This window comes from Triturus cristatus, chromosome 3_2, assembly GCF_964204655.1.
Source record: "Triturus cristatus chromosome 3_2, aTriCri1.1, whole genome shotgun sequence".
Taxonomy (NCBI): Eukaryota; Metazoa; Chordata; class Amphibia; order Caudata; family Salamandridae; genus Triturus; species Triturus cristatus.
Window position 1 is genome coordinate 415,383,252 of NC_140584.1, and position 72,089 is coordinate 415,455,340.

At 43.9% G+C, this 72,089-nt stretch overlaps 1 long non-coding RNA gene across 1 annotated transcript; it reads left to right on the forward strand.

The window, feature by feature from the left end:
* Positions 1–7,095: 7,095 nt before the first annotated feature.
* On the forward strand, positions 7,096–32,103 carry LOC146857463 (uncharacterized). Its single transcript, XR_014979909.1, has 2 exons — positions 7,096–7,304; positions 30,765–32,103. It is a non-coding gene; the product is annotated as an uncharacterized LOC146857463 (long non-coding RNA).
* Positions 32,104–72,089: the final 39,986 nt, after the last annotated feature.

Below are 72,089 nucleotides of genomic sequence, written 5' to 3' on the forward strand. Positions count from 1 at the left end.
AATGAAACCGTACTCTGTGGCAGGACGCCGTGAGGCCTGCACCGTTGATTACTCCTGTGTTTCTACTGTGCACCGCTGAGAGACTTTTACTGTCTGTATGTACTATAATTGTGATGCTCTAGCGGCCGGCCGTGCGGTTGTAGGCCCATAACTGTAACCTTTTTATGGATGTAATAAACGGTTTCAAAAAAAAAAAAAAAAAAAAAAAAAAGTGACGTTCCTGTGTCGATAGGGGCTTGTAAATTTGCCCCCCGGTTCCCCAACTTCAAAGTTGGCCTCTCTAGCCATTACACTACATCTTTTCCTCTTCTCCTTTCCCTACTTTCGTGCATGGTAGAAGGCAAGGTACAGAAAGTAGAAAGACAAATTGGTCTTGCAATAAGACTTTTTTTATTTTCAGTGCAAACGAGAAGCATTTATGGATGACATTCACAGAATCATTCTGCAAAGAGACCTTTTTATATCCAGCCACATTCAAACACCCAGGACATCTTGGCTAACGCCTTCGGTTTCCAGCCGGGATGTTTCACGCACACATGGGAAAAGATCAGGGTGCGTCCAATGCAAGATTAGGAAACACTCTGGCATTAGTGGTGCTGGGGAAAGTGACTTCCTAAACCCGCAGAGTCGAGTGACATCAAGGAACTTCAAATGTTTATTTATTTATTTGAATTTTTCAGGTTGGAGAGTGACAGATTGCTCCTCATTAAAACATTTACATGACTTGAAGCCATGCTAAACAGCAGCCGTGCTGCCATTCAGCATGGCTAAAAGACATTGACAACACCAAAAGCTCTTGGATTGCGGAGACTGATTGGCTTTGCCAATGCTTGTTTCCAGCTTGGAGGCATCGTCTACTCCTGCTTGTAGGCATCATCTGCTCCTTGCTCATTGTCAACTTTAAAGGCCTCTTTCCTACCTGTCCCTCTGAGCTTCGTGTGTGTCTCCCATACTCTCAGTCCCTTCAGATCCCTTCTGTCTTCAAACTGGCATAACCCTTTTTCCATGAGCCCCTGCTCTAAAGAGGGGGGGGGGGCGAAAACGAAGTCTACAGCCTCCCTGCTTCTCCCCAACATAAGGTGGAGCCACATGCAAATACAGCTGCCTGGACCACCACTGGTGCGGTTATTCTGATCCTACATGTGTCAGCCTGCCCATCTCCCTTAACAGTACATTTGCTGCCTCCATGCCAGCCGGAGACAGAGGAGCACCAGCTGACATCCTCCTTCTCAACATGCAACACACCTGAAAATTCCCGCTGCACACGTGTAACACAGTGACGTCATTACGCAGCCACTTGGTCCCCATGCTACTGATTCACACCGCAGGCTTTCTCCCTGTCCCAAGCATCCTGTGCAGGGAAGGCGCTTTGTTCCCCTCTGCCTGGTGCCCGCATCTACCACCACATTGTACCTTTACCCACTGATGGCTACTGGCAGCTCCGGGGATGAGGAAAAAAGGTTATTTTACAAGTTGAATCCTGATGATCTACTAAGCCTTTCATACGCAGAGTACAGCCAAGGGGATGCATTTACATGCGGCCCTCCTGACCTTTACATGTGCCCCCCCCCCCCCCCCCCCACCCAGGTCCACTGCAGCACTGGGCTGCTATTTACTCAACTTCACACTAAACCGGGAAAAATAATAAACAGGCAAACATTTTCTTAAAGTTTCATTGATGTTAAAGAAACGAAGTAACTAGGGAGTCTTGCACCACTTAACTTTAGGAACATCTTTGAGGACATCTTGCAGCAAAAGTGTAAAAACAGGATAAAGGCTCTTCAAATTGTATTTGATTAACATGCACAACCGTTTCACTTTACTATATCAGCGCATTGAGAATTTTTTTTTAAGAGATGGTTCTCAAGCATGAATTTAGAAACAGTAATCCCCTCCAACCCCACACTGACAACAATGCCAATAGTGAAATAAGACGCATGCCAGTTATTATGTGCTCTCTTTGGGTGGGCTGGGCTATTACTATACATGGACAGCATTATATTTTATTAAATAAAACACAGGAAAAGGTTTTGTATAGCACACATCCTGAAGTCACGTATTTCAAGGTCCTCTTATATATAATAACGAAGAAAAAGGAGGGAAAGTGAAGTAAAACAATTGCCCAGGATCACACAATTTGGTAAAATGGGGTAGTTGGGAGTGATCCCAGGTTTTCTGGTTTCTCATAGTGCAATTCAGCCGCTAGATGTATATGCTTCCCTTTCCCTACACCCACCTTACTGCCAAAGAGTCTCTGCACATAAAAAGACCTATGTTTTATGTGCAGAAACTCCGCACTTGTATTGTATTGTAATTGCATTTATATAGCGCTTACTACCCCTGACGAGGCATCGAAGCGCTTTTTCGGCAAGTAGCACGCTACTCTGGAACCCAAGGATTAGTGTGGAATTAGTATAGTGAAATATGAAATTAATTTGAGTAGTGGATAGGTTAGTCAGTTATTTGGATTCAGAAGGATAGCAGAGGGATAGAAGAAGGAAAAAAGTTTGCATTTATATAGCGCTTGTTACCCCTGATGGGGTGTTGAAGCGCTTTTTTTGGTGAGTAGCACGCTACTACGGAACCCATAAGGATTGGTGGTGAATTAGTATAGTGAAATATGAAAGTAATTTGAGTGGTGGATATTAATCAGTTATTTGGATTGAGAAGGATGTCGGAGGGATAGAAAAGGGAAGAAGGTTTGCATTTATACAGCACTGGTTACCCCTGTTGGGGTGTTGAGGTGCTTTTTTGGCAAGTAGCACGCTACTCCGGAACCCATTAAAGGATTAGTGTTGAATTAGTATAGTGAAATATGAATGTAATTTGAGTGGTGGATGATATGTTAGTCGGTTATTTGGACTGAGATGGGTAGCAGAGGGATAGAAGAGGGACAGAGTTTTGCATATATATATAGCGCATGTTACCCCTGATGGGGTGTTGAAGCGCTTTTTCGGCGAGTAGCACGCTACTCCGGAACCCATAAAGGATTAGTGGTGAATTAGTATAGTGAAATATGAAAGTAATTTGAGTGGTGGATATTAGTCAGTTATTTGGATTGAGAAGGATAGCAGAGGGATAGAATAGGGAAAAAGGGTTGCATTCATATAGTGCTTGCTACCCCTAATAAGGTGCTGAAGCACTTTTTTCGGCGAGTAGCACGCTACTCGAAACCCATAAAGGATTAGTGGTGAATTAGTACAGTGACATATGAAATTTGTTAAGTGGACATGTTAGTCTGTGATTTTGATTGAAAAGGATAGTGGAGGGATAGAAGAGTGAACTATTTAGATTTTTTTTTTTGGGGGGGGGGACTTCATAGCAGTAGTGGGAGGCTTGGGATGAGTAAAAAGGGATGTGGAGGGGAAGAGTCAGAGGGAAGAGTTTAGAAAGGCTTGTTTTAGGGGATCAGTATAGTAAAAAGAGGTGTCAGATGGTGCAAGGAGGGGTAGAGTAGGGGAGAATCTAGAAAGGGCTATTTTGGGGTCATAGTAGTGGTATGGGGTTTGGGATGAATGAGAGAGAGTGGATGTAGAGGATATATTGAGAGAGTTATAGGGTGAGAAGTGGGGTAGTGCATTGGATATGCTGAATTTGAAGAAAGGAATACATTTATAGATCCGCAAGTACATGGAAAGTGTATAGATGCGTAAAGGGAGTAAGTAGATGTAGATTAAAAGATATTGATAGAAGTATAGGGTGGGAAATAGGGTAGTGCATTAAATATACTTTTTTGGGGGGGTAATAAATACATAGATACAAGTACATGGAAGGTATATAGATGCATAAAGGTAGTAAGTATAAGTAAAAGTAGATTAAATGATGCATTCGATAAATTCTGGATATCAAGTGTTGTACTTAAAAATGTACTTTTTTTAACATAGCTATTCGACATGATTATACAAAGCAATACACATATATAGATACCTATCTATAGTACAAATAAATGCTTATATACAGAGGGATATGCTGTATATTTCTGTTTGAATATGGTGCTTATGTGGGGAAGAGCCAATTTTTCAGTAGTTTTCTGAAGAAAAGGTGGATCTTATGTTGGGGGTAAAGAGTTCCATATTTTGGTTGCTTGAACAGAGAAATCTGTTGTAGTCTTTTCATAGTCGTTAAAGGTGATCCGTGGTAGAGGTTATATGCGTAATCGAGTTTGGACAGAACAAGGGAGATGGTACCTTGGACCTTGTGTGGAAATCCCAAATGGGGGAAGATTTGTTGCAGAGTTTTTATAGTAACAACGCTTGATCTTGCTAGTTTGTCCACTTGGGCATTCATCGACAGCTTGGAGTCCATGGTCATTTCAAGGTTTCTTACTTCCTTCGATACTTTAGGCTGTAATCCCAGTTCATCCGGCCAGGGAGCAAGAGAGTCATAATGTTTCCAATCGCCACACATGAGTATTTCTGTTTTGGAATTATTCAATTTGAGATGGCTCCATGTCATCCATTGATCCACAGCTCTGAGACAACTAGAAATTGTCATGTTTCCGATGTCTTTGGGGCATTCCAGTTGAAGGAGTATTTGTGTGCCATCGGCATAGTTATAGCACATGAGGTGAAATTGATTGAACAGTACCGGTAATGACTTCATGTAGATATTAAAAAGCATGGGCAAGATGATAGAGCCTTGAGGGACCCTTTTGTGGAGTACAGTTTGGATGAGAAAGGTGGGGTATGGATGACATTAGTTGTGTTTCGAAGGTAGGACTCGATCCAGTCTAGAGCAGTCCCCTCTATGCCGGCTTTTTAGAGTCTTTGTACCAGAGTGTCATGGTCAACCGTGTCCAAGGTAGCCGAGAGGTCCAAGAGGAGTAGTGCAGCAACCCTGTTGCGGTCAACTGTGTTCTCCTGGTCATCCCAGATGGCAAGGAGGGCAGATTATGTGCCTCTTCCCGGACAGAATCCCATCTGGGAAAGCGAATCTCTTTGTGAAAAGCAATCAATCGTAAACTTACATGACAGTGTAAGTTTCCCTTTGTGAATCAGGCCCCTCGGTCAATAAATCCATAGACTTCGTCATTCCATTGGGTCTGGTATTAGCAGTTATCTGCCACATTAAAATTAAGGTCCACATTCAGCTGCGGAAAAAAAGGAAAATGGTGAAAGTGTCCAGGGGAACAAGAGGAAGGGGTCGCGGTCATGCACGGACGCCTGGGACAGGCCACAGAAAAAACTGAATTAAGAGCTTTGATAACTATTTTACGCTTCCACCACTAGCCCTTGGGGTACCTGCGCCTGGGATTGGGAGAGCTATGGCGGATATACAGGGTTGCGTCAATGACGGCAAGAAGCCCTTCATCAAGGTTGGGGAACACGCCGACCCCCGCAAACTAACAGACGCACAGGCAAACTGACGCAAACTACACCCCGGCGCCCCTCACTGGATATCACCGGCCCCTGCACCCCAGCCACAAGCCGCAGTCACTCGGCCTCCCTCTGGCTTATGTAGGTCGGAGGAACCCCGGGGAACACAGAGGGGTCTCGCTCAAAGGACACCATCCCCTGCGTCTCCATAAACATGGCACGAGGAAGCGATTTTGGCCAAGGTCACCCAGCACGTCAGGCCTACACAGACCCGCTGCCTCACCGCCCCACCCTACGTCAAGTGCAGGCACTGATCTGCAGTCACTCTAGAGTACACAGTTGCCATCTGGTGGTGCCCTTGATTACACGCTCAATGGAGAAAATGCTGTTAAGCAGTAAGGTTAATGACCCTTATTGTAAAAGGTTAAGTAGTACTTCTACATTTTATTTACTCATTTAGTACAATGGGCCTGCCATGGGAAAGTGTACTTTTTCTTTAAACAATTCCTTTTAGGTTTCTTTGGACTCACTTTAACATTCCAGATTGTACGTTATTTCAAAAACGCCGATTCCCTCAAACACCATGCACAGGCCTCAAGCACTAACTCCAGGGCGTATGTTAACTTACACACACAGGCAGTGAAGTAAAGCAATCCTCGCCTTGACAGGCCTTATCATCGCGAATATATAAAGGTTAGTGGGCCCAGAGGAAGTCTCCAGTGCACACCTGGCCCACAGAAGCTGCTGCAGTCCACTTTACACCCCCTAGACGGATGTATCCCCGGCTACTGGTACACGTGACATTATTCTACACACCGGCCTCTCTCCACTCACCGCACCCGAGTGGAGCATGTACGGGCCCCGCACAGACAACACCGTCCAGATTACATTGTAGGCACAAGGTCACACCCTGGAGAGAGTACACTTACTTTTCACGCAGCCCTACTGTGTCCAAACAAATGTCCACGACTGGTGTACTTTATCCTTTTCCCATGCCCGCCCGCCCGCGCAACACCCCCATGCAAGAGGTGTATCGCAGTTCCCTGCAATGCGGGGTTAGCAACATTTCATGCCCCCACACCCCCCGGCCTTCAGGGCCCTCCTCTGAACTCAAAGCCAGATTTACCAATTAATATCTGTGAGATATGGAAGTCTCTGGGGCCCCTCGTCACATTCTGCAGGCGGGCCCCCTTCGTTTTGCGTGACGTCACTGACCCCTCCCTTTCTTCCCACCAGTGGACCATGCACAGGTCTGTGCACCAACTCCACAGTAGGTATTGTTTTACGCGCAGGGCCGCTTCAGGAAGTTCAAACAAATCTTTCCAACTAGTGCACTTACTCTGCACTCAGCCTCCCCACCCTAATCCCCCCTGGACCACGCAGGGGGCTCCGCACCCACTCCAGAGGAGAGATAGTCATTGTGCGCACGGGCCTCCCGGGGGCGGGCGCGTCTTCGCGCGCAGCCCGGCTGTGTTCAAACAGAGCTCCTGGCCATTGTGTGAAAGCCTCTTTTCCACTGGCGGTGCCAAGGCCCCCCGTGCCCTCGAGTATATTTAGTCCCTCCTTTACCCCATCGCTTACCTTATATAGCAGAGTCTGAATGAATTTCACACCGCCATTAATAACAGCCCAGGAGAGGCTCATTGGCGGCTGCCAAAAATAGCAGGCACACAGCGAGAGCAGCTGGGTGCTGGGGAGGGGGAGGGGAGGACGGGGCAGCCAATGTCCTTGTCAGGGTATATTTTCTATATGGAAAACCATCGGGGCGTCTCTTTGCCACTTCGATGATGAACTCGGGGACACGGGCTGCTCTCTGCAGCCTGCGATCCCCGTGTTGTTTCAGACTTAACCTGAGACTGAGGTGCCGTTCCTAAAGCACTTACAGAAAACACAAACTACCGCAGTTTGGCACCGGATGAAATGTTACAAGAAAGTGCGGCTGCCGCGGAGAGGGTAGCTTCAGCCTGGCCGCAACAGCTGGTAGAAAAGGTAAGAAATGGCTTATTAGACATGCTTATTGTTTCAGTTTCTCAGTCGTGGGCATGTTCAGATTTCCCCCCAGGCGTTACTGTTTGCTTAGTATGTGTCTTTATAGTGCCTACACGCTATCGAGTAGCTAGACGCGCATTTTTATATGCGGACAAGCGAAATTTGGACCGTGCACGCAGCGACAGTCCAAGTTTGACAAAAAGTGACTCAGGAAAACCACGGACATATAGTTTTACATATTTCCCATAATTTACGGGTTCGTCGGCACATACATTTCAGCTTCATAGTTTGGATGGCGTTAAGCTTCCTTCAGTAGCTTTGGGGTGAGTTCACATTTCCACAAGGTCTGTGTATTGCGGTCTATTCCTTAGAGAATAAATGCGGACATCAGGACGGCTGGTGCCAGATCGCGGGGACAGCCTAGTTCAAGGAAGCCGGCTCACTAGTCCTGAAGGGACCGCAAACACGGCTCTAAGCCCTTCTCTTCCTTCTAAAGTTGCATGCGACACTCCCTGCTGTCATCTAACTCCGCACAGACGGGGGACGAAGTCTCCTTCTGATGATCCACGGGACACTTACACTTCCTCCCTTCAGCACTTAGGAGCGCACTTCCGCGGCATTCCTGCGCGGCAGCTTACGTTGCTGAGCTGCTGGGGCGGCGGCCAGTGCGAGGGTGTGATGGGTGCTATGGGGCTTTCAAGAGCTGTGGGCGGCCAGCAGCTGTATCTCGGCTCAGTGACAGTGAAACGGTGGGGGCTAGCGCGCCAGTGATAAAATGTGCCAGTCAATAAGGTTGCCGGGGATTTCATTAGCATGGATCTGTGTGGGACTCTCTTCGCTTCTACCGCCTATCTCTGGCTTTCCCTGTCCCTCCCTCTCATCTTTCCTGTCCTACCTTGCCTACCCGTCTCGTGCTCTCGCTCCCTGCTATCCTCCCCTGCGCCCTCTCAACTTCCCCGTAGTGTTTTATCAGCTTCTTCGAGCCACGTTCTCGTGCCAAGCTTCTCTGACACTACCTCTCACTCAGATGATACCTCTCTCCAATGCCACACGGCCTCTCTTCTACTCCCCTATGCCTCATGCAGACACGTTTCCCCTCTCCGCGCGCTTCTGGTATTCTACTTTCAGCCTCTCCAGTGCCATTTCCTCCTCCTCTTTCCACTTTCTGCCTCGGTGTCTACCTCTCTTCACCTCTGCCTCTCGGGATATCCCTCCTTTCTTCCTCCCCTCCCCACCTATTGTCCCCTGTATCCACACCTCTTATCCCACCGCAGACTACTACACCTTGCCTTCCCCTACCGCCCTTTCTCCTGCTCTCCCTTTCTTCTTCCCACGCGCCCTCCCCTCCCTTATACCACTCTCCCCTCCCTCAGCCCGGCATGCCCGCGAGCAGGACCCAGGACCCACCACCAGCGCCGGGGGTGGCTGGCCCTAGGAGTCTTCCTCGGGCACTTATTCCAAGAGCAGCGATCCTCCCTGTTTCGAGAAGGGGACCGGACGAGTTCGCATTTACAGCAGGTCAGAGGGAGCGCCGTGCCCCTCCCCCGCCCCCCCTGTGCGCCTGCTCCCACCCGTCAGGGAACTTCAGCTGCCGGGCAGTGTGCAGCGCGGTGCAGAGGAGGTGCAGTATGCAGCGGCGGGCGCACAGCAGGCAAAGTCAAGGCAAGTACTCGCTACACGCGCTGCTGGCGGGCGGTGCGGGTGCCTGCGCGTTGGGTGGGTGAGGGTTAGCGGGCTTTACGGTAACCCCATATAACCCCTGGCTCGTGCGGTACCCCCGCCCTCTCCTCCAGGGCCAGGCGGAGAAGCCCCCCTCCCTCTGGCATGGGGGAGGGGATGCTGCAGTCCCGCATGGTCCACCGTGCTCGGTGTAACCTTCACTGCTGCAGAGCTGCCTAATGCCTCTCTGGGGGCCGACCACAGGGGGGTGCGGGGGCGCGAGGACGCAGGCACTGGGGCCGCACCGAAATGCCACATGCGTACCCGGATTTAAGAGAGCCAGGCTCTTCATTTTTGGTGAATGTCTAATTTGCATGCTCTGTCCTTATGTATTTCTAAGGCCTCGTGTTATATAGTCCCCAAATACGTTCAGTATCATAATTTGCCCCAAAATGTCCTTCAGAATTGCTTGAAAGGGTGACAGCTAGGGCATCACAGCACCCCGAAGAGATGAGCAGAAAAGCGACTTGCTCCGTCGCTTTCCTCCCCTCGCCATCTCGTTGGGACAGATGTGGTGAGATATACTGAACATGAAATGTAATTGAGTAAAAGCAGCACCGCGTGACATCACACGCTGCGTCGTGGCGAGGTTCTTCCATCTCAGTTTCCTTTTCAAATCCCAGTTGTCACTGTCCAAATGGTAGAACGCACGACATAAATGCACACAGCAAACCCGAGCTGGCCTGCCCCGTCCCCTGCACAGTCTTAGCTCTTCAGATGCAAAGGGTCCTTACCAATGCGTCCTAGGGATACAAAGTAGATCCTGATAACCGGGTTGTAAGTACAGTCTGGTCTGTTCTCTGGCTGCAATATTTGATCTGACAGTGGCTTAAGCCGCATTAGTCCATACTCTCATTTATTTTCAAGTCACAGTTTTGTTTTCTTGTTGATCCGTGACACATGGTCCCAGTGAACTGGTGCACAGGGGCAGCACTGTGATGGGCCTAGAATAGCGGTTATAACGGTTTGTAGAAATGTCAGCAAGGTTTTCCTCAGTGGGTTTTCCTTTCGAGCAAGTCCTTTGTAGAGTTTCTCATTGAGGTTGCGGAGATGGTCATCCTATATCTCAAAGCCTAAATTCTCTGTGGAGGTCTGCCGCTCTTGTGATGCCCGGAGCTGTTCTTGTGAAGCACAGAGTGCCTGCTGCTGTCCGAAGGGCCCTCTTGTTTTTGTAAAGATTTCCAATACTTCCCCTGGAAACTGTTCCAAACCTGTGAAGCTCGTGATTGTGTTGATTGCGCGCGCGCACCTTGCTCCCCATAGGCATTGGCATAGTCTTCAGAAGCAGTTTGTGGTTGATGCTTTCTGGTGAGTTTTCTCAAAGTGGTTTCTCCAGCTAAGTCTGGTGTAGAGTGTCACCCCCAGGTGGGAACTGCAGTATTCCCACTTTATCTCCTTTCCTTTGAGGCGGATCTCTAAATGCTCTTAGATCCTCTTTCTTGTGAGCAATGTTGCTGTGGTTTTACATGTGTGGAGGTTTATCCGCCATTCGCTATACCCTCTACAAGACAATGGCAGTAGTATTACACCCCTGACGTGCTGAAGAAGTACTACATGCTCAGAAAACTGCTGAAGACGAAAATAAGCCCGCACAGAGGTGAAAAATGGTAGGTTGCTACAGCTAACTGTAAAGACTCTGCCAACTCTCTCTGGTGAATGAGCCGTTGTTTAACTGGTAAAAATGGACCAAACAAACCAGTACAAGGCAAGACTATGTTGCCATGCAGCCACAGAGACAAGCAGAGGCCCTTGCTGACCCACTAGCGGAATCCTTCAAGCCTAAGCAGGCCAGCAAATTGACAACAGAAGAACGAGAAGTGCCCTACCAACACTTGGAGCGCCTACCGGAAAAGAAACTGCAAACAGAGTAATGCTCAAGGGATGAAGTGCTTAGTTTAATAAAGAAACTGAAAAACGTCAAGGCACCAGGAAGAGATGGAATAACCAACCAGCCAATCAAGATGCTTCTAAATACAGCAATGGATCATTTTGCTGGGATCTTCAACACCTATATTTAGTACCAGTTCTACCCGAAAGCCTGGAAAGAAGCAAGAGTCATCGTATTTCCTAAGCCTGGAAAATCACTGCAAAATCCTGCAAACTACCGTCCTATGAGTGTTATCTGGCTTATCAAGGCTCCTTGAAAGGTAATTCTTGCACATCTCAGCAATTTTGTATCTACCAAAAAACCTTCTCTCCAAATAGCAGCTTGGGTTCCAGAAAGAGCCTTTGGCAAATCAGCAACTTCTCAGAGCGGTAAACATAATAAGGCATGGATTTAACATCAATAAATCACCTAGAGTCGTGTTTCTGGACATAGTCAAAGCATTTGACCGAGTATGGCACATAGGACTGGTCCACAAGCTCATTAATATCAAGTTTTGTAGTTACCTGGTAAACCTGCTGACTAGATACTTGGCAGAATACACATTTTATGCTACAGTACGAGAGGAGTGTTCAACAGTACAGGTTGGGGTACAGGGTCTTAATTTAATGAAGGGGTATTTCTATAGATGCATTTGTGGGTGTGGCAAGGTGTCAGTGGCGTGGTGACCGCAGGGCCCTAGAGTTCCTTTCAAACACAGAGTTGAAAGCTTTAGTATTTTTGGAACAAGTGTTGTAGTGTTAGCATAATCAATTCAGAAGTCTATGGTAGATCTGACCAACTACCAACATTTCCACCTGAGGAGTGTGACAGTTGGGCTGGGGCAAGAGGGGTGAGGTAGTGGGTCAGGCATTGGCAGAGAAGATATAAGCCATAAACCACTGATATGATCTTTGACTCATGGGTGATACCAGAGAGGAGCAGCAGTCTTCAATGGCTTGGTATTGGTCACGCCTATTGGCAATGCACAGTAAGAGCTATATCCAGATAGGACATGACCACAACCAGGGCCAAGGTGATCTTGAGTGGCCCGAATAGTAGAGGGATAACTCCATGTAATAGCCACAGGTAATGAAATGCCTTTTTTGGTGAACATATTGGTTTGGAATGAGGATGACCAATCAGTGTTAAAGGTTAGACCCACATTTCTGGCCTTTATTTGTGGAGGGCTCTTTGTGACTGGCTATTTGTTTGGAAAGTTTAGCGCAATATCAGAGTTTCAATTTTAGCTGCATTGAAGCAAAGCTTGTTCAGATCTATACTGGGCTGCAGGTGTGATAAGCAGTCTATCATGTGGGCTTGGTCGCCACTTCTTCCATTTATGGTTGGATGAAGGTGGTGTATATGTGGAAACAGACCAAGTAAACAACTAAGATGAGAGTCTACATGCCTAAACTAATACTGAACAAAACCAGTGAAACCGAAGAGCAAACTTTGAGGTACTCTGCAGGGAATCTTAGTGGCTTTGCAGAGGGATTCTTCAACCAGCTTAACAGTGACGTGTAACTGTGATCTTACTTCTGTAGTGCGGATGTGCAGTCACCAGGTAGTTGCAACTTCAACAGTGTCTTTCGTGCATTTCTTTTTTCTGTTTCAATTGCCTCAAATCATGAATTTTTTGGTGGCTTTCAGCATACCCGTAGTCAGGACAAAATCAGACTACAGGCTAAGAAGTGAAAAAATTAAAAACAACGCAGGAGGCCTTTTAGATCTATGTACCCATGATCCGGAACAACATCCTCTTACCAACATGGACTGGCTGGCACTGCTCCAATTTAGGAAGGAGTTGAAGACTCATCTCTTTAAAAAACGCTACATCACAATGCAGTAAGAGTACACCCCTGCTCCCAGAATCCAGCTTCCTCTCCTATCACTCACTGATTATATGCTTGCCTTTGATCCCGTACAATGCTGCAGTCTTTGGCTAGGTTTGTGCTATACAAATAGCACTTACATACATACCATGTACCACAGAGAGTGATTTGATACAACATAATAGAGCCAACAGTCACTTCTGGGATGCCTTAAAAAAAAAAAAAAAGCACAGACGAGGCCAATAGGTCTTGTCTGCACCTTGAGCCCTGCCTAAAATATTTCAAAAAGCCTGCTACAATGAAAAACACACACAAAGCAAAAGACGACTGCATTCTGTGTACAATGTATCTATAAGATGAATAATTTAATGTTTGATGATTCAGTGTACTTTTAACATGTAAAACTGTACCTAAGACACTACAATAGAAGCCCCCCTTAGAATGCGGAATAATGCACCAACTGGCCAATAGCATGAGGTGAAAGAGCGACACTCCACTGGTTAGTGGCAAGGCACACTCCATGTCTTCTGTAAAGGAATGGTACCAATAGGTTGTGCACCCAAGTGAGCTGATAAAGCCAAACCTAAAATAGAACCATCACATTTCGGCTGTACAACCAACAAGCCCAGGTGGAAACAAGGATATTTCTCACCATCCTGGATGCCGGGACAAACATTTTAGTGCCAGGGAAGGGTCAGCCCTTTGTCAAATAAACTTAACATTCAAACCGACTCTTATATCAGCTTTTCAAAGGCTACGGCCTGACTGGCAATGCTACATTGAATTTATAACATGCCACACAGTCCAGAAGAATCCCTGGTGTGTGTCAAAATGTGAGGCAACCCAAGAAGGACAGGATGGATAACAACACTTTCCCAGAAAAGAGGACCAGGCAGAGGAAGGGGGGCAAGTGTGTGGGGGGGGAGGGGGGAGGGGAGTTACGATATGTGCTGGGAAGGAGGAGGGTTTCACAAATGCTCAGTGGAAGAGGTGGAGGGAGATCGTTCCATTTCCATGAAGGAGAGCCCACCTTTGCCCTACTTGACGGATATTAATCTATGCCTGTGGGGGAATGGCTGTTTCCACACAAAATGTAGTGCAAGGGCAGTGCAAACTATGGGCCTCCTTAACAAGGTTTTGGCGCAGGGCAGAGCTGCACGGAATCTTGCTGTGCTGCCTTGTGTCAAAAGCTAAGGGCAGGAATGCACCGTATCTATGAGATATGGCGCATCTATGAGATATGGCGCATTCCTGTCCTTTTCCCATGCGCTGGCGCACAATAGACTGCCATGCGCCAAGGCAGGCACCCATGGTGCAAGGGTGTCTGCGTTGCAGAGGTGATCGTTTTTGTGCAGGAAAAAACAATCACAAGATGTGTTTTCCTCTTTCTATCTGTGCTGCAGAATGCAGCCCACCTAGCAAGAGGAAACAAGCATTGGCATAGCCAATAGTTCTCACTTTTGGGACCTTATAAGTATCTAGTTATGCAGCACAATATCCTTGGTGCAACAACATTAACTGTTGCATGGTTAAACACTTATAAGGCCCCAAAGGCTAGACCTATTGGCTATGCCAATGCTTGTTTTTTTTTCTTTTTTCAAAGGACAAGCAGTGCTATCAGGCTCCGGCTGCCACTTAGAGGTAGAGAGAGAGAGAGGTGTGTAGAGAGAGAGAGAGAGGTGTGTAGAGAGAGGTAGGTAGAGCTAGGTGTGTAGAGAGGTGTGTAGAGAGTCTAAACTGGCTCACTGAAAGCACTGCAAATATAGTTAGACCGGATACACTCATGCAAAGGAAAGAGGACACATACACAAACACAAAGGAGCACACACCACAAAGACACACAGACACACACATATGCAGACAAGCATTCAAGCGCAGACAAAAATACACTCAATAAAATACGGGCAAATGGACAGGCACACAAAAACATCCTCTCACATGCACATAAGCTCACACAAGCAAGGACAGTGCTGCCCATGAACACACACACAACCATGTATAAAACATGCAGAGATACACATATCACTCAGAAAAGCACACAGACATAGCGTGTGAAATAGAGAAAGATGGAGATGATCAAAACTCCCTTGGAGATCCTGAACACTGAACTTAGCATTCACATGCTAGATAACCGCAGACAGTCACACGCATGCAGCAAAGGAAACTCATACACTTGCCCTCACGCGAACACACAAAAGTGTTTAGCCATGCACATACTGCCACACATACATGAACGCATTCAGCCAAAGGTAAGCAAACACAGAAAGTCATGCACGCACAGTAAAACATATGCACAAAGGATAGGCAGTCAAACGAGTGCACAAACGTACTTACACATACAAGTAAGATCTCACTCATTTGAATGAAGAATGCGCAAAACCCATCAGACAGAAAGAGAAGCAAATGGAGAGATGAGCACATAAACTTATATATCTACACATACCCATGCATGAACACATACACGTATATCCTCAGTTGCAATGTTACAGGTGCATTGTTTCCGTTAATGATGTTTACTCTTTCATTGACAAATAATATTCTTATTCCCTGTCGTTAAGTATGGTTGGATTATACTGCAGTGAAGGAGATGGAATTTTAGAGAATACTTTTCACTAGTCCTGTTCTTTTCTAGTTTTCTCAGTTTGATGCGTCATAGACTTTCTTTATTGTTTTTGTGCAATTGCCAGTGACTCTTTACTTCCCAAACAGCAGAACAGGTGCTCTTCACTTAGCCCATTGTCCATTTCCTTTCACCAGTCGCTTGTTGCAAGAACCTTATCAAGTTTCCTTTCTGCTTGTCTGCATGTTTGCTGACTTTAACAAGGAGCACATCAAAATCTGGCTTTCATTGAAATCTATACAATTTGCAACTTCCACAACGACAGTAGAGTAAATTCTGGGATGTTACAGACTGATGTGCAACTTCCTGGGGCAAAAAAGTCCCCTCTGGGCCCACATAGTCCCTGCTGCGTTCCCACATCTGGAGTGCATCACTGACAGCCTTAAAAGCAGTTGAAGGCTTAGTAAAGTGTGTGGCGGTGTGTTGTGATGACTATCTTTCCTTGATTTCCATGTCCTTTGCCCACTTAAATTCCCTGCACCATGGGCATAGCAGTACAATCACATTTGCAAACGTGACCTTTCTGCACAGCTTAAAGAGTCCATTGTTCCTAGTGACACCGTTAGAACAATGGTGGAAATATAGGGTGGGGGGGAAGGGGGTAATGTGGCGTTACAGCCAGAACTGCAGAACTTGGTGCAAGGGAACCAACCAGGTTTATGTCTTGAAAAAAAATGAATGTGACTTTGTATAATGTAACTGGTGCTTATGTAAAGCATTCCAGTACCTTTGGGTTGACATCACGCTATATAAATCTGCAAAAGAAATGCAATCTGCTGACCTGTTACTTTACAAATATCTTGATCGACCCTGCTTACTTGGCTAAACCAAGAATATTCCTTCGCTCTTTCCAGAGGGGTGTCATCGAGTTTGAACATTTTCGGTCCTTTCTACCTTAAATCTTCCACATGATTTTTGATATCTCACTGTTTACGCTCAGTTTATTTTTAGAGCAATATGAGTGTAATGCTTTGAGTGTCTCTGCAGGGTTTGTCATAATTTTTCTGTTCAACATGTAGTCAATGGCTTAAAGAAAAGGAGAACTTACTTGTGTGGAATGTTTTCATCCTTTGACTTTTTTGCTTTTTTGTTATTTGTTTATATGTTAACTACAAATGTTTGACTCAGTTCTTGTCTAAAGGTATTATAGGTTTGTCAACAGCATGGACTCTTGGAGGTCCTTCCCCTCACCTTGATCTAGATTGTTAATACCAAGGGCAGAGTTCAGGGTCTCGGGGAGAGGGGGGCAGGGGTGATCATCTTCCTCTTCCCTTATTTCATTCACCTTGCCGGTGTGGACTGCATCTAGTAATGTCAGCCTCTCTATGAGCCCTGACATTAGAGTGACTCTGCCGCAACACTTCCGCCTTTCAAATTCACCGGCCTGTAAAGCCCGGGATGTGACTGGTTGCTTTCCTTCTAGTCAAATACACACCTGAACATCAACATGTGAAGGAGTGGAGCCACCAGCCCCAATTCTCCTCAATGCGTTCCAATACAAAACTGGTCTATACGCCCTAATGTCACCATGTTTTTATTGCATGTTTTTCAAGAACAAGCACTGGCAAATCTAATAAGTAAGGCTTGAATTTCGAGAGTCCTGACTGAAATATAAAAAAAAAATCTTTTTACAGTAATAGAAAGTTCAACAAAAAGCAACTATGAGACACAATAACAAATTTAACGTGTGATGAATTGGCACGCTTTTAAGATGTGAAATAGTCCTTCATACATTGCAATGCAAGCATCCAACAGTAGGTGTTACATTAAATAGCCAATAGCATCAAGTGAGAGAAAGAGCTAAGAGGGATCCGGTAAAGCTCGGCCCACTATTTTTATATTTTAAGGAACTGGACACAATAGGTCAGGGGCGACTGCGCAGTCAAGACACACCTTAAATGCACCCTCACGCTAAGAATGGAAGTAAAAGCGCGCATCGCATGAGACCTACTATGCTTAGAGCGTTAAGTGACAAAGAGAGACACGCTGGAACGCATTGTGGAGAATGGATTTTTGCGAGCAACAGAGAAAAAAAGCATGCATTAAAATGAAAAACATGCTGGCATTTGGGCGTATAGGCCGGTTTGTTTTCGCTTTCGCACTCTGAGAGAGTGTGCCGATATTACTTGTAAGCGTCTCGAGCTTTCTTTTCTAAAGAGAACCTGTTGTCATCTGCAGGGAAGTAAGTGATAGCAGTGTTTATAAATAGGGCCAGCACAGCACAGCCCAGCCCCCTCGCGTGCCCTTTCTAACAGTTTATTGGCAGGCGACGTGCGTGAGTCACGCCGCTGCCTGCATGCCCATACACGAGAGACAGTGAACTAAATGTCAGGGCAAGTCACAGCTCGCACGCCATAGAAACTGCACAAAAGCACAAACGAAACACAGAGTCATGCGCGCTATTCTTCAAACACCCAGCAGGGCCATCCAACTCTGCTACGTACAGTTTATTTTTAAATCGGTTCAATTAAATATGTTGCCAGCATTCCAAACATAGAAACCAATTTCAGTTTATTCATCACTGCTGCAGTCTGAATAGGCTGGACACCGGCTAGCCCTTTCCGTGTAAAATAACACACAGAAAAAAAATGTTGAATCATCTTTTCCATATACAGGTTTACTCCCCATCTCAAAATAAACAAGGGAGGTTTGCTACAGACACGCCCATGGCCGCGCGGCCGTGAAAGGGACGCGGCCGCACGGCCGTGAAGAAAAAAAAAGCATAGAGGGCAGGAAAGGGAGGAACAAAGCCCGGGAGTTGTGTGCGTGCGCGCTAAAAGAAATTTTTTAAAAAGGACACACGAGTGGTGTGTGCGCACGAGTGGTGCGCTCGCACGCCGCGCTTAATTACCCGTGACAACAAAGGAAAGGCAAATGGCGCCTCTGCGCGCAATTGTGCGCGTAACCGCAAGCTTGAGGCCAGCAAAAGCCTGGCCTGGGTAGCCCTTTGAAAACCCACTTACTACATGTCTCGCCAGAGCAGCGCATGCGCTGGCTCAGGCGAGACCTAAAAACAAGGAGAAATATCCTCATTGCGCCTCCCTAACTCTACCCCTGGGGTTGCGTTTGAATCTGATGCATTCCCAGGTTTACGAATCCTCGTAAATCTGGGAATGCTTCAGATTCCATGGGTGTTGCATGGGAACACCCACAGCAACACCCATGGAACGCCCCTTTCACGCAGTGCTCTGCGTGATAGGGGCACATATTTACAAGGCCATTAAAAGCCACATAAAGTGGCTTTGCATGGCCTTGTAAATATGCAGCGGCACATTGTGCCATTGCGTCAAAAAAGTGACACTCCGGCTGCGCAAATGTGACGCAAGAGGCCTCTTAAATGAGGCCCCATGTATGCCTATTCATAGGTCACCAGTTCAGGATATGCTGTAATGAGGAACAAGAACCAAAAGGACTCCGGTCAGAGGACCACATATCTCTCTTGCATGCTACAGCTCTCAGGAACACAGCCACCTTGGATGACGTGAAGGTCACTTTTGCCCTTTTGTGCGGGGTTTTACATGCGTACATTATTTACTAATTTATTTCTTGAAATGTTTTGTACAGCAATAGTGGGATGCCTGCTGGCCACCAGGTATGAATGGCCTGTGGAAAGAGGACATGATGAGCCACATATCACCAGTGGGCAGCAGGGGTGGGTTCCTCTTGTTAAAGTGTCCAGAGTTGAAAATCAAACTCCATTACGGGGCTCAGCTTAGCCTTGTGGTCATGCTGATTTTTTTTGGCGAGGGTCTGGACCCTGATGGGTGCACTAGAAGACAGTTACCTGCATTGTGGGGTGCCTTGGGAATTCTTGGGTGCCTCTAATCAACTAGTTCCCCCGGTACCCTGAATCAAGAGCAGGGGTAAGGTGTGTATTTTGTGGAAGTGCCCAAATATGTCTTAGTCACCAAAATAAAACGATGCTCTCTTTGTGAATTTTCAAACAGTACAAGTCCTCCTAATAGTGACTCATGATGGCCACACATGCACTACTATCCCTCACGCACAGGTCTATACAGTGCCCTGCTTTCAACAGGAATTAATCGAGCTGATTAAGCTTCACCCAAAGATTTTAGATTGGCTTCACCCTTGTTGATCAGGTTTTCTCTTAGACAAGCTATTCTTTGATGTGAGGTAGCATGCTTGTGCTTAGATCAATGCTACTTCCGTAAAGAAGGAAAAAAGCCTACGGGGCAAAGCTATAAGCTACTAATCTACATTTTGTATTTCAAAGGAGGCTTTATGCATAAGGAATCGGGCATCAGTTTTATTAGTGCCCTAACCCGAAATCCATTCTAGAGGTTTATCTTACAGATTCACCAACTCATAGAAGAGGGCTCCATTGGGGTCATTGCCACCAGGCCACTCCAGCAAAACACTGCAGTTCAAGGATAACAGAGCCAGGCTTGAGCTAATCTCACAAGGGGGCTAGGACTGCAAAACAGAGCAGTAGACTGCAGGTTTCAAATAGGATATTCTTGGTCGAACAGTTCAAGAGCAAGGAAGGCCGGACTGAACTGACCCTTTAACCAAACGGGGACTTGACTAGCACGTGGAACTAGTTGGCTATACATTATGTGACTACCTGAAAATTTCCAGTCACTGATTTCGTTATCTAGTGCACTCACTGAACGCTCGTCTGTAAAATATAAATCAACATGTTTCTGCCAGTTGTGAGTGGTAATTAGACTACATCATGCATGTAAAACACTCATAAAATAAAATTTGGAACAGTCAATGACTACATACATGTGTCAATTTTTTTTGTAAAATCTTTTTATTGGCATTTCATTGCTATACAAGATCAATATATCGTGATAACATCAATAAAGGTGTTCCGTACAGGACTGAATGCTCTTGGGTGCAGTTACATTGGGTTGAAGTCTTGACAACAATCTACACTGCGCCTGGGGGCGGCACCAAATGCCGCCCGTGTGATCTAGTGCTGTTCCCTGTAAGGCATGCTGTCGCTCTTGCGTTGACCTACTGTGTTGGTGTAGGGTATCCTCACCTATTGTGTATACTTTTAATATAAAACATAACTCTTCAACATGGGTAGTGTGAACTGGGACTCACTGTGTAGAAGTATACGCGCGCTAGTGGGTCATAGGGTCGGCGATACTTGCTAGGCTTTTCTATTTAAGTTCCAATTAAATATATCTTTTCATTTATTTGAAAGGTAAAAATGAGAGTTTAAATTGTTAATTTTGAGGAGAATAGATCTCATGCCAAAAGATAATATTCCAAAAGCGTAAGTGTAGAAATACCTGATCCCCCAAACTCAGAGGTACTAATGCTATCAATTTTGGAAGCATAAAAATCCAGGTCACCAAAATAAGTGCCCATATCTTTAAGTTAGTTAATATCTCATTAACTCCGACATCAGTGCTGTGCATTATTGATCGATTTTTTTTAGTTGCATTCTATATTCTTTGCAACTTTGTGAGGAGTAAGAGTGTAGCCTCGACGTTTTAGCTTCTTTATGTTCTTACGCATTTCCAAAAGCTCCTGTCAGAATCTTTTCTGAAAAGGGCAGGCAGCATTCACTGACTTTTCTCAGTTTTAATGGGCCCAAACCATAGGCGAGCTGTGTCAAAGTATAACAGCTTAATACATCTGATCCAAGGACTGCTTCTTTAGGTTTACAATTCTTCTCACGCACGCAAATAGCTAAATCTGGGGTAGGGTCACATATCTAATGGACCAAACCGCATTAGCACCAGGTTTAGGGTAACAGTAGTGAGAGTTTCTTGTAGATTGACACAAGATCTACTTTTGATCCGATTTCACATACTCTAAAGGGGGTTTCTACCACAGCGTAACCTGATGAAAGAAAGCTGCGATTGAGTGCATGACTTATTCTGAATTGGTCCTACTACCTTCGGATAGAGACCTAGGTCTCGAACCCAATGCCCTGCAATATCAGGACAGGTAAACTAGAAATTAAACTCTTCTATAACATCTCAGTGCGGTGGTTTCAGCTCTCAGTAGGGCATCGGAACAACAAAACGAGTCCCAGAATCTTTGTCAGAAGCTTTGTCAGGACAGGGGGGGGGGAAATGCACCAAAATCCAAACTAAAACCAAAAACTTTGGTAGGGTGATATGAATCCTAATGCCAAAGCAGTCTGTGACAAGGCGGGTGGCTTTACGTAAAGCTCTGTTATTGCTGTCACACAACCCCAAAATGCTTCAACACGTGGCCAGATTTAATCAGCTTGAATGAATCTGGTACCAGGTCAACCAAAGCTGAATTACAGCTCGCAACAGAATCAAATCTCAAATAAAAAAAATATATTTTTGTGCCTGAATGCTTATTAGCCAGAAAGACTGAAGGAAAACGATTGGGGCTCTCGGATGATTGAGTGGCTGAGACTGCACTTGTAGCCTGCATAAGCATGTTTTATTTGGTGGTAAGGTTGTGCGGGTTCTCCTGGGTGTGACCCTGGTACCCAGTAACCCAGTGTCCATGGTATCTTTATACAGTGACCTGTGTGTGATTCATCAGTCAATTAATTCCATATAAATAATAAGCCAACAAGTGTTTCACTGGCTATACGGGCACAAGAGCACATCCCAGGCTGTATCAGAGTGGGTACGACCTTCACATTCTTTTCAATTTCTTATTCTACAAGTCCTCAAAAAAATGTGCTCACCCTTCGGTTGTGTTCTTATGCACAGGTGGTCAATATAACAGTTCTAAGCATAGTGTGTGCGATATTTGCTAAATTTGGTGTTGTCAAAGTGTTTGGTCATCTCATGTGGTATAGTGTTTCGTGTTACTACTTTTTCGAACAATATGATAAAGGCATGAGCGCAGTTCTAACATTAATGTATTTGCACACATAGACATGTAAAAAGTTGTCTATCCCCGCTCCAAGTGGTACGAGCTGCCATTTAAGCAGAGATTGAATCCTCCCAAAAGAAAAGAAAATTCAAGCACTACAGCATAAAAGAGACACCGCTTAAAGGACTTACATATCTCATCTAAACACACATAGTTGCGCCTAGTTTTTGTCGAATGCAAGCCAGCTCGAGCACTTGTCAAGCCTCTTCCTTCAATCTCAGAGGCTTGGACGTTCTTGCATCACTCCACACAGGAACCACAAACTGCCATGCCTTTTGGAGAGCCCATCAAGATAAGCAAACAGGTAGGACCCCTCAAATGGTGTGAGCCATTTAAGCTTTAAGTTTCTGCCCCCACAAATTATTTAAAAGGGACGCATAAGCCCACACCTAGATAAACAAGTGTAGTTTAAAATACAAAGGGCCTTATTTACAACAAAATGATGCAGTGTGGCACTGCAAGCCATTTTTGCTGCACCGAGCGGCAGCAATTTAAAAGCACAGGGATGATCATATTTACATAAATATGATGCATCACTGTGCTTTTCCAAGCGATGGCGCACAATTGGCTGCCATGCGCTAATGCAGGTACCCTTGCACCCTGGTGCAGGGGTGCCTGCGTTGCGGAAATGATTGTTTTTGTGCAGGAAGTGATGCCTTCCTGCACAAAAACAATCATTGATGGTGTTTTCCTCTTTCGTGTGTGCGCTGCAGAATGCAGTACGCATAAAGAGGAAATAACGAGGAGAAATAAAAATATCATCTTCGTTGCGCCACCTTACACCTCCTCTGGGGAGGTGTAGGATTCTGACGCATTCCCAAGTTTATGAAATATTCTAAATCTGGGAATGTGGCAGAATCCATTGGTGTTGCGTGGGAACACCCACAGCAACACCCATGCCACGCCCCTTTCATGTAAACTGATGCATGAAAAGGGGTCGTATTTACAAGGCCATGAAAAGCCATGCAGGGTGGCTTTGCCTGGCCTTAAAAATATAGAGCACCACACTGTGCCGTCGGTGCGTCAAAAAAAAGTGACGCACCGGCGGCGCAATGGGCTTGTAAATAAGCCCCACAAAGTTTGATATAGTTTTCCAAGAAGCAAGCAACTACAGTAGTAAAGTCAACCTAGTTCCACAATGGCAAAGAACAGCCATCACATTGTTTTCTTCAGTCGCATCAGAGTTATACTAAATATCTTAAGAAATTCATTGATATGTTTGTGAATGACGTGACTAAGTAATCACTATGACTGCTTGTGAGAATAACGAGAATAGAACGGTTATCCCAGATAAGGTGTAATAGCTGAAGTAATGTATCATTAGATTAGTAGAGGTAAAGTCAGTGCATCAGGAAGGAAGGTGTAGTACTCGCGTAAATAATAATGTGTACATAAGGTAAGCAACCGACACTATAAACAACTTTTCTTCCTATCACACAACTTCAAACTACTCATTAAATTCATCATCCTCAAACGATTGAAGGCTAAGTAGGCTTTAGTGAGATTTGTATCTGTAACTTTCAAGTAGCCCTGCAACCTGCAGAAGGTCCAGTAAGCCATAGCGCCACCTTCTTACATAAACATAAGTCAAGTCGCTGTGTAGATGGAGTTACAGATGTTATAGTTGTTAATCGTGCTTTTGGTATTATATATGTTAATTTACTTATGTTTTTAGTAGAGTGCTGCATGTCACCATGTGCCCCCTCAGGTGCAAGATATAGTGAAATTGTCATTGTGATCAGTGGTGATGTTATATTTGATCTCACCACTGAGGTCAGCAATGTCATTTCTGATATCATCTGCCATGTTATATGTGTGGTCATGAGTCAGACATTGTGGGAAGCTAAAGTTGCATGACTTTAATTAGTACATTTTGAGATTGTATCTCTTCATATTAATATACTTACATATTAAGCTTCTTTCCCGGAATTTGGTCTGTTTTTGTATAAACATAGCACATCCTCAACTTAAGTCTTTTTTTTCCTTTTTTAAGCTTTACTCGCAATTTGTAAGTGTTTTATAATAGAAAGACCAGATGTCCCGGATTTATAGTGCTACCTGTGTCAGTGGCATGTCCAAGTTTCTTGGCTTTCAAATTCTGGTTAACCTATCTGATAATAAATAACAATTACACATGCCATGACGCACCACCTGTGACATTCAGCCGGGGACTATGATTTGTGCATGTGTGTACCCCTCCAACTGCTAACAAGTGCTTTTAAAGGTTATTTTAACCGCACTGGGATCAATATACTAAGCAGGCTTAGTACATTTTCCAGGGGTTCAAGTGTAAACGTGAATGTAACTGGATAATTGGTTGGAAACCTTTATAAGGGCATTTAATGTGAGGGGTTAAAACTTCAATGGTCTCATTTTTCACAAAATAATGTTCTACTTTTGCACAACAGTGCCTAGGGAAACCTGACTCTGAACAGGAGTGTTCAACATTCAAAAACCGTCTTGAAGAACATTAAATTTGATCAGGCAAAGATCTCATCTTATTGATAATATAGTTATTTTGCCTGTTATCTTAGCTGGCATGTAGCAACCATTGTGGAGCTGGTCGTAGGCAACGTCTGAATAGAGTTCTACTGGCTCCAGTGTAAGGTGCACAAAAAAGTACTAAAACACGGCCTCCATCTTCCCACTTCACCCTCAACATTTTCACTCAGATCAGCTTTTTCAAGCAGACCTTCTTCTGTATGAATGTCTCCTCCTGTGGTGACGCAGGCAGAAGCTGCCAGTCTCAGTTTCACAGGGCGCCTTTAATTATTGAGAGCTTATTGAGCTGTTTGGCTGTAGACAGGAAGCAGCTCCTGGATGAAATGCTTTTACAGCAGAATTTCCCCAACACAGAAATAAGGGACTGGAGACGGGTTGTGGCATTGGCGGTGTGAGGCACAGCGGTGTGTTAAGCCAGCATGCGGCTGGTAGGGTGAACGGCTAGTCCCTGTGATTTCGGAGGCATGCAACCTACAGCAGGCCTCAGGGCCGCACTGGGTTTCATCGAAATTGGAAAACAACGTGCGATTGACTCATCCCAAGCCCTACTTTGTCTTGGCGGAATTCGGTTGTCGAATATTCTACACAAAGAGGCAGATTCTCTTAGCTGTCAGGCAACACAGCGCAGCACCCAAAGAGGCTGCGCTGCATTGCACAACTCGTAGAGAGCAGGAGAACGCCATATTCACCTCCTGTCTCTCTAGCACCGGTGCCGAGTTCAACTGCACTGCCCAAGGCACACACAGTAGCACCATAGAGCTAGGGTGCGTGCCTGAGTCTACCATATGTTTTTTACTGGACAGGTACCCTTCCAGTATAAAATACTATGCACAGACACACTTCAAAGCTTTTCTTACTTTGCATGTGTGCTGCATTGTGCAGCATGCATGCAAAGTCAAAAGCAAGGAGAAATGACAACATTTCTCCTTTTAACGCCTGCTTTCCCGCAGCGTTAATTTTTGGTGCTAAATGTTAGTAGATAGGGTTTAGCGTCAAAAAGCATGGGTGGTGCATGGGAACGCCCATGTAACGACCCAGTGATACAAAGTAATGCAAAGCAGCATTTCAGGCTGCTTTGTAATACTTTTCCTTACAAACGAACAGAAATAATTTGCGTTTGTTTGATAATCCCAAAACAGGTTTAGTGTTGGGATTGCAATAAAAAGTAACACTAACCCAATGCTAAACCTTTGAGAATCTGGGCCAAAATATTACTCATGATAGTTGCTCTCTAGCGGTCTCAGCTATCTGGGGTTCAAGGCAGGCATAATTTTAGGCAGTAAAAGCTCTCAAACACATTAGACAAAGTGAACGATCATTAAATGCTAGACTTTCCTTGGCTTCACCTTAGCTTTAACGGTTGGTTGTGGCTTGAACACCTGCTCATCTTCAGGACTGTTGTGTTCAAAGAATTTTGTGTTTGGTGCCATATAAGGTATTTCACAATTCCTTCAACCCTACAGATAGCATTAACACCCATGCTCTTTGTTAAAGTTTTTCAATAACCGTCATCTATTACTGGTATAAACCCCTTTCATGTAGATTTCACATCTTGTCCAACCCTTGGGGGAGCTCAAAGCACTGATAACTTAAAAAATGCCAAAGACTAGTGTAACCACAGAATCTTCTCTATGCCACTGGGAGGAATAAGAGCAAACATGTTCTGTAACTGTATTTCCATTGTAAAACATCACAGAGTTCTTTTTAGAGTTAAAAATAAACCAGAAAGAGACACACTTACCTTTCCACAATGACCAGCCTCTTCACGCAAAATGAGGGGCGTAGCTTCAGGGGGGTGTTTGGGGCGTTACATCTCCTGTTATAAATGTATTCTGTAGTAAACAGTAGGGTGCAGGTGCTTTACGTTGGGTAAGGTGAGGTATTTATTGGGTTTCACTTGGGATTTTTAAACCTACGTGCAGATAAAAACGCACACGCACTCTCGCCTCTGTTTAAAAAGGTCTTAAAAAATGAGGGCCCCTGGGGGTGGCATTCGCAGATTGGCCACCCCCGGGCAGCTTCGGGCACTTAGTATGTCCCAGGACAGGAGGCAAATTCCAATTGGCTGGCGCTAGTAGCGCGAGCACCAAGAGCGCGAAATCCCCGTTGCGCACTTGCTTATGACGGCGGTAAGGTAGGGTCATTAATTTTTGGTCCGACCACCCACCCACCCCCTTTTCTGTTTCTTCAAATGAGTTACATTAGTTTCCGCTGCTTTATACCAAAAAAAAAAATTCTTGAATTTTGGTGGTTGTCGCTTGGACAGGTGGCAGAGTTGGAGGAGATCAAGACAGGCAGGAAGGGTTGGGGGCATTAGGAATAGCTTCGGACAGAGGGAAGCAAGGGAGCGAGGTTGGAGGCAAGAGGTAGGCAAGAGATGTAGATAGGGGTTTGGGGAGGAGGATTAGGCCGAACAATGTTGGGGAAGTTTGTTGTTGGGGAAAATTCTTAGGGGCGGGGGGGTGATAGTTTGGAATATGTATTAGTGAGGCCTGAATTGTATATGATTATGTATTGATTTGCCTACCTGTCCAATAAATCGGCCTTTTACCCCACTTTGGCCTGAGGACGTGCTTATTGCCCGATGGTTATTTTACAAAATATTGAGTTTTAAGTACCCCTCAAAATCCGCACTCCTCTCCCTTTACACTGTTCCTTAAGCCCCCCTCCTGCGCTGCTTCTCATACATTATATTTTAGCCAGCATGCTTGTTGTGAAATATGAAGCTCACCCCCCTCAACTCCCCAAAATCTTACTGACCAAGCTACGCGCCCCTGTTTTTGATGCACTGAAATGTAACTGTATTTAGCACACAAAATCACCTGGCCTTCGAGGGGTTATGGAAACATCATCAACTAGGGGGATTCAGCTGTGGCTGCTTTAGCTGCTGCCGCCTGGACTTCAGTGCTGGTTAATGTGACCATTGGAGCCTCACACTAAGGTGAAAGGACAGCTGGTTCACCCTTCATCAAGCTTTACAATACGAGGGGATTTACAGTTCTTCACTCCCCATCTTCTAAGTATATGTGGAGTTAAGAACTGTAAATCTTGTTGACCCTTGCTTTATACCGACAGTAGACAATCTAGATACAATATTTCAATAGGATTATATTGCCCACCTCAATATCGTGACATGGAACCCCAAATCAAAGCGTTGTTGCTCCCTGTGAGCAACAGCCGTGCACTCTGCAGGACACCTGTTCACTTATAAAGAACGTAAACTGACGCCAAGTCTCAACTTTGGCCCTCAGTGTACGGACTCTTCAGCCCTCCTAGAGGAAGCGCCAAGAGGCGAATCGAGCTCGCAGCAAGCGCTGTGTGAAAAGTGATTTCGCCGGTTGTAGCAGCACCTTCTCTTGCAGTACAGCGCCATGACGGCAGTTATAGGAGAGATGTCAATGTACAAAAGAAGAAATATTTTTATTTAACAAAAGAAGAAATATTTTTTTTTAACAAAAGAAGAAATATATTTTTTTAAGCATTCCCCTCTGTTAACCTGAGACATAACCCGACGAACACGAACAGTATTTCCCCTTTCCCTGAACCATAGCTTGGTGGGAAGAAAAACCATTAGCCAGGGAGTCAACTTACAGCTCCAGAGGTGACCCGAAAGGAAGGCCTCTCGGGACACTCCTAGCTCCACGCTCTGAGCGAGATTTCCCCCAGCCCTCCCTCTCTCCATAAAGAAAAAAAAATCAATGTTCATTTGGAGACGTAACCTGAATACGAGTCCCGAGCCGGGCTGGAGTCAGTAATTTATATTTTTGCAGGGCTGGCTCCGCCAAGGTTTCCAAGTGCGCAGAGTGCGGGACTGCCAGGAAGATGAGCAAGGCGCGTTGTCAGGCCGCCAATTTCCCATCTAGGGTGATCTATGGACGCGGTGCGCACGTTTCTACGCCAAGTCCATTAAAGTGCATGGAAGCAAAGGATTTTCACGGTGCGTGGTGAGGTGGAGGGGCGGAGCTTCGTCAGAACGTTTTGCCAAGTGACCTATGTCATCGCGGCGCGGCGAGGCACGGCCTGTTTGTTTCGGTTGGTCTCCATGTCGACCGTGGTTTTGCCGGTACGAATCTATTAGATATATGACGTGCTATCTACAGTGGACCTGAGCTGCTACAAAGGCTTATGGTGCCAGTGGTCGAGTTGTATCTCTACGTTACCTGTAGCAGAACCCCTGAGAAAGTATTATACATATAGTTTTAGATCTGTTGTTAGACAAGGCCTTTTAATTTTACCAAAATTACACACAACATACTGTCAGCCACTTCTCTTCATCGATTGGTCTGTTGTTCTGTCAGTCACTCTCTTCCTCCTCCCACTACAGCAAGGTGGTTAAATTGTTGCGGATATTGCTGTGAAAATTGTGATTCATTAAGCACTTTCTGAAGCTGTTCTTCAGTTCTCACTCCTTGCGGGTTATTTGTAACCTTTTTCCAGATATTGTGTAGATATAGGGATCTTTATCTACTGATGTCAGTGACACTGCGGTAGAGTGAAACACAGGTAAGCTGGTGTGAAGGCGAGCAATAGAGGCACGTGGCAACACTTGTACTTGTAAACCTTATGTCACAGTAACTGCGGGCATTTCAACTGTGTTTTTGAATACGGGAAAGATTCTATTTTGGTTGCTCAGTTGCACAACACAGGCATGGTGCAATCTTTGTATTTGCAAATCGTATTGCACAGTAATGTTTTGGATTTTTTAATGTTATTTTTGAATATTGGAAATAATTAATTGTAGAAGAAAATCAGTGTGTTATATCCTTATTTTTGTATTTGTTATCATATAACTTGAAACCATTCGAGTACTCTTGAGGTACTTAGTAAAATCAAGTGATTATAGGCAGGTGTGAAGGGTGTCTGTCATAGTTGGTTTGGTATGCATACAGATGTGCAGAGTGTAATATGCCACTTATTAACTTGGTTAAGTATGGGGAGGGACAATGACTCATGAGAGGTAAAACCTCGAATGGGTCATAATGCCCCCCTGCCTTCAACAATGCTAATAAATCGCATATTGCATTCTGCCCATCTGCATATACAGTTAATACCTTCGCATTTTCATATTTATTTGATTTAAATAGATTGAATGAACTAAAACCAGAATTCAGTGGGTTAAATTTACGCAGTACGGTAACATTACTCGAAAGAAGCCTCTTGACCATAAGCAATGTGGTTTCCATGTGCAAAACAATTGTAATATGCAATGTACGAGTTAGTAAATTGTGACGTTCCCCTGTTAAGTTTGCTGAACTGCAGTCATACACTGGCATTTGATCTTCGCTTTGTAGTAATACCCCCCCCAACCTGCCGTTCATTTATATATACAATTTTATTTTTATATTATTCGTCTTTGGGGGTATACCATTAACCCCCGTATTGTTATGATTTACATGTACCTTTCTCTCTCTCTCTTTCTCTATATACTATATATTTATTTGTATCCTTATTCCTTTAATTTATCACTTTATTTTTAACTAAGCACTAACTATTCCAAAGTATTTGCAATATGTTTGTAATTATTTACAAAACGTTCTTCAGTGTTAATAAATCTTACTTTTAATGTTGTAAATTAAAAATACATATTTTCAAGCTAAATTTTGTTTTTTGTGCCATAGAATTCAATTATAATTTTATGTAAGATATTATGGGAAATAATGGTATTGTAAAATATGTTTTTGAAAACTGTTTGCTAAAGATTGCTTGGAAAACGATGGTATTATATGCTGCCAACAATCTTACTTGACTACATGCCATATCACTCGCCACAAATACACTTCTTGACTTCCAGACATTATCACTAAAACTTGGATTTCTCACTCACCTATAAGCATGTCCAAATTAACATATTTTGTGATGTGAACCTATGAAAGTGTCCAAACAACTGCATAGGTGTTTGAGGCTTGACATAAAGGAGCCAAACTGTTGACTTCGTCCTCTGAGCCCTGAAATCTTACACACAAGAATAATCTTTAAGTACTTCTTCTATTGTTAGTTGCAGAAAAATTTAAGAAAAGCTATATTGGATAAGCCATATTATTTTCCAAAAGTAACAAGCTTCCTGTTTCTTTTAGCATTTGGGACAAGTTCCTGATCTGCGATTCCAAACCCAAAATCCAGGATGGACCAGTGTTTGACTGCCCCGGAGACGTGTGGTGGCTGTGTAATCACTAGGAATGCCTGTAGCCATGAAGGTAATCTAAGGAGTATTATGCTCCAGTGCTCCCGATGGTCAAGCATGTCAAGTTTTCCAGGGGCATTCTTCTAACTCTCACTCGGAAATATGGCTCACGCAACATCACCATCACTGGACTAGGTAAACTCCAATGCCATTGCAGCTGGTCAGAAGACTCTTTGAACTGAATCTGCGTCGGCTCTAATGTAGGCATTGGTTACCCACGTGTGTGGACCAGGCACTACCACAAAACATTGATTTGACCTAGAAGATAAAAGTTGTTAAAGCTGGTCAAGAAAAAGGAGGATTTCAAACCCATTATCCTACGGCTTTATGGAAAGCTCAACTACAGTGGATGAATTAAAAGAGGTACCAATTCCCCATCTCAGGGTCACATACTTCTTCATATGCCCATACGGAGTAGTCCTTTTTTATGGAATGTTAAGAAGTATGTATCTTTGAGGTGGAAATACCACACAAGCTTCACCCCAGGTCCAGAAGATTTATCAGGCATGACTATCAGTCACAGTCAACGTCCTTAATTCCATGTGTTTCAGGACATTAGTGGACACACAATTGCTAGCAATATACTTTGTAGTCTATGAAGTCGCTTTCCGTAGCAACGTATACATCCATAAAGCAGAGAGCATCAGGTAAAAGGTATACACTCAACTGCAATATTAAAGGGTTCCAGGTCAGGAGGGCTTTGTCAGCCTTCCCTTCAGCTTTCATACTCCACTCCATTGTTGGTGACTGCATTCATCGTGTCCTCTAGAACACCCCAGAATTCAATGGAAATACACCTGTGTAATGAGGTCTGCCTTGACCTCAACCTTATGATGAGGCACCAATCTGAATATGTTGTTTTAACAAACTTTTCTCATTGGTCAGTCTGCACTCCACAAAAACGGCACAGCTAAAGGAAGAAATGATATGGCCCCGGGGTAGAAATAATCCCTGCTATAACTGAGGTAGGCACTCTGCTATCATTCACCTTTTTATGAAGTAGATTCTGCATTTTCTTTTGGTGTAACAAGGTCATCAGCTGTTCCAAAAGTGCGCATTATTTGAAGCTTTACAAGCACAGGCAGATGACATATTCAGGGCAAAGCCCCATCACTCCTATAAATCACATCACAGGTGAAATTCTGACTACAGCATTGGAATTGTTTTCATTAAAAGTAAGGACACATGCTGGGGTCATTCCCACTCCAGCACAGTCCTGGTTGGTATTTGTACACCCAGAAAATCCCTATAGTGAGGAGTGTGATATTTAGAAGGCGCGCAGTTGGTTTGCTGCTTTTACATATGTTTTTTCCCTTTCAAACTGCACCAGGTTTTACAAATGCAACATAAAGGAGAAGATGTCAGATGTACTGCAGTATCCCGATTTGGGCATAAACTACAATTTGCACCTGAATATACATCTGCGCAGGCCCTGACACAAGGGCCCTAGATCCTGATCAATGAATTTCATTCATTTAGATAGAAAAGGCAGTTCGTTTTCCCAGTGTAATGTGTACTTGATTGATTTAGGCAGCAAGTTTACTAAGGCCAGTAAGTGGTTTACTATTAGCAGATTCAGGTTTGAATAGTCTTTACTTCTCCTGAAGAAGTTTTCTACTAATAGATGAAGAGGGTTCTTATATGTCGTGAAATTATGCAATAGTAGATAATTGAGGTGGTAGTTTTTATTTCACCATTTGGCTATTAAGCATCTTTAATTTTCTTATATTAGTGCATGATCAGCTGACGGAGGTAGTAAGAGACCTTACCTTCTCCTGTGACAGTGTGCTTTTGAAAATTCAGGTTATTACTTCTTTTGAAGTTAAAAAAAAAGTTAATTCAGCTAGCAAGGAGCCTTTATTTCTCCTTAATTATCATTGTTAGACTAAAGAAGTATGTCTGCCCTACTTATGAAGAAATCTGCCACTGGTCATTTCAAAGATCAAGTTGCAACAGTCCAGACTTAAAGGGGGATGTTTACAAGGAAGTGGCGGAGTGAGGTGTTAGCCTTCCTGGCTTAATGCCTCTCTCCGTCACTTCAGAAACGCAAGGCTGCACCATATTTACAACGATATGGTGCAGCCTAGCGTTTCCCCTGCGATGGCGCTACACCTAGCAGTGTAGCGCAAACGCAGGCACCCTTGCACTATACTGCAAGGGTGTCTGCGTGCAGGGGAGGATTGTTTATGTGTAGGAAGGTGTCCCTTCCTGCACATAAACAATCCTGAAATGCCATTTTGTCACTCATGTGCGCTGCTTAATGCAGCACACATTAACTCACAAAATGGCTTTTATTTTTTGTAGATTGTTTATGTACAGGAAGGGGGACCTTCCTGTACATAAACAATCCATGGCATTTTGCTTTTTCCATGTGTGCTGCACAAGGCAATCACATGGAAAAAGCAAAAACGGGGAGAAATAATTAATTTCTCCTCGTTTCGCCAACTTGAGACCAGGTTTTCCCTGGTCTTAATTTTGGCGCTGCCTCCTATGTACGCCACCCTTGTACATAGGGGACAGCGTCAAAATCAATGGGTGTTGCGGTGGAACGTCCACTGCAACACCCACTGCCCACCCCTTTCACGGTAAAAGGGGGCCTGCGTGAAAGGGGGCCTATTTACAAGGCAGAGTTAAGCCACGTTAAGTGGCTTAATGCTGCCTTGTAAATAAGGCAAGGCCCCTATCGCCATGGGAACGTCACCAAAAGTGACGTTCCCGTGGTGATAGGGGCTTGTACATATGCCCCAAAGTTTCTCACACTGTTTTACTTAAGTACTAATTGCACGTGCTTCTCCTGCCTTATTCACTTCAGAATTGTGTACACAGTCCACAATCCAAAGCAGAAAAATATCTTGAATGATAATAAAAGTACCAGCATATGCTAGGTGGGTACCTATTCTCTGGTATTTAACAAAAAAAAACTTGTAGAATACCAATTTTGAAATCCATTTTACTTAGTTATCTTGAAACTTTTAGGACCACCATATTTAAGACTCCAATTAGCGAATGGCTTTCATCTTGAAATTCTATTCTACATGTTCTTTTTAAACAGTCACAGAAATCCTTTTTTTCTACCTCTATCCTCACCAACTTCCATATTTAGGGGCATATTATCAAGGACGGTGTTAAAATTATCGCCGCTTTAGCGGCAGGAAACTGCAGCTAAAGCGACGATAATGGGCTTGATAATATGCTGCAGAGAATTCCAATAGAACCCCAGGTTCTGTGAACCTGGGCTTCTATTGGAATTCTCCGCGGCATATTATCAAGCCCATTATCGCTGCTTTAGCGGCATTTTTTTGCTGCCGCTAAAGCGGCGATAATTGTAACACCGTCCTTGATAATATGCCCCCAAGTTCCTTCTTTTCTTGGCATGGGAGACGTCAAAACCTACCCAATATCCGTTCTCTTTTTATACCTCTTCTGGCCTTGTCTCCCTGCCTTCTTCCCTCCATATTTTACTTTCTATCTATCCTTATTTTTTTTGTAGACCCTCCAAACCCTTTCTGCGTACTCACTTATACACCTCTGTTTTCCTCCCCCAAATGTATTTTGAGTCCGTCCCTTTCTTGTTTACTGAACGTACAGATTTTTTTACGCACCTGAATTGTTTTTTGTTTTCTTCTCCCTCCTTCTTATCCTCATCTGTAACCATCAATGCATCTGTCTGTGCCTCCTTTATATTAAGGGGGTCAAACTAAAGGTGGTCAGACGATCTCTATGACCAAAATCTGTTTATGTTCTCATTTTTCGTTACGTATCCCCCTTTTAGGCTACATTGACTTTCATATCCCTCTTTTATATGAACCGTTTGAAGTTTTTATGTCATTAAAATGTGCTAACATCCTCTGTTCCCTTCCCAGGATTTAACACCAAGTTGGTGCTATTCTTCAGTTTTCCGTTCTTGGGCATTCTGAGAAATTGAGTTTTACTAAAACATTTTTTTTAAGATGTTCTAGATTCTGTTACGTTGCATCATCAGAATTATTTTCTCTACTAAACCACACACTACAGTGCAGACGCCCACTAAGGTTTGCTGAATTATACACTTATCAGCTTCTTTAAAATTCCCATTTGCTCACACGGCTTAAAAGATAATGCAGTTAAATTCCACAGTAGCACATTTATTCAACAATGCAACGAGTAGTAAAGAAACAGGCTGCTATATTTGTATTGCATCTGGTAATGTATGGGAGAGGCTGCGGAAGGCAATCCGAGGTACCCCATCAACTGTGCAAGGGTTGCAGGTTGTAGCTGGCATTAGGCCAGAGGGGCCATTTTTGTGGTGTTCTCCAGTATAATGGCTGCTAAAAGATTGTAGTGCTCTTGTTCTTGGGTATATGGCACGGCACTACTCTATTCTCTAAACTGCTTAATTGTGCCGTTTGTTTTAAAGAGCATTTCGCAGGATGGAACCAACTGTTAAATATTAATTGAACACTTATTTGTGAGGCATTAAATGTTATGTTATGTAGATTTCTAGAGTGCACTATCACCCGATAGGGTATCCCGGCACTGCGGCAGGTGTGAGTCTAGGTACACCTGGGACTACTCGAAAAGTCAGGTCTTCAGTTTCTTGTGGAATTCAAGAAGTAAAGAGGGGGCTCTAATGTGTAGCGACAAGACATTTAATGTTTTAGGAGATATTTAGGAGAAGGTTTGACCGTCAGATCTGGTTTTCCATATGCATGATGTGTACAAGCAGTAGTCCAGATGAGCAGAGGTGTCTGGAAGGTTTGTGAAAGCAGGCAGATGTATGCTTTGCCAGTGTTATGTAGCGCCTAGAAAGTGTGAGGGAAGAGATTGAATTGTGCCCGTTTGTGAATGGGGAGCTTCTTCAGGTGTGGTGTGATGTGAGTGTGGTGTGGGAGGTTGAAGGGGATTCTGACTGCTGAGTTCTGAATAGTCTGCAGCCTTCTGGTGAGTTTTTTTCTAATCACGACCTAGATTTCCCTTAGTCCAGCACATTTGAGACCAAAGCATGAGTGACGGTTTTCTGGGTGCTGATTGGGAGTCATTAAAAAATATTCCTCAGAATCTTCAGCATCGTCCCGGTATGGAAGCATGAGGCGGTGACGACATTGACTAGGGCAGTAATGTCGAGTTTGATGTCAATGATCCTGAAGTTCTTGGGTGTGGGTGGTGGGTGTCGGTCCTAGCTCTGTTCACCACCAAGTGGAGTCCCACAGTGATGTGCTCTTCCTGAAGATCATGATTTTGGTGTTGTCGATGTTCAGCTTTAGACAGTTGGTCTTCATCCAGTGGGTGATTTCAGTCATGTAGTGATTGAACTTGATCCGGGTATTGGGCATCCTTGTCTGTGAGGGAGAGAATGAGTTGCACATCTGTCATTCTGGAAAGAGGACGTTGATGTTGTGAGAGCAGATGATGCTGGCTAGAGGGATTATGTAGGCATTGAAGAGGGTGAGGCTCAGAGAGGATCCTTGCGGAACTCCGTAGATGAGGTCGCAGGCATCCAAGGGGTATGGTGCCAGGCTGGCTAACCCGGTCCTTCCAGTCAAGAAGGAGCAGATCTATCGGAGTGCATGTCCTTAGATTCCGATGTGTAGATGTTGGATCACGATGGGGTGGGAAACTTTGTCAAAAGCTGGGGCGGGGTCTAGGAGAATAAGGTCTCGGAGGCCTCCGTCCAGAGTCATACGGATGTCATCTGTGGCGGCAGTAAGGGCAGTTTCCGTACTGTGGATGGATCTGAAACCATTTCATTACAATGCGTGCAGTTCTGAAAAACGGTTCAAGCTATCAAGTGAGATTTTTTCTGTGTACCTGTTATTAATTATGGGGTTACCATGTGTTCCTTAAAACTGGGGCTCTAAATACAGTATCATACAAAGTGGCTTTGTCGGATTCACTTATTACTTATAAAACTAAAGAAAATATTTCCAAACCACACACTGGAGTAAAAAGTAATAGATGACAATTTATGAAAGCATTGCCCCAATCAAGTTTACACTGATTTCTGCAGAACTGCTATTTGATAAGTGCAAAAAGTGCTTATTGTAGACTTGATTGATGCAATGTTTTCATAAATTCTCATCTATGATCTTTTACTCCTGTGTGTGTTTCTAAAGTATTTTATATGTAATAAGTGAATCCGTTCCTCTGTGTTCCAGCTGGTGTAGGTTCAGGATCTCGTTGAATTGCTGTGTTTGAGGGAGGCCAGGAAGTTGGCGCAGGAGATTATCCAATTGTTAAAATTCTTGATGGCTTTGGGGCATCTGTTGCTATGCTATGTTTGGGTTTGTGGGTGTTGAAGACGGTGTTCCAGTCCTTGTCAGTGATGCTGTTTCTGTTTTGGCACACGTATTTGGCAGTGGTGCATGTGCGTTGGACAAGGCCGGAGATGCTGAATGTGATGAGGGCAAGGCCTGTCCAGGGGACTAGTGTGCGCTCACTGACTTGGACATTGTCAAAGGCAGTGAAAATATAATCCAGGAGGTGTCTTGCAACGTGGTTAAGTCCCTTTAATCGTTGGGTAAGGCTTTAGCTTCCAGGGTCTTCAATGAGTGCTTTTCAGTTGAAGTCGGCTCAACCTACATCACCATCACTGGACTAGTTAAACTCCATTGCCATTGCAACTGGTCAGAAGACTCTTTCAACAGAATCTGCATTAGTTCTAATGTAGGGATTGTTTATCCAAGTGTGTGGACCAGACACTACCATAAAACATTGATTGGACCTATAAGAAAAAAGTTGTTAAAGCTGGTCAAGAAAAATGAAGATTTTAAACCCATTATCCTATGGCTATTTCATGTCTCAGAGTAGGATATAATTGCTAGTAACAAGGGTGAGTGGTGTGATGGGGTCCACAATGGTGCCGGTGAAGGTTGTCCGCGGTCCCTGTGGTCAATAGATAAGGCTGCCCCTTAGGGTGAAACTTGCTGTGACGTTGAGCTTGAACGACAGTTGTTCCTTGTTGGACGTTGACGCGTCCATGAATGTGGTGCAGCTGATGGTGTTCTTGTGGATGATGGCGATTCTGCCTCTGGGCTTGTGTAGTCTATCTTGCCTGCCAATCTTGTAGCTGGGGGAGGGTGAAGGGGAGGATGACTGAGGGAAAGTCAGCTGCGGATGCAGGGTTCAGCCAGGCTTCTGTGAAGAAAAGTAGGTCTGGGACATTGTCATGCAATACGTCCCAGATCTCTTTGGTGTGTCTGGTGAGTGAGCTGGTGTTGAGTATGCATGCCAGTTTGGAATGTTGTGCAAGTAGTTGCAGCACTGTTTGTGTGAGAAAAAAAGTGTGGTGTTGGGTGCTCTTAGTGCAGGTACATTGAGTGTTGGGTGTGTGTAAGTGCATGAAAACACTTGCAGGAAGCGCATTAGAATGCTCCATTTGTGTTGTGTGGTTCGGCAAGGCAGCAACGTGTGAAGCAGAAGCTGGGGTTGAGGGCACGGAGGGTTGCAGTATGGTAGCAGTGGGGGAGGGAGAGTATCAGGGTTCCTAGCGACGTGCCTACTGCGCACCCACGCTGTGGCAGCCATTTAGTAGGTCCTGGAAGAGGGGAGGAATGATGTCACTTCCTGTGCAGATGGATGATGGGAAAACGAGTTATGTCACTTCCTGTGCAGGTGAATGATCGAAATAAATAGGGTAATGGTTGGTTTTAAGTATTTGTGAAACCCTCTGACCTGATGAACAACTGCAAGGTGTAGTTGTTACGTATTGGTAGAGCCCAGTTGCTGGGTGCATGTACTGCAGAGTAGTTTTCTTCTAACTACTGGAAGTTTACCAAGATGTTCAGCGGTGTCTGTGCAGTGTTTCTTCAAGTTGATAAAGCTCAATGGCGTCATCAACGGAAGCAAGGTGGTGCTGGTGTTAATGGTTGTAAAATCCCATGGAGTAACATCTTTCATGGTTTGAAGCTTGATGTTAACTTTTGGTAAAGCTCCATGTCACCACACATTCTGACAGGTAGGTCACGGCAGGTGACTCACTTGCCTTTGCTGGTAGAGCGCCTCTTCTGATATATAACCAAGAGCGAGCAGTCTGATGCTACCTCTTGCAAAAGCCCCATGATCGGAGATATGCCATAGAATACATTGTGGTTAACTGCTGGGCAGTCCCTTGGATTGATAGATAGACCAGAGTGTGTGTATTCGATCCTATCTGTTCTTAGAGGCTGGTGATATAAGCAAGATTGTCAGGTGTGCTGCAGCTCATTTCAAATGTTGGCAGCACCCCCTGCATTTAGAAAAGGCTGTATGGTTCAGCCAGGTGCCAATCGCATTTTGCAGGAATAGCTTAACTATGTCATTACAGTAGGAAATTCCCTATACTCTCTGATGGACGTATTCTAGTGGTGCACCATAAAATAAGAGAAGAATAAATGTCACACGATTTGATGAATCAAATGCACCATACTGAGTTACTGATCAACAGGATTCTAGGAGTGGCTTGCTACCAGCAAATAGCTGGCCGTGCAAGAGCTACTCTAGTCACATACCAAATGCAAGACAAAATAGAGCCGTCACCTCTCCCTTGTCTCTGTTTCAACAAACAGCGAATTACACTCTGACAGGTATCTGTGAATTGCCTCAATCCAAGTTAAGTCAATACTCTGCAGACTAAAGTAAGCATTAGACAATATCAGTTTGATTAATAACAAAGTATATTTGGCCATTTACGTTTACTTTTAGGCATGCGGCAAATGTGCAATGTTTTTGGAATCCACAAAGAATTCCATGTACTTTGTTGACTGATGCAATTTCATATGTACTCACGTACATATACAGTTACGAATCTGGAAAAGTAACAGGTGTACATTTCCGAGTATGAAAATGTAGGGCATACATGCATTTTCTATTGCTAACCTTTTGCCTTTTATACCTCCTTGGTGAATTCATTTTTAGGTCGATCCTAGCAGTGCACATACGCTGCTCTGCGAGGCATGCTGTATTCACTTCTACGGGCTTTGGCCACGCCCTCGCTGCTAATTGGTTAAAGTGTGTGCCCATCAGAAAATCTTGTTTCTGTATGGTTGCTTAGCGTTATATGTCCCACTTTCTTTTGTCTTGCTCCTCCCCTGGAGTATTGACCTATTACGTGTGTCCTCGCTCTGTAGTACGTTTCCCTTTGTGATTACTCACTTTTTTTTAATGTTGCAGAGTGCACTAGCACTCTGAACATGTTGTTTTGTTTGCCTTGTTTTTATTTCCGGTGCCTTTGTGGGCTTTCCTTCGGATTGTGTATCAGCACATTGCTCGCTTCACGGACGCCGCACATCATGTTTTGGAGGTATTTATAGTTTGTAAACCGTAGTGACTACAACACAAATTTGTCTTGCAATGATTGTATGCATATGTGAGATTACATCATTTTCAGTTGATCTTTGCTTGTTCCCTGTCCTCCTTTGTTTCTGTTTCTCAACCCCCACCCTGTTTTTTTTTGTTGCTCAACCCCCGGGTCTGCGTTGTTTGTTTAATTAGTCCCGCACCATTTATTACTCGCCCCCGGGCTGTCTCCCTTCTGTCCGTCCAACAAGGCACAAGATACTGCTGAAAGGAGCAGTCACGGCGTTTCCAGTTGTTCATTGCTTGAGCCCCACCTGCTTTGTTTTGTTTCTCGTTTTGCAGTGGTAGGCACACTCTCTAGCCTAAAAGTAACTGCATGTAACTATGGAGAAAGGACAACCCTGCCACTTGTCTCTGGATTTGCATTGGTAAATAGAGTGCGATCTTTGAATTGTTTCACTCTTATTTTCAGAGGACTAAACAAGGAGAACGTTGCCAGAGCAAATCAAGGATAGGTAAGCAAATGCTTTCGGTCTTTAAAAAATGTTGTCTCTTACTCAATTTGTCAGGGTCACACAAGTAGATAACTTATTTTTTGAATTACCTAATGCGGGTTCCCTCCACACCCTCACACAATTGCCTTCGCTTCCCAGGCAGGGGGTACAGTCTTGCTTAATACCCCGGCTCGTGGCATCCATGCCTGTGTTTCTATGGCCCAGTTTCCTACATAAAGGATCTGCAGGCTTTCCCCATTCTCTCGATTTTTTTGTATATAAAATCTGAAAGCACCGCAAACCAACGAATCCAAATCTGAGTGTCTCCATTTCAAAAACCTTCACTTTGTGATAATTTGAATCACTTCTTAATTTAAAATTCGAATGCGCTAATTTGAATAATTGCAAGAAATTATTAAAAAAATGTCCCGGAAGGTGGGTTCGATATGAAAACTCTGCAGTAGGTCTGCGCAAGAAGGTGCCGTTACCCCCAACCCCCATGTAAAACACCGTAACCCAGGCTTGACATTTTATGCACCCATGCTTGGCATGCCACACCTTTTAAACTAATTCATATAATAAACACAAAACTACAACTCCCACAATTCAGAGTGATATTACATATTACCTAAAACAAAACAAAAATGACTGACCTGTGGGGATCACAATGCTAATAAGGTCCCAAAGGCAAGACCGATTGCATTGCAAATGCTTGTTCTCTTTGGACAGACCAATTTCCTTGTACCACTACCAATGTTGTGGGTGTTTCTCCTCCTTTCCTACCCTCGGAAAAAGATTTCATACTGGCCGTCAGCAGTAAATCACTCACTGTGTTCAGGGTGGTACACACCACATGTAAACGTTTTGTGAGTGCTGACAAACTAGAGAATTTGGATCGCAAATAGTAGACCCTGTAAGATTTATTCAAATGCACAATAACACTATACTGCTATACCACCTTGGAGTGCAAATTCATTTTTTGTGAATAACAATCAAAGTTGAATCTGCAATCGTAAATGCCAATTCTTGCACTCCTAAGTATCAAGCAAATTCCTTTGCAATTTGGGACACATATCTATCTGTGTGTGCAACGGCACAACAAGAGGTCAGTTTTGACAAGACACCATTTTGTTCAAATGAGTAGCACATTAGTTCCCTTCCTAGCAAAACTATCAGGTTTATGTCAAAAACATGTAGCCAACGTTACAACAAACAGCTAGCCACCACCTTCCTGTATGACACATGCTTGATGTGGTTTAAATAGCCACGTTGAACAGTGAAAGCACATGCCTGCAGAATACCATTGGCATATTTAGGGCCATATTTATGACCTGGTTTGCGTTGCTCTTGCACCACGCAACATGGCGCAAGAGCGACGCAACCCTTAAGTCATATTTTTGAAGCCACGCAAAGCCACTTTGGGTAGCTTTCAGTAGCTCCTCAAATATGTTGTAAAGCAGCACAGCGCAAATCACTGCATTGCATTACTCTATCCTGGGTAGGCATTCCATGGGTGTTGCATGGGAGTTCCAACACAACTCCCAGACCTTGTAAACCTGGGAATGCGCCAAAAACATACTCCTCCACAGGAGAGGCGTGATGATGAGAAATATGTTTATTTCTCGTAATTGTACCTCTTTCTATGTGTGCTGCATTGTGCAGCACACGTAGAAACATGCAGCACACACAGAAAGAGGAAAAAGACTCTCAGGATTGTTTTCATGCAGGAAGGGAACCCTTCCTGCACAAAAACAATCCTGCCTACAACACAAATACCCTTGCTCCATGGTGCAAGGGTGCCTCCCTTGGCACTTGTTTGTCAAAATGATGCGCAAGGGAAAAGGACAGGAATGCCCCGTATTGAATAAATATAGCACATTCCAACCCCTTCCCTGTAACGCAGGGCAGTGCAGCAAGGTGACTTTCTGTGCTTCCCAGTGTTACTAAAGCCTTACATTCTATCCTTAGTACCCAGGGAAATATGTTAGATTTGGAGGTAAGTTGAGATTTCTGGAGCGACTGTTACCATCGTACTGCTGAACCTTTTTCTATGAAGCAACCGGACAAAGTGAATTAATACCACAATCCCCTTCCCTCCTGCTGATACCAAGCTCATAATAGTCAGTTACAGAAAACTAGCACTTGCAAAACCAATAAGTCACATTAATGCACTAGCATATGCAGACACTGGCATTCACAAATTCCGTTTACACGCATTGCATGCACAAATGTTGCTCATCACATAAAACCCTGCCCTATTGGCTATGCCAGTTCTGGGGGAAGAGTATGGAAAAGGATTGCTTTCTGTATATAATGGATATAGAAGATAAAGAATCGAATGTGACCAACAGCATTAGGATTCAGTGCACTTTATAGATGAAAAATAGTAAATAATGCTGGCCAATGGAATCACTTCCTTGAAGGCTCGAAAGATACACCAAATCGCCAACAGCATGAGGTGGTAGAGTAATACTCTTTTGGGTGAAGTTAACCGCTACTCTCCGTAATCTTTAACAAATTGTTAAAAATACATCCCACCGATAGCTGTACTGTCCAGCCAGACCTGCAAGTGATAGAGAACAACAAATAAATATCTAATAGTCTCTGTAAGTAAAAACTTAACTATAAAGCCCTTTACGCCTCAGGGGTGGGTGATATGGATGTTTTCAATCTCTTTACAAATCAAATAAACCTTGCTGTGGTTTCTTGAAAACCATGATTCTCTGGAAACCTACATTATCATTTCCTTTACCGCCAAGAAGTTGGCAGACCACAAATCTATGAAAAATGGTACATCATCACTAAATCTGCCTCACCAAGTGGACAGTGATTGTAATTTTGGAATCACAGTGTTGTCACTATATTCATGTGAACCAACCTTGTATGCCTGTGCCTATATTGATCCACAGGCGCTCTCCACTCTCACATTTTCAATGTCCACAGTGGTGATATTCCACGACCACTAAGGTTTGGCTCAGGCCATTTAATTGGTCTTCTGGAGACATCTTGAGACCTACTTTTTTGGCAAAGTATCACCAGATGTCACCTCAACAATATGCCAGGAGAGGACCCTTGGCCCACTCTTAGCCCCTCAACAGCGAGAGGTTTGGGGAACAGCAACAAGTGGAGTCCAGAGCAAGTAAACTGGGCTCCTTAATTCCGGTTAGCTTTCTATTCTTGCTGCTGTCTTCTTGGCCTGCGAGGTCATGGGCAGCATCAAGAGAACCAAAGGAGAGAAACAAGCTTTATTACCCCTAAGTTAAATCAAACTATTTCCCTTCTCGCCTTTTTCCTTGTGGTTGTTCAGCTGTTCATGTCACCTCACCTACAGCAGTGTAAACCCTTGTTCACAACCTACCAGAGGCAGGCTTCAGGAGCCACTAACTTGAGCATGAGGGTTGAACTGACCTTCCGATTGGAACAATCGAACTGAAGAGATTTTTTAAAAAACATTTTCACACAAATCTTGTTACTTGTGCAGTGATCCTGGGGTGATAAGTCTCTAAAAAGGGTTGCTAAGCAGTTGTGTGAATGAACAGAACGTATTTTGATATAGCCGATTCTGAAAAAAGCAGGAACGAGCCCCATTGCCCCTTTGGGGGCGGGGTGTAAAGTGGACTGACAAAGTGGACTTTAAGGCAAAGGAGGTAAGGCATGTCCACCGACCCCCACTGAAGGAGTGGCACTCTTTGGCTTAATAAACACAGAAACGACATTTTAAGCACATAAAGTAAGCATCTCCCTCTTGAGCTAAAAAAAAAGTTGGACAAACTGTTCTCAGCACAATACCTCTGCTTTTCGTCCTTCAGGGGCACATACCACGAAAAGCAATCTTAATAGAGCTGTAACAATGTTCAACTTGTATCTAAAGTACCATGACATTGTGCCAGGAATTTATGGTGAAACAAAGGTATGCAATGAAAAATGCGTTTTCAGGTTCTGCATGGGCTCCCCTGAACAGGTCATTACATGATTCTTGCACTGAGCGCTTACGCCTGCTAATTTTACCACAGGTTCTCCTATTGGAATTCCAGTTCTTGACAGATTGATGCACATGCGTGATTTTTCGTACACACTAAGAGATTCAGTGGCCTGTACCACAGAATTAGTAGACAACATGATACTTTATCTAACAACAAACCTACATCTACTAGTGGGAATTAATTGCAACTTTTCTGCCAGGGATACATAGCAATCCCATCAGGTTCATGTTAAGGCGGGCGGTGTGCGCTATTAGCATACCTTGAGGACAATGTGATCATAGTAAGCCAAGTTCATGAAAGTGATGAGACCCAAATAGGAAAAAACGGTCTGTGGCTCGCCTACAACTTTGAGCGAGGTCTGTCTTTGGCTGGAAGAGTCACATTTAAAGTGGCATTGCCTTTAGATGACAACTATATTATGAAGGAAATCACTGAACCTTAAGAGAGAGAATTTATCCTGTGAGGATTTGCACATGTGCTGCTCCTGTCTGTGCCATGATTCTTGAGAGCAATCGTTCATTAAAGGAGGTGTGGGGGCTCTACGGTGTGCAGGTTTCCACAGGGATGTTGGTTTTATATTCCACACATCCTGATATGCTTTGCAAGAAACGCAAGATGTGCCCCACCCGGTAGCTCCGGTAGACAAATTTGAGCAAAGAAGTTGCCTGTGTTCTTTAACACACTGGATGACTACCAAGATCTTTTTGTGTGCTTTTATACGTCATCGTCTTATTAATTCATTGTGTTTGCTGCAGACTGAATACTCAGATTTGTCTACTTAGATGTCTGAAAAATAAAAACGAAAATAACAGAAGATAAATAGATATTTGCCTAAAGCACTAAAATACATCCCTGGAATATTGGTAATTTTATAACACATAGGCTTTTTCCACTCTTTACAATAGGAGTAGAAATAGGATGCAATGAAAGTACAGAGCAGTCCACGTGGACAAGTTGATGCTGAGTAGCCTGGGCGCCCTAAAAGGCCAACATTTAATCTAAATGCTAGCTTCGGTATTTGCGCTTGTACCCATTCAACAATGAAGCCCTTGCGCGAATGGATCCCTGGCAACAAAAAGGTAGAAATAAGGACAAACGAGAGGCATCAGCGGGGAACAAGTTTTGAGTAAATGTTAAGCATTTTTTTTTTGTTAAACATGTTTATTGTCATTTGATATCATTACATACATCACATCTTTCATCGCCAATGGTTTTGGCGTACAAGCCATCCCGCATGGGGACTTAATACTGTGACATAAAAGCATATGGTTTGAAGGATATTGAGCCCTTTCACCCAGTCTATTAATTGGTGATGAGCCTCACGGGTCTGTGTCCATATACAAGTAACCTTCTCACATGCCACCCGCCGCATCGTGCTGGGAGTGTGAGGTGCATTGTCTCCCCACATATGGGCTCGTAAGGGTTTTGAAATATCAGCCTTATTCTAACCGTGAACAAACTTGGGGTAGAAAACTGGGATGCACTGTGTCTTTTGTTGTGATTACGTGTAGAAGTAAATGTTAAGCATTGTAAATGAGAAGCATGTTAGGGTCTAGATGAGTGACCTCTTTATGTCAAAAAAATGTTTTGGGGCTCATCATGGAATCTGCAGCCTGCACCAACTTTATACTGTACCCCTTGTTGGACTGAGAAGGAAGCACCATGTTGAATGACAAATTTTAGCCACATCATTTACAATTGCTGTGCACTACCACTAGCACTAATTGCAGGAAGCCCCCATCCATCGCCTCCCAACACAGGGGCAACAACATAGCAAAATGTAGACTGGTGCGCAGCTTGGGAGGGTTTATCTTTGGGTCCCTAATATCCTCTGCACCCAGGCTCAGCTCTGCTTCAACTGAGACAGCCACTACTCTCTTTACAAGCTCCGTAGCCACGCCTATCATTTGTCGGCTGAGCTGAGCGTCGCTGCTCAGGCCAGTACAATTTATGTTACCCCTAATCCAAGGCTAATTTTAGGTCTCGCCTACCAGACTATCTGGTTGCAAAATATAAATTGTGACCCATTACTTACCATTGGTTGGCTTTGTTTTCACTCTATCTTGCTTCTATTCAAGGGCTTGCCTTCCTTTTTAGGTCTCGCCTGATCCAGTGCATGCGCTGGTCTGGCGAGACTTATTGAGAGGGCTCCAAAAAGTGCTACCAGGCCAGCCTAGAGCTACAGTGCATGTGTGCAGGCGCGCGCGCCGCGCTTTACCGCGATTTACTTTCGTGGCCGCAGTGCCGCTTTGATGTTTGATCGCGATCACTTTCGCGGCCGCACGGCCTTTGGGACCTTATAAGTATTTAGTTATGCAACTGTTGCATGGCTAAACACTTATAAGGTCCCAAAGGCGAGACCTATTGGCTATGCCAATGCTTGTTTGTGTTTGCCCCTCTCCTGGAGCATAGCCTCTTAACAATTCTTTTGGCTGACTTCTATCCTTCCACTGCGCACATTCTCACTCAGGGAAGTACTTTTTAAAAATGTTAATTTGGCACTCCATTAGAGTGCATGTGCTTTACAGCTCTGTCTTTCTCCTGTGATGCTCCTGCTCTCAAAAACGCCTGCCCACAACCAATGTTGCTCCCCACCTCCCCTAGCTTGTCTTTGAAAGCAGAATAACAGGGAATGTTTGATGGGGTATGGCTGAAGAGCAGACTTTAAGGGCTGTCCTTTTTCTTCTCCTGCATTCCACTTATTGCATGAAAGCAGAAACTTTGGCACACAAAGGCTTTAATGGCGTTGGGGCAAGGGCCATCTGCTGCACTGATTCAGCTGGCATCTGAGGCAGAAGGTGTGGTTAGCATGACACTTCTGGAGACCTATAAATCTGCTGCCTGGGCTACTGCAGAAGACCAAATGAATGAATCCTGTGATACGTAAATAAGGTGTTTGCAAGAATTTCACTTTACATTCTGATACCTTCTTATTCTATTTAAATTCTGTTGCATACCTTTTTGAGATACCATAAGAAACGTTTGCCTTTCCTCCAGTATTTTTAGATGTTTGTTTTTTTACTTTCTTTTAAACAATACTTTATAGACAAACATTGGCATTGTGCCCTTAGATATCTAGGCATCATGATTTATAGCCATAGTCATATGAAGTGGTTATGGTCATAACAAACCACGAGTCCTTGTGGTATGGACTGTTACCAGAACCCTCATGATAACATAACTGAACTATAACCCACATTATAGTATGCATTCCTTAAATAATGGAAACAAATATTTAAAAACACCCACAATAAGGTGAATTGGTAAAGCTCATAGGAATGATGTTATATTTATGAATGATCTCCATAAATGCAAAGGAAATTCAAAAGAAATTCCCTACAATTGGTGAAATAAGAATAGCCAAACAATTGATATACTAATACAAAACTTTAGAAGGCGGGTACAGAATCATGACAGCTTGTTGTTGTCACAATTCCATTAATTCCCCCTCATACCATAATCCATATCCATGATGATAAAAAGGGTATGTGATCTATTCACATACAGATATTGTGTTTATTGCGCAGAAAGTAGTGGTTTATTTCACCGAGGTGTTGTGATACCCATGAACATTTTTCCATATTTTACAGAAATTATATCATTACTGTAAGGTATGGAATTTGTGTAAACGTTACTACTATCCATTGTTTAATCTGTATTTTGTTGCTGAAAGGTAAACGCAATCTGAATCTACTTAAGGCCCATTGTTATTTGCTACTTGAAGGCAACAGATTAAAAAATCTGACTTCGACAGATAAAACATGTTTAACAATGCAAAAGAATGTCTTTTTCTAAAACCCTACATGCATAACTACATATTTCAACAAACCAAACAGTATAGCACAGTCTGTTACTTACTTATTCCCCTAAAAACCGTGATCACTATATATGAGGTGGGTGAATTAGTATGTATATCCACATTGATCTATGGTAATTACCACCTACTTTAGGATTGGACGACTTGAACTGCTTACTGAATCTACAGAAATTGGATTGTTACAGTCAGATTATAAAATGTGAGATGCAAATCTTGTTTTGCCACTCACCAACACAAGGCCTATGCTGGATGTATGATCAAATAGGTGTTTTCACAGTTTATTTTCGGTTAATGCAGTGTGGTTATCCTGGGATCTTCTAATACACTAGCAGATTTGGGACCTAGATTTTTCACAATCCATTTTGGTTCACATCATAGATTATAAGGCATTAACTGGTAATTTCATCACAATTTTAGGTTTGCTTGAATTAAGGTTATTTGGTTTTGATGATACCTTGACGATGTGGCTTAAAAGAATCCGTCCCTCGTTGATGTCTACTACTTCCTTACGCATGGTGAGCTCACATGGTGGAGGGAGAAAAAGAATTGTAAATTGCTGGAGTATTTGGTCTCTAGCCCTGTTAAAGTCATAAATGACAAAACAGGTGTTGGCTATAGAGGACCATATGCTTATTAAATAAAAGAAGAATCGAAACACCCATGACGACTGGATTGCAACTACTGAGGTATGGAGGGCTCTGGACTTGTCACTGAGAAGGGAAGTTATTCGAAACTTCTCTTGGGGACCGATTGACATCTGTAGGAGCAGTGAATAGCAGGACTGTCTTGGCCAGGTTGGCGCAACTAGGATGTTAGTCATGGACACTTGCCTCATCTTCCTTAACACTTATGGGATGAAGAGAAGAGGTGTAAAACCATAGGTATATATCCCTGACCGGTTTATCCACAGTGCACTGCCCATGGATTGTAGGTATAGATACCTGGCAGCGAAGCTTTGGCACTTTGCATTTTTAGGAGTGGTTAACAGGTCTATGGTTGGAGTCCCCCAGTGTTTCCAACACCTGTAGAAAATCTGTGGATGGAGTTCCCATTTGTGAACCTTTTGTGCATTCTGATGAGCAGATCCACAAAATCATTCTCCACTCCGAGATGCCCCGCCAACAGGTGAATGTTGTTGTGAGCTGTCCATAGCCAGATCTGGGTTCACCGGGTTTATAGGGATGTGAAAGTATGCACCTTTCAGATCCAACACCGGCATGAAGTCACCTTGGCACAGCAGCAGAATAACATTTTGTAGGGTGACCATGTGCAAGTGTTCGGAGGAGTTGAACCTGTTCAATGGTTGGAATTCAAGAATCGGTCAGAGTGAACAGTCCTTTTTTGGAATGCGGAAATAGAAGGAGTAAACCCCTGGTGTATGGGTACGTGTTCTGTCATGATCTTTGCTAGGATCGCCTGTAACTCTTCTTCCAAAAGATGAAGGTCTGAACTCAGTACATGATGGCAGGGTGGGATGTTGAGATGGGGGGTCTCAAATTCGAGATGGTAGCCCTCCCTCACAATGGAGATGACTCACTGGTCTAATGTAACATGTTCCTAGTGTGACAGAAAGAGCCTTGTCTTCCCCCAACAGCTATAGTGTGATTGGGGAAAAGGGAAAGGGAGTCACTTTTTTGAAGTAGAGAATCCCCTTGCAACACCACCTCTACCTTTCCCACGCCCATTTCCTCTGCAGGCTTCGCTTTGAACAGGGTTAGACTGTTGGGAGTCCTGAAAAGGCTGTTTGTACTGCAGCTAGAGAGGTCTTTGCCCCTAGCCCTCTTTTTTAAAATTTCAAACAAATTTTATTGCTATTTTGTGAAAATACAAGCATCTCACGGCAGGGCTGGCACCACCCAGCAACATTGCCACTTTAGGGGGGGACCGGGAGCTATTAGAAAAAGAGTAGGTCCAGTACCCGTGCTCCAAAAGAACAACGTTATAAACACTGGGGGGTAGCTGTTCCTAAGGTCGCAAAAGAGTAAGTAAAAACCAAATTGCGGTTGAGAGAGAGAAAAATATGAAAGTGGTCAATCTCTTTTTTTTTTTTAAATAAAACTTTTTTGATTGAAAATTTTTGGCATGTAAACATTAAGGTCAAAGCGTTTGTCATATAATCAATGTCACACAGTGCGATAAAACATCAAGACCCCTGTACCACAGTACAATAAGTTAGTCCTCTGGAGTGCCACATTATCCAACGGTATCAACATCATCTCGGCTCCCCGGCGGCACACATATCTCCCCCCGGAAGATGTTACAAGGCCCCCATATTTACGACCACTTCTTCGGGCATCCCCTGGAAACATTAATAGGTATCTCTGTCGCCATATACCAGTCCATATCCCTGACCCATTTAAGAGTGGTCAATCTCAATGAGGTTGGGTTATAAAGAGTGACGGGGGAATCCCTCCTTTTGGATATAGTGCCCTCACACACCCTTGCGAGTGTCATGCTTCAGCATCGGGCGTTGCTCCTCGTTGGGGTGGCGCTGCTGTCCCCCACAGGCCCCGCGAAAGGGCTCTTTATCGGAGATCTTTTAAGGAGATGCCGCAGTTGTGCATGTGGGCCTAGGGGGTAAGTGCGTGAGTGAATTAAAATTACCAGTCGGTACCTGGAACCAATATTTATTCGGGGGTCCGAATGGTAAGGTTAAAATAAATGTGGATGCTGGAGCTCCTCTCAGGAACAAATATAGAGGGCGGATGAGTATCTTCCCGCTGCTCTCAGAATCCGTGCGAGTGTGTATACAAAAAAACAACAAAGTGGTCAACATGTTTCGCGCTTCTCGTAGGGATCCGTGGGTGCTCCATCAGGACCGAGAAAAAAGTGATATGAAGGATAAAGAAACAGGGATCAGGGAAAGAAGGGCCCTGTATACCTGTAATATCTAAACTTTAGGTGTATATGCGTCCTTGCGCTGAGAGGAACTTCTAGTGTGAGCTCCTACCCCCAACCCCTTATTTAGGAAATCGGACCTCATCGGCGCTCACTCGGGATGAGACAGAGTTTAGTCGCTCGCCGCCTCCAGGTCACTGACCTAACCGTCCATAGCGGTGCACCGGGATTGACCGCAATTTGGTTGTTACTCTTTTGCGAACTTAGGAACAGCTACCCCCCAGTGTTTATAACCACCTAGCAACAATCATATATAAAGCATCAATTTGCTAGCTAAGAAAATACAATAGTGCTAAGTAGCATCCCCTGTGATAACAATGTGAAGGTGAGGCACCAGCCCAACCTCAAGACCAAATTCTCTCCCAACTGTTAGTCAATACCCACAACAGGCAGCTCCCGCCTTTGTCCCCAACTTACAGCATGGTCTTGCCCTATCACATCCCGCCCTAAATGAAGGATGTCAACTTTCAATACCGTCTCGGTAATGTATCAGTCTAAACTAGGTGGACAGAGTGGCTATGTGTAACATTCCAGTTCCTCTAGCATGGTAGGACCCGCATCTAGTGAGAATGACAGGTCTCTACAGGAGTAGGAAATCATTTAGGGGGTCCCTGACAGTCTCCCAGGTGAGGGAGAAATCAAGATTCTGCAGGGTACCCACTAACGACTCCCACGCCCGGTCCAAATCCAGTTATCCGCGTCCATGGTGAACCTCCTGCAACAACACCGAACACTCATAACTCGCCCATCTTTCTAGTTCCCTTTTCCAAAACCTCCACTTGAGGATCCCTCTGGGTCTTCCAGTTGCGTGTAATCTCTCTTTTTGCTCAAATAAAGACTAAGTCCTGCAACCCACTCTTTGCCTTATTCTTAGCAGCATTTGCACCAAGCCCTCTTGCTTGTTACCCTCCTCTGGAGTGCTGCATGCAAAAACAGACAAAGGACTGGGGGGCACTCATAGACTTTTCTATGTCTATATCCTTTATGATCTCTCAAGCATCTGTTATCGCCTGTGCAGAAGGCCTTTTACAGTCCTTGTGCATCACCAGGGAATTCGAGAATCCGGGCCAGTGTGTCCACAAATATAAGCTAGATCTTCACAGCGGGTTTATATTGGTTTTCTATCCAGAGGCTCACAACCATGGCCTTCAATCCTTAAAGGTGTCAGTGCCTGGGAAGATAGCTCATGGACCGCTCAGTCTTGGACAACACTTCCACAAGGACATCGTCCTCACCTTCCACAGCATGAAGCTTGATATGATGGATGGTGTTGGGCAGCCTACTGTATTACCGCATGATACTCAGGTGTATCTTCTAGTGGGGATGCCTTAGCAGGATGTGGCTCAGGTCAGGGTCCGCTACATAATCCTTCCTGCTATCATCTTCCTCCTGAGGCATAAAGGGCTCCTCACAGGGATCATGTGAGTTGTAAGGACTAACTGAGTTGAAGGCCTGTATGTGAGGTGAAGAGGATCTTGGTTCAAAGGCGGCGTTGGTAGAGGAGGTGTGAGGGGTAGGGGTGGAAAGGGGGTAGGACAGTAGCTCCATATTTGACCCTTTCGGAGCTTTATGGTGTTAAGAGGAGGGGACCAAGGTTCTTCATCGAATGCAAGGCATCTGTTTTGGGCATGGGGATGAGCCCTGGAGCCAGAGGTATTGCCAGTATTTTGCTGGTGTCTGAGGGAAGACTTTCTTAGATTTTTGTCCAGTTCATCTGCTAGCTTTTCAAAGAACGACCCCACTGAGGTGTTCGACCTCAGCATCAGAGCGGCCTTTGGCACTGACTTCAGTTCCTGATGCTGGTGAATCTTCTGCATTAACTTCAGATCTGACTGGGGTTAGTTGACAGCTTAGGGCTGAGCTGGTGGTCGTTTAAGTGCCAAGTGAGGTTTTCTGGTGCCTAGAGGCCAAACGGGTGGCTGAGTGGATTGGGTTTGGTGCCCTTGGGTAGGGCTTTTACGTAGAAGTAACCTTTGGAGTCCGGGCATACTGACTGGAGGTGCGTGACCCAAAGGTTTAGGCCTCTTTCAACTCTACTCGAGGTTCGGTGCCTGAATTCTGTGATAGGGGTGCTCTGCCTCAGCTGTTGACTATTTAGGGACTCGAGGCTGGAAAGGAAAGTGAGCTACAAACAACTAGGCCCAACACTAGATGGCTATGCAAAACATGTGAATCTACAGCACTACACACTACGAACAGATGGTTACAGGATAAATAAAAAATGTCAAATATATATTCCACCCATTCTTCCTTTGGCTTCAAAGAAGTGCACCGACTCTGGTTGTGTTGCAATACTTACTTTTGCATTACATATTGTTTTTGATATCTTTTATTGGACTCTCAATAGATCTACATTGATCTGTTTTTAAAAGTTAGATGGAAATCAGTTTAGTAAGGGGAAATATTATAAAGAAGGATTCCACTTCAGAGTATTCCCATTTAGATTTGAAAAAGGGCAATATGTGACTCAAAACAGTTTAATAGAATTTTGCCAAATTTGGCATAGAATTACTCTGATGTAGGTCTTTCTGGTGTAAAGGAGAAATGTATTAGTTTGAGTTATTTGCAATGCATCACATTCTTATTAGAAATTTTATGTATGCCAACTGCACAACTCTCTGCGAGAGAGAGGGGGGGGGGCAGGGCAGGTTGGCGTAGAAGTCATTTCTTAGAAGAATGTAATGTCCCGCAAATATCTCAAACTAATTCCTTGTGAAAAACAAGTTTGTCATAATCTGTAATGTAAAAGTTAAGGACAGAACAGAGAGAGAGAGAAAGAGAGAGAGAGAGAGAGAGAGTGAAAGAGAGAAAGGGGGAGAGAGAGAGAATCTATATATATATATATTGCTCTCCACTGGGTAGTTAGTAGAGTTAGGACCACGTTTCCATGGGAAATTGATTTTTTGGTTTGCTAATAAATTTGGCGCCAGTTGATGAATCTGCACAAAACTGTCTCCCAAAGAATTCTCATCCATCTCAGCTTCTTCCTGGGAAGTTTTGGGGTGAGAAAAAGGGGGATCCCAAAGCGTGTTTTCCCCATGCAAGTTTCCATTGGAAATAGGGCGCAAGTTATGGTAACTTTAGGGCACGAGTTATAGTTACTTGAGATAACTCGTAACTGGTGAATTTCAGTGGTTGGTACTTTAAAACATTATGTTTTAACCGACATTTTCATCTATCCATAAACATTTTTAACCTTTGAGAGGGTGGGGGTGTGTGTGTGTGTGTGTGTGTGTGTGTGTATGCGTGCGTGTAAGTGTCCGTGTGTGTGTACGTATGTGCGCGTGTGTGTACGTGTGCGTGTGTGTACGTGTGTGCATTCGTGTCCTGCTTCACGTGTGAAACACTCCCGATTTACATCTCGCACAAACTTTCTTTAAGAGAATAAAAGCAGCGCTAATGTTAATTAACCTTTTAAACATTTTCGTTGATTTGGTTCATTCTCCGAGGCCCCCAAAAAAAGTTTCCGTAGATAGGTTCTCGGTTTTAGGCTTAACTAAAAGATACTGCTGCGTTCTTGTGGGTTAAATTCAAAGCGTTACTTAGATATATATATCAGAAGCAAGTGAAATAAATGTCACCATTCCTTCAACTGTTACGTGCACTAGAGTAAACTTCACAGCATACCGAAATTGGTTACGTTCATCTAAGAGGTTGTTTAAGGAAAAGAATCATGTTCAGTAGAAATTTCTAATAGAAACATTTTTTGCAAGACCACCCCCCTCAGAACGGCTTCACTGATCATCAATTTTGGACATGAAATTAATAGGCAAAGTCATAGGACCTTAATTTCAACTCAAGCACACTCTGTACTAGGTAGCTCGGCTGTCAGTAGTCAACCAGCAATGAAATGCAGATGTAATATGCTGATGTGATAATATGGTGAAATATTGCAGTAACAGCCAACTCAGTTATGGCGTGTCATGTGGTGTACTTTGGAGCTCTGAACCGAAAAAAGAGGGACCTATGTATTTGGCACAACTTAACATTTCAACGAAAGTGTACAAAGGTGACAGTAGTTTACATACTTAAGACTTCCTTTTCTCAACTTCTGCTGACAAGTGTATTTCAAGCTGGGAAAATAGTAATTGTCAGAAACACACAGAGGCCTTAGAGCACTGCCCTCACCCATGAGAATCAGAGCAATATTACACGGACAAGAACACTGCATGGATCCTTCTAAAAGATATTGCCCATGATACACAACCAGCACTGCCCAGAAGAAGCAGAATATCTTATCAGGTTAAGCATGGTATAAATAAAAGAGACCGGATCTGAAAGAAACGAAAGACTGATGCATACTAATAGACAGACTTTGAGAATGTGAAGAGAGAAGGAATAGCAAACATCTTGTACAACTTAGCAAACAGTATCAGTTGCAACATCTCATATTTACACTTTGTATAAAACAATCAATGAAAGGACATCAAATCTGCAATACAGATGCCACTAGAGCCTACTGCTGTCTCCCTACACAGTATGAGATATCTTACTAATGGATAACAAAATGTTCCAATACGGCTCTTTTATGTTTTATCACAAACCTTACATGTGACAGCCTTCTTGATAATATTTGCAGAATATACTGAACCAAATATTTCTAAAGTCGCATTCATGAAGATAAATGAGCCTTGAGAAAGTGGGTTGACCCCGTGGGACATGTGCCAGCTGTACTCCTATCAACCGTTATACGACTGGCCAGCATACTACAAATCTAACTGGGGCTATCCTGTGTTTGGAACGCGTGTGCAATTTCTAAAGGAGAAGAATCTGATACTATTGGACTTTTGATCGTCTTAAGGATTTCTGAATTTGGAATAATAACAATGCATATATACCAACCTTTTCCCCTCTTCTATCCCTCCGCTACCCTACTCAATCAAAATAACTGCCTAACATATCCACCACTCAAATTACTTTTATATTTCACTAAACTAATTCAACACTAATCCTTTATGGGTTCCGGAGTAGCGTGCTACTCGCCAAAAACATGCGCTTCAACACCCCATCAGGGGTAACAAGCCCTATATAAATGCAAACCTTTTTCCTTCTTTTATCCGTCCGCTATCCTTCTCAATCCAAATAACTGACTAATATCCACCACTCAAATTTCTTTCACATTTCATTATAGTAATCCTTTATGGGTTCCGGAGTAGCATGCTGCTCGCCAAAAAAGTGTGTCAATACCCCATCAGGGGTTAAAAAGCGCTATGTAAATGCAAACCTTTTCCCCTCTTCTATCCCTCCGCTATCCTTCTCAATCAAAATAACTGACTAACATATCCACCACTCAATTTACATTCAATTTCACTATACTAATTCAACACTAATCCTTTATGGGATCCAAAGTAGCGTGCTACTCGCCGAAAAAGCGATTTGACGCCTCGTCAGGGGTAGTAAGCACTATATAAATGCAATTACAATCCAATATATGTGGATGTCATATTTTATCTTTGTATTTACAATAGTAAGAGTATATATATGTTGGTGTGGCGGTTCTGGTGAACTATTGACTGTGTATTGTACGTCGACTATTCCATATTATTATTACGGACAGCAAAGATTAAGTACCTCTTATGGGCAATTATATACAATTCAGTTTTTCATAGAGGTGGCCAATGTTATATATATATATATATATATATATATATATATATATATATATATATATATATATATATATATATATATATATATATATATATATATATATGAATTAGTCCACTGGGACAGTACTTTATTTGACTTTTATATATATCCGATAGTACATGTACACCGGGGACAGCGATTTCTACGTGCGGTATGAAATCAGCCCACTGGAGCTTTATTGTGTGGAATTTTACACTATGGCACACCGGTGGCAGCGGTGATGACTGCTAATAGATTTCAATAACATCCACTGTGATGATGAACCATACTGTTAATCATTTCTACGTGCGATATGAAATTAGCCCACTGAGGCTTGACTTTGTGAAATTTAACGTTATGGCACACCGGTGGCAGCAGTGATGACTGCTAACAGAATTCAATGACATCAACTGGGTTGATGATGCGCCATTTATGTTCGTACGAACAATAATTCGGGTGGCCAGAACAACTGAATAACGGAGTCTGGGAGCCCCTAATAAAGTTATCTTCCCGAGACACTTGGGAAATGTAGTCCACATGATATGTCCTACTTTGTGCCAGAGAAAACCTGGGAACCGTAGTTTACGAGATGAGTGAGGCACTGAAAGACAGAGAACTTTTGCCAGAACCGCTATCACACTTGCAACAATTAATTTTTAAAACCAAACAACCCAATACATTGAACTGATGTATGCTGATGGTATATTGTTGTAAATAATGATGCAGAGCGGCATTTAAAATATGATTTCCGCAATTATGTTTAAAAGACTAAATTCGGAAAACTCGGTTTTCACTTGTTATGAAGTAGAATGTCACATGATTTGTTTAAAAGACTTAGGGGCATATCAACAAGGGCTTTATCTCTGCTTTTTTGGCTTTAAAAGCCAAAAAAGGAGAGATAAAACTAGCGCCCTATCAACAACAGGTTGCTAACATGCAAATTTGCATTTTAGCACCCTTTTACTCTACGCTTCCCTTTGCATCTCTAATGAGATGCAAAGGGGGCGTTCCAGAGTAAAATAATAGGAGAAATGTCGCTAAGCGACATTTCTCCTATTATCAAGAATGTCGCTAACCCTGTTAGAGACAAAAAAAGCAGCGCTAACCGCGTTTAACGCTGCTTTTTTACGTCTGGTATTTTTCTGACTTAGCCATGATATCCTATGGAAGGAGGATATCATGGCTAAGTTTGCCTGTCCCTATCAACAAGGTAACGTGAGATTATCGCTGGGTTTCCAGCGATAATCTTACGTTTGGCAGTTAGCTTGAGGATTTTTATCGCTATTGAGATAAGCGTTGCTAATAGCACGCTATCTCAGCGATAAAAATTAACGCTAGCCGGCGATAATTATCCTAGCGCTAAGTGCGCTTAGAGATAATTATCGCCAGTTGTTGTTGATATGCCCCTTTATTGTTTTACATTCGCACTTCTCGTGAGCAAGGAGCGGATGCTCCGAAACGCGTAGGATGACTTTGCTGTAATAAATCACGCTTAAGAAATTGTGGCCAAGGTGTGTTGTCTTTTGGATCGTTTCGAGACGACGCTTTGCAAGCAGCATGGGTTTCGACGCAACCTAATTGCTGCATATATATATATATATATATATAATGGTGCACTGTATCCTATTTGCTAAGGTATATCATTAATCACACCAGTGGGTATCTGGTGTTTTCAGTGCAGCACCATACACCGGGCCAAATGCTTGCCTTACCGTGCTTTCTTTAAACAAACATCTGTGTCGCTGCCCATTTGTATAATCTATGAATGACTTGAGAACCAAAGTGGTGAGGGTCCTCAACATGCCACTTTCTTTGACAACTAATTACAAGGTAAGAAGAACAAAGGAGAATCCAAATTGACATTGTATTTTTCATTGTTATAACAAAGCCAGGTTAAAGTGAAACACCTTCTACAAAGACTTGTCAAAAGTGATTCTTCTAAAATATGAGAAACGTATAGTAAATGTGCATCTGTATATTGCCTTGATAAGAGAGTCTCTCTGCTTGGAGTGGTTTGTGTAAATGCACAGTGAGATGAATTGAATTGGAATCCAAGATCACAAATGCATCAAACTGTCTACACCAGGGTTGTAATCCATGTCTTCTAATTTGAAAAGCGGTGTCATAACCAAGAAAACACTTCTACACGCGCTTTTCATTTTCTGCTGACTTTACAAAATCAAAAATCCATGAATGTTTAGAAAACGATGGCTAGTTGTGTACCCTACGCACTAAAAGGCTGCCAACCTTCTCCCGCTCCTGAAGACGAAGGACGTTTAAGGCGGAAGCGGCATTCTGCTGGGGCTGGTAAAAAGGAACCAAATCGTGACTGCGCTGGATTTGGTCCCCTTCAACCAGCTGCAGCGGTCTGTTTTATACTCAGGCCCTGGACATGATACAAAACTACAAGGAGGAGAGATACTGTTCTGTTTCCCAAATGGAGATGCAGCAATCTGAAACCCCTGAACAGTGTTCCACAGAAAGGCTTCCAGTCCACTACAGTGTCCTGGGGCTCTCCAGGGCAGGAACTCCCCTGGCGCCAACTCATACGTGTTGTTTATCTTGCAAAGCGAATAAAGTTTTTAAGACCACTGTTTTTTAAATATGATATTCTTCATAGGAGGAAATCTGTGGAGCTGTTGACAACAATCAGTTATTTAGATGTGGCTGTTGGAATTGCTAGATTTTTACGGTCTGTTAAACAGAGTTTTAATGAAGAACTGTAGGGGGTGTTGGGTAGCTATGATGGGGTGTTTTTTAATGATTTAAATTGTCAATTGTGTTTTAGAATGTTTTACGGACAATTGTCTAAATGAACTTGCTTTCTTACCTTACCAACTCGTATGGATATTCCAAGATTTCTTCTCTGGATGCATCTAAAAAGCTAGTCACGTTGGACGAGTGTTTCCTAGTATTTCTTTATAGTAACAATGTGCATTTTCCATAGGGAGGCAGATACTCATGCCAAATTGTGTAAACTACATTTGAATCATATATGACTTCCAATACTGGAAACTATGAAAGCTATGGATTTCAATGTCTGTTTTTGTGTTTCTGTCACCAGTTCTCAGTAAAGATAAAGCTGTTTCATCGCAACTCATCTTATTGTGGTTTATTAAAAAAGCTTTACATGTAATATGAACGGTTTCCATCTATCAAATAAACCAAATGGTGTGCATACCCAGTACAAACTGAATTATCTACTGCACTGGCTGGGACATGAAGTTTTGCAACCAGGGAAGAGGGGGCAGACACAATGTCTTGGGAGCCAGTGAGAAATACACACTGGTGCCAGTTCACAAAGGCGTGTAGGGGTAAGGTAAGCAATGCCCTAAGGTCAGTGCTTAATTTGAGCTGGTGGTTTCTGGTGCCCAGAACCGGCACTTAATTGTTAATACCGGGGCTTGTACCAGTCTGCCACAAGGTGGCGCATTTAAGAATGTCTATTGACTGTCGCCCAAGCCTTTCTTATAGCTTTGGGGGCCTAGAGTAGGCTGAATTGTCACACTTTTAAGAGCGTGATGATTAATAATTGTGTTGGTACTGCCATTGGCAATGGGTGGAGCAAGCTGCAGGGGCCCCCTTAAAGAGGGCCCCAGCATTTTTATTTTTCACAAATTAAGCACTGTCTAAGGTTCAAGAGTCTCCAGGGTAGAAGCCCTCTATCTCTATTTAGAGGCTGTAGTGGGAGGGCGATGGACCGTACAGATGCTTAGCTCTCACGCGGCCGCTGCAGGAATGGTTGTCAATAAAGCCCATGGCTTAAGAGTTTGACATCTTATTAATGGCCTGATGGGAGCTGTGGGAAACCGGACGCACTGCACTAAGCATATGGATTTTTTCCTGCTCCCGAGTGGCATTCCTTTTGGAAACCTCAGCAATAAACGACGGACAAGGAAGAACGTCTGCATTTCAGGGTAAAATGTAATTTGAAGAATGCACTTAATGTGTAATTTAAACGTTATTCAGAGCTCAGAGCTTTCCTTAGCTGATGGCCGAAGACGATCAGGTCTGGGAATTGGTACAGGTAAGATTCATCACCAGTTCTGTATTTTATTTACATTTTACAAATACTGTTCAAATAATGTACGCCAATATTAATTGATTTCCCCCCTTACTTAATCTGCGTATGCCGTGCCAAATCCCTGAGCGAAGTTGAAGGCAATGTGATTTAAATTAGGGTGTTCATTTTGGCTCCTATTTCAGTGGCAAGGTAACAAAAAAAAAACTGGCTGCCAGCCACTGTAGATTTAGGGGCTTATTTACAAGCCCCTTGCGCCACTTTTGCGTCATTTTTAACACTGGAAAAATTACGCAAAAGTGGCTCAAGGGGCTAGTAAATCTGCCCCTTAGTTCTGAAGAGTGGCGCAGGCCACAGAAGGTGGGACAGTTAAACCAGTATACCATCGAGATCAGCGAGGGGTGGCATGAGCAACCTCTGCTCTGACACACAGGTCTGGCCTGTTGGGACTCCTGGATGTGAGAAGGGTGTGAGAGGGGTCCACCTTGAATTGTCATTGGAGGTGAAGCGGTGAATGATTACTGCTAATCCTGGGTTTTTTCTCAATTGATCTCTATGAAATATACATGGAGCAGTTCATAGATTATTGGAATAAATTGATCGGGGTTTCTTTGGTGTAAAATGTTATATAGGATTGATGTTTTTTTTAAACATGATCATTGGTTTTCTTGTAAAACATTGGGTATGCTTGTGGCTTGGTGTGACGTGTCAGAAGTTGATGGCCTTCCACTACCTTGGCATCAGGACTCTGGCTTAGTGAAAGTTTGGGTATGAAATGTTTTGGAAGCCCATGGTACAGAATGTTCTAAACATACTGGTTGTCGACAACTACTCTTGCTGTAGCAGCTCTTTCTAGCCTACAAAAGTTTCCCTTAGAAATAAATACAAAAACACAATGGTTCCTTTTTAATCACTTGATTCTTTTGCAGCTGGAGGACAGAGAAAAAAACCCTATGAAGGCAATCAACTCTTTGGTTTTGGAAGAAAAGAAAAATTTGAAAAAAAGATGCAAATTTACAGGGTCAATTAGCTCTAGCCTTTTTTTCTCTATTAATACCAATAACAGCTTTGAATAGTACGGGGCAAGATCTCACGAAAGTAAATAATATGCACAATGAGTGTTTACCCAAGGGAGCCACTTTCTTTGATCAATGTGAAGAACCAGGAAATACTGCGAGTTTCATCAAGGAAACAGTAGTGACCACCAGATGCCAACCACCCAGAGCGACCCTCTCCACCCCTTTCCCACCTGCAGATCTGCCACGCCTGTGCTGCTTTACAGTTGCTGCCAGCCTACCTCTGCACCCATCCCTTCTTCACTACAAGTCTCTACCCTTGATGCTGTGTCCCGTATCCCTATCACCCAAACTATCTACTTGATAATCCTTATATATACAGTGCACTTTGGTTTGCAATCTATGTGCCACACATACTTATAATTGTTTGGCACTGAGCATGTAATAGAAGTGGTGAAAATAGCTAAAAGGTTTAGGCTGTTTGAATTAGCCGCCAGGTATTCCTTTACAGATGCACGTTTGTTTGGATTGAAAAATAATACAGATCACGGTATAGTGGACAGTGTCCATATTCAAAACAAAGACTTCTAACCAGACACTTGGGCACTTTCAGTAACCAGGAAGCAAAAGGATCACTACTATAATTAGATTTACTACACATGAAAACGCACCCAAAACGCGTCCTCTTTCACAGCAATCCCTGGGCCCAAGTAGAAGCCCAAGAAAATATGGGGCATATTTACAAGCCCTCAACGCCTTGGGAGCATAACTTTTTGGACGCCCCTTTGGCGTTGCACCATTCCCCATATTTACAAGGTGGCGCTAGGCCACTAAACGTGGCTAAACTATTTACAAGGTGGCGCTAGGCCACTAAACATGGCTAAACGCCACTTGTAAATATGCCCCTTACCACCGCAATCTGCTGCGGAAACGGGCCTGCAATGGATGTTGCTGTGTGCCTTCCACTGCAACATCCATTGCTTTTTGACCCTGTCCCAGATTTACAAGGCTGGGGCAGTGCCAAAAACGAAGGCCAGCCGGGTAATACCTGGTTATAGAATGGCGATATGAGGAGAAATTATAAATTTCTACTCGTTTTTGCTCTTTCCATGTGTGATGCAATCTTGCAGTAGACTGTTTTTGTCAGTGGGATTTGTGTATACTTTTGTTGTTAAAACTCTCTCCTCTGCTCTTATCACCAGGTCAAGAAATGGTAATTTGTGGTTGCTCATTGTCAAGGTGAATTTCAAATTGACATTCTGTACATTGAGCCACTTCAAAAAAGTGCCTGAGTCTTCTTCTGAGCCCTGCCATGTTATAAAAATATTATCAATATAGCTGAGCCGTAGGTATTTGGTTCCGGTAGGGCTTTTTAGACCAATTGTACTTGTGAACATACAAATATGCCAGGCTCGGGGCAAACATACTGCCCATTAATGTTCTTTGCTGCTCTTCATAGATTGTGTCCTTAAACTTATAATAGTTTTGGGTGCCAATGTTGCAAGTGTCATGATAAACTTTATAGGAGTCTTCCAGTGGCATGGTCTTTACAGCATTAATTTCTATATTGTGTCCAAGTTTTCATCTTGTGGAATGCTGGTGTAAATGGTTTCCACATCAAGCCCACACGTAGTCTGTTTCAGGATTAATTTGAACCCCTTGTATGGTGTTCAGATGTTTCGTATCTTTCACATATGAGGGGATTTTTGTTACCAGGGGCACAATAACCAATCCACAAAAGTAGATAAAGGTTCAACCTATCCCAGAAAAAATGGGACCACCTGGACGAGGCTGCTGTTAGTGGATCTCGGACAGTGTATAAAAGTACGGAACACGTGAATTTTTCGTATTTAGGAACTCTGCTTCTGTTTTAGTGATCTGCTCCTATGCTCTGGTGATAATTCTTTGGATTTCCCTTTATAAATTCCAAGCAGTGTTTGATGTGAAAATGTAGTCATTTTTTTGTCATTAAAGAGGCTAGTACAGGGCAATTGGTAGTCCTCTTTAGACTGCATCACTAGTGCCCCTTCCTTATCAGCTGGTTTTATGACAAAGTCCTCTATTTTCTCTAAGTTTCCTAAGAGATGTTTGTTCCCATGCAGTGAGGTTGTGGTAACGTTTATTCCTGGTGACCAGAGCCTCAGTATCTTGTGTCACCCGAGTGTTCGAATGTTATAACCTCAAGAGGCATAGTAGCTGTGGGAGTCACAACTGGAGCGGAGTCTATGAAGAATGTTTTAATAGGGACCCAATGCAAGAATTCTGTAATCCCACATCAAAACTTGAATTCATTAGTCTGTTTTGTGGGACTAAGCTTAAGCCTTTGTTTAGGATATCCATCTCTTTCTTTGAAAATTTAAAAAGGGAAAGGTTAACAAGAAGTTCTAGACTCCACTTGTCCCTGGTTGGGGATGTCAACCTGCTGCGAGTTGATACTCCCTCTGGTACTTCCCATCACACTCTTCTGTCTGGTTTTCGCAACCCCCTTCCCCTCAAAGAACCCCGTCCTAAAAAAGGGCAGATCTATAAATTGTGCACAAATAAATTGGATAATCTATAAAGAGTAATTATTATTTACAATGAAAAAAGTCAGTATGAGGAGATGGCAGGTCAGTTAAAACTCTGCATTTGACTTTTCTCCAGTTTATTGCGTTATACACCTTTTCTTAAATTAACTTTTCTGTGGCCACCATCATTCACGACAGATGTAGGTCCCAAATATCATAGAACTTCCTCATTAGTAACAGAGAAGTGTCCGAAATATCACAAAACCTCTACATAAGGCTCAATAGTCAGGACAAGTCACCGTAATATGGCAGGCGGGATATCCGTCACATTGTGGCAGAGTATCCCATCTGCCAAACTCGTAATCAGGCCCTGGGTTTCAAAAATATGTCCATCGCCATACTACTCAAAACAGATGTTTGGTGCATCTGAGTTTTCTTAGAGTAGGTGTAGCCAGCATGGGAATGGAATAGATTTGCTCAGAGTCTGCTCCAATCGATCCCCAGTCTGTCAGCCTTCATGGCCGCCACCACCTGTGGGAAGCAACAGACCAGACTCCGTAAACTCCCTAGATCACTTGGGGGCGGACACTAGGTCTGGGCGGCAACTCTTGGTTTACAGTACGATAGGCGGAGTTGAAGAGTAGAGGCAGTGCCATCTTGGGCCAGTGTGTTGGTGAAGGGAGTCAGAGCCTGTTAGAGTCCGCAGCACTACCTGCCATGACGCTGCCTGGTGCTGCTGCAAATAAATAATTTGAGAAGGCCTGGGAGGGGCCCGTGCGGCTGTGGAGCAGAAGCATACACTGAGGGCCCCAAACTGAATCCCTCTGGGTGAAGAGGAGTCATAGTGGAGCCTGCTTTCACAGAGCGGCATTCCTTAGAGTGGCCCAGACATGGGAACAGTATTGGAGAACTCCCAGTGGTACAATGAGGTAGCAGAAGACCCAGTAGCCTGCACCTGGTGGAGGTGCTGCCGGACCGCACTACTGCCCTCTTGTCTGAGGGAGAAAACCTGACTCAGTGACACACCCAGAGAAATACTGCTAATGTCTGTGCACAACTGAGAGAGAATCCTCAGGGGAGAGCTTGGGGACTTTCAACTAGCACAGGTGACTACATATTGGATTTGGTGGGGGCAAAGCTACAGGGCCGAGCTGGCCTAGCATTTGGTCCTGTAGCGAACTCAAGACAAGGGCCCACATGTGTAATAAGATAGCCCAAAATCAGTCTACAGAGGACCGAGGTGCCCACTCAAGGCCCACAGGAAGTGAAGGCCAACTCTAAGTGAGTGACCTAAAGGTAGGCTACAGAGGCATTGCAGACATGGTCTGGGAATGACCTTTGACTGGGTAGCAGTCCCACCATAGAGGGAGCCTTGATAGCACGAGTTAAGAATACAGTCGATTCCTCCCGGGATCCGAAACTAGCTGTCAGACCTTGCCCACCAAGAGTGAAGTGGCTTTACAAGACGGGAATTGGTGAACCTGGTGAAAGAGGAAGCAGGCCCATACCCCATTGGTCAGTGCATTGAACACTGGGCCGCTTACATGCCACCATAGACCCGATGAATTGTAGACCTTATAAGGCTGTCCCCGAGGAACCCAGCAGCATGGTGACTACAGGTGCTACTTTATCATGAAGACATCCTAAAACTGTAACTGCAACAAATGATGGATGGAATGCTGAATGATTCAAACATTCTTCCCCAGTCAAGAGATCTGGGTTAAATCCCTCGAACTTTTGGCCACTATGCCACCCCAGTTTGGACCCAGCCATACGCAAATCAGTCTTGACCCTGTGCCTTATGGGAACAGTCCAGACCGAACTGCCAAGCCAGGTCCTCCCTGGACGGGAAAAAAGTATCCTGGGACCGGTTTTGGGGTATGTCACCCTTCATCAGCCAGGCCAGCTTGAATCCAGTGGCACAGTGAGCAAGGGACCCACATCTAGGCATACCCGTTCCACTTAGGGCGAAAAGTGTAACTGCAACAAATGATGGGCGGAATGCTGAATGATTCAAACATTCTCTCTGAGTCAAGAGATCTGGGTTAAATCCATCGTTCTTTTGCCCACTACACAACCCCAGTTTGGACCCAGCCATATGCAAATCAGTCTTGACCCTGTGCCTTATGGGAACAGTCCAGACCGCACTGCCAAGCCAGGTCCTCCCTGGACGGGAAAAAAGTATCCTGGGACCGGTTTTGGGGTATGTCACCCTTCATCAGCCAGGCCAGCTTGAATCCAGTGGCACAGTGAGCAAGGGACCCACATCTAGGCATACCCGTTCCACTTAGGGCGAAAAGTGTAACTGCAACAAATGATGGGCGGAATGCTGAATGATTCAAACATTCTCTCTGAGTCAAGAGATCTGGGTTAAATCCATCGTTCTTTTGCCCACTACACAACCCCAGTTTGGACCCAGCCATATGCAAATCAGTCTTGACCCTGTGCCTCATGGGAACAGTCCAGACCGAACTGCCAAGCCAGGTCCTCCCTAGACTGGAAAAAAAAGCATCCTGGGACCGTTTTTGAGGAATGTCACCCTTCATCAGCCAGGCTTGCTTTAATCCAGTGGCGCAGTGAGCAAGGGACCCACGTCTGGGTCATCCTAAAACTGACCAGAGATCCAACAGTAGATGTAGTCTGCGTCTCTGAATTGTAGGTACCTCATAAGGGAGCATCAGGAGACTGTAAACAGACTTGATTGATCATAGAATTCTTTGACAAGAGGGGTAAGTTCAGATAGACTTAAAATGGCCACCACTATACACCACAGAGACAGCACCATCAAAGAAATGTTGGTGAATGGGTCCAAATTTGACAAAACAGATAGAACCTCACCAATGACTGACTCCTCCAGTGAGGAGGCACATGGCTCATCCGAGGGGGTAACGACTTATGAAGTCTACCTGCAGCAGTTTCTGGAGGAAATAAAGGAGGAAGTCATCACAATAGGAGCTGACATCAAAGATTACCGACGGGACCTACAAAAGTATATTCCAGATATTGGTTCCCGCCTCAGGTACCTTGAAGGCACACTGGATGCGATATCTGAGGAACTACATAAAGTAGAATGACGTGTTCACAGCATAAAAGATCAACGTGTAGACGTACCCTCAAGCAGGCAGACCTTGAAAATAGGTTTTGATGAAATAACATAAGACTAAGGGGGAATGCTGCATGGCATAAAAGACAACGACATTGCCGGCAATGTCGAGAAACTCCTAAAACGTGTACGTAACCATCCTGAAGAACCACCAATATGCCTAGATTACAGGCATAGGACTAATCCAGGAGGACAGCGCAGAAAGGCCTCACCAGATGTACTCACCAGAGTGCACTGCTTTGAGAAAAAAGAGGAGATAATGGCTGCTGCCGGTATTATGGATGGCTGTAAACTAACTTTCTTCAATGATACTGCACCTTCTACACTTCAGAGATGGTGTAACATGAGCATGGTCACAGACTACTTCTGCAACAACATCATCTCATACCAAAGGGGACACAACCCACCTCATTTTAACCTGGGAGGGCCAGAAAATTCAGGTTTAAACAGATCTGGAAGCCTACCAGTCCTTGGGCTCCTGAAAGCAGAAGAGCAAAAAGCAGATGGGTTCAAAGAAACAGAGAGGTCTGGTGTGGGCCGAATATGGCATACAGGCAAAAGAAATCAAAAGATTAACTCAGCCCCCCACCCACCAATAGAGGTAGAACGAGGGAAACACGCAGCTCTTAAAGAAGTGGTGAGACTTCAAAATGCGATTAGCCAAAAGTGTGAATAGGCAGAAGACACTGAAGACAACCAATCTTATACTGTTTAAATGGTCCTCGCAACTTGACTGTAGGAGAATACTCCAGAGTGACAAGATCAGTGCTACAATGGATGAGGGTACGGGGTGGCAGTCCATGCATTACTGATTCAAGATAACCATGCCTGCAGCAGACCAGTGAACCATATGTGTTTGTATTGAGAACTTCTATTTGCTGTTAATGTTAGGTTAATCACAATCAGGTGTACTGGGACACAGTAATCACTGGATGGAATCCAACTATGAACGGACAATAAAGACGGAGCATAACCCACTAGCTAAAGTATTTATGGACTGGCTTCACTTGAGAACCAGTGATTAAGTTAATCTATGTGAAGGTGTTTTATTCCACAGCTAAACACTTGGCAATACTCCGGCTTCTCAAAAACACCTGAACTGATATTTTCCTGCTGCAGGATACTCACCTGCTCATATCAGACACCTCTAGAATGAAATCTAAGTTCTTCCCCAAACAATTTTTTGTTTCTACACAGGCCAAGAGGGCAGGGGGTTGCGATGCTCTGCAGTGGATCCTTCGAGGAGGTCGCAGTGCACACAGACAATAATGGCAGGGCACTGGGGCTGATCCTTAAGATAAACTGCCTCTACCATACCATGGTAAACCAATAAGCACCCAACTCACAGCATGAGTAATTCCTTCAGACCTCCATCTCAGAAGCCCTCCAGTACACCAATGTAACCATACTGAATGGGGGTGAACTAAATGTATTAATGGATGATAGGAGTGATAGAATACCCTCACGTCATGACACTGTAGGGGCAGCAACCTCATATTTCAAAGAGTGGATGTGGGAAATTGGACTGTAGGAGGCTTGGAGGAGTATACATGGCAGAGAAAGGGACTAAAACGTTTATTGGCAGCACACAAGTTGTGCGCATGTTTAGACTACTTCCTCCCAGATGACAGATTGATAAGCACATTGGAGGAGATTGAAATAGGTCAGATGGCCCTCTAGAACCATACCCAATTAACAGTGGCAAGTGCCCTTCATGCACCCTCTCAGAGACACTCATTTTGGGGACTCAACAAATATCTGTTAAGTGACCCGATCAATAGAGCCGAATTAGAAGAGAAGACTGGGAATTTATTGCAGAAGAACAGCACTCCAGCTGTAGCTTCCGCCACTTGCTGGGAAACTCTCAAGGCATATGCAGGGGCATTTTCGGAACGCTGCTCACCTGATACAAAAGAGGTGTGTAAATAAAAGGCATGGGTTAGAACTTGCCTTGACACAAACGACTGATCGCCATAAACCATTCGCGGACATTTCACTGTGAGACAAATACAACAACAACACACTCAGGACGCCAGCTTATGCCCCATGGTGAATGCCGGTTTTATTTATTTATTTATTTTACAGTGGTGCCCCACCCATGTCCCCGCTGCCCTCCCCACCGTGCCCACAGACATTTCACCACCTACAACTGCAACGCTGTTTTATTAAGAGCTGAAGTGCAGGCAGCCAAACGTCCGGCAGCGTAATTAACGCGGGCCAAAGTCTGCAGACCCTCCATAAACAAGCCCATCCCATAGGAATTGTAGAATGGTCTGTGCAGCCCAACTTAAAATCCTAGGCTGGGACAAAGCGGAGTATGTGTTTGTCTGCACAAAACCATGCTACTACTACCCAGCTAATAAAGTAGCAAACTTCTGGCTGCACAACTACAAGCGAAGGTCAAGGGAGAGAACATTCACATAAGTCAACAGTGAAGGGGTGTTAGTGTAAGAAGATCAAGCCATAGCAGAAGCATTCCGCAACTTATACCAAAAGCTATATTTCAAGGAGCAGGTGAATCAAACAGATGTCTCCCATTATTTGCACAGCCACTCCCCCAAATCCATCCCACAGGAGTGGAACAAGTCCTAGATGAAGCTACCTCAATGGAGGAAGTTGTAACAGTTATATATAAACTCAAAGCGGGGAAATCCCCGGGCCCTGATGGCTACACAGCTAACATTTATAAGCTATTCTGTGCAATGCGGCCCTGATTTTAACTCAACTATTTAACAAAAGTGCCGACTCTTGTGAATTTCCTCAGAACAAAGTATCAGGTGGCGGTCATGCCCCAACCGGGCAAGGACCCAACCCGTTGCTCCTTGTATCATTCCATCTCTCTCCTGAAAATTTATATAAAGCTTCTTATGTGCATCCTGGCTCAAAGATTAGGCCACTATCTCCCAGACATAATAGACACAAACCAAGCCGGAATCATCTCAGGTCGCAAGTGCCGAGACAACACAAAACTGTTTCACATATTCAAGAAAACAGGAATTGCAAAATTTTTCTACTCCTATTTCTTGATGAAGATGAGGCATTTCATAGAGTGGACTGGACGTTTATTCCCCGGCGGTGCACCTAAATAGGTAGAGGTAGCACTTTGGAGTGAGTGTGACTACAAGTTCCCGTCTCTCCAAGAGGGACCACAAGGCATTGTCCAGGCGTCTTATAAATTTGCTGAATAATTGCTGATCAGGTGAATCACAGATTAGGTGGTAATTGCATATATTTCATTAAGCGTGCAATTTATGTGCATATAGTAAAACAGCAGGAGTAGGCCCTGGAAGATGGTTTCCCTAGGTCCTGATGAAAAGCAGATAGGGGCAGGGCTTGAAACATGTTGCCCTTGTAGGAAAGCAGACTCATAATTTCTCCTCTCCTACTTTCCCCTTTTTAAACATACCGACTAGAGGCCAGATTATATAGGTCATACCTACTAGCCAGGTATTTTTAGACCTCACCCAACACACCCCCCCCCCACTCCTAATTAACAACATCTTCTTTATCATTATACAGCTAAAGCAAGTGCTTCCTTGTAGTTTGTAGGTCGCAGCATGCCTCGTTCCGCAGCGGAACGGAATGGACCCGATGATGAAGCATGCCACCAAGAGGTACCCCTGGTAGGTGAGGGTTTCATAAGAAAATTTCATGTTCTTCATTGGAGGGTCGACCTTCTGGACTTAAATAGGTTCAATTTTTGTGAAATTAGATTTAATGTGGAGGATGAACATAGCGTTTTCTCTCACTCCCTATTGTTTTTGGTATATATGCTGGAGGTACTACAAAACCTAGGTCTTGGCCTGAGCTTTTTTTAAATGGGTCATGGTGAGCTATCGCCATCCAACGGCTAGGATTAGGGTGAATGGCACCACTTCCTCTCCTATCACCATAGAGTGAGGCATAAGAGAGGGGTGCCCCCTTTTTTCAGCCCATCTTTGCTCTAACACTTGAACCATTTGCTAATGCAGTCAGAATGAACGAAGCAAACAAGGGGGGCCTCCTCGGAAAAGAGACATTCAAACTCACAATGTTTGCAGATGACACCATGCTTTCTCTGACAGTCCCTCTGACCTCAGAGTCCCAGGTAGTTCAGGAGCTTAGCAGATTCCAGTCAGTCTACAATTTCAAGATTAATTTAACTAAGTCGGAGGTCCTCCTCTTGCACACCATGCCGCTCTTGGAGTCAGTTCTGACCTCTCTAACTCCTATCCCATGGCCAAGAGATTCCCTAGCATACTTGGGAATCATTTTAGCCCAGACCAATTCACAGTTAGTAACTCTAAACTGCACTAAACTGCTGAATTGTCTTAGATATATCCGCGCAGTGCCAGTAAAAGCAATATTTAGATTGGTCCAAAATGATTGATAAATAACGATGAGCAAAGATTTTTAAAGGTCGTTTCTTGCTTCTGCATAAACATAGGCAGTTTCCCAGTTTCTATCTATTTTCCACTTTAACAACAATAGATTACGGAGATAAAACTATACCAAATGTT